Source organism: Arachis ipaensis, chromosome B4 (genome assembly GCF_059453495.1).
Source record: "Arachis ipaensis isolate K30076 ecotype BB chromosome B4, ASM5945349v1, whole genome shotgun sequence".
In the NCBI taxonomy this organism is placed as follows: domain Eukaryota; kingdom Viridiplantae; phylum Streptophyta; class Magnoliopsida; order Fabales; family Fabaceae; genus Arachis; species Arachis ipaensis.
In genome coordinates, this window is record NC_142439.1 from 52,101,959 (window position 1) to 52,174,047 (window position 72,089).

The 72,089-nt window shown below is 39.3% G+C and overlaps 3 non-coding genes across 3 annotated transcripts; 1 reads left to right on the top strand and 2 right to left on the bottom strand.

Moving 5' to 3' along the window:
- Positions 1 to 33,055: 33,055 nt before the first annotated feature.
- Positions 33,056 to 33,163, bottom strand: LOC148567562 (small nucleolar RNA R71). Its single transcript, XR_015881526.1, has one exon. It is a non-coding gene; the product is annotated as a small nucleolar RNA R71 (small nucleolar RNA).
- An 11,728-nt stretch (positions 33,164 to 44,891) lies between these two features.
- On the top strand, positions 44,892 to 44,995 carry LOC148567563 (small nucleolar RNA R71). Its single transcript, XR_015882779.1, has one exon. It is a non-coding gene; the product is annotated as a small nucleolar RNA R71 (small nucleolar RNA).
- An 18,750-nt stretch (positions 44,996 to 63,745) lies between these two features.
- On the bottom strand, positions 63,746 to 63,852 carry LOC148567564 (small nucleolar RNA R71). Its single transcript, XR_015881706.1, has one exon. It is a non-coding gene; the product is annotated as a small nucleolar RNA R71 (small nucleolar RNA).
- Positions 63,853 to 72,089: the final 8,237 nt, after the last annotated feature.

A 72,089-nucleotide genomic window follows, 5' to 3' on the forward strand; every position in this document is an offset into this window, starting at 1 on the left:
TTTATCTCAACCCAATGTTCCCAAACTTGAATGAAAACACCCTCACTAGTCTAAGCTAATCAAGGATCCAAACAAGGAACATTTATTATTTTTCGCTTTAAGGCTTGTAATGTGCTAAAATTAAGAACAAATGGGTTTAGCATAGGCTCAAAGTTGGCTAACAATGGAAGAAAAAAGGTAGGCTATTTGGGTAAGTGAGCTATTTGACACAATAGCCTCAATCATATAAGTGCATTCATACACAAAATAATGGACATAAAGAATCAAACAAATCAAAGATTGCAGTCATAGAAAGAGAATAATACACACAAGAATGAAAAATAGTGGTCATATAATGTAACCACACAATTAGGCTCAAAACTCACATGCTTATGTGTTCTTAGCTCAAAAACATGATCCACGATATATAGTTCAAGCAAGTTCTAATTTTTTTTAAATCAATTGGTGGGTGCCCTATAGATAAAATCCTTGGAAAACTTCATTATTTTGACTAAGCTTATTATATATATATATATGCAAAATAAGAAAATGCATCTAAAACTTCCTAAAATACCTAAAAAATAAAATGCAAAAGTGTTGGGATTAAATTTGTCACCCAAAAAACGCCGACTGGTCGAACAACCTCCCCATACTTAAAAGTTTGCACCGCCCTCGGTGCATTCAAAGATGAGCAAGGGGGTACGACGACTTTCTGGATTGCCGCCTTCAGCTAGTGAATCAACTGGCTGCTGCATATTCTTTCTCCTGCTTCCGTTTTTGCTTATGGTGACTTATCCTGAAAGTAGAAAACAGGATATAATGAGACAGGTAAATACAAAAGTAAGGAAGCGTAAATTGTTGGAATGAGGTAAGAACCACTAGAATGGAGTGAGTGAATTAGTGTGACATTGATAAAGACAAATGTGTAAATTCTAAATGGGGAACCATTTAGAACACACACACTAGCATAGAGAGCTATGTCACAATTACACAAAAGAAGGGTGCACTTCACTCATTTTAGTGTGCTTGAAATACTCTAAAGGAAACTTGTAGGTTAAGACAACCAAACAAGGAATAAAGAAGCATAAAAGCATTCAAGCAAAAATCAAGCAATTGTGAATTGGATAATGAATGGGCATTGATTGATGTACAAGTAAACTTAATAAACCAACTGAAATATATAGCTCACACATCAAACAATGACACATATTGAAGTTTGTTTGCAACACCTAAGTGACATAGAGGTGGAACACATGGGTGCTATGGAACTTAGAAAAAGAGATATAAGAGTTAAAATCAATCACATAGCAAGCATGGTCCACAAAGCTTTTCAAAGCTCAAAAATATGTTACTGGGTAAGCTTTCGATCCAATTCCACAATTCCAAAATCTCAATACATAAAATAGGTGATGTGAGTAAGGTAAACCATAACAAGCATCACCTAAAAAAAATGCATCGATAATGTACAGTTGCCTAACAATGGATGATGAATGCATGGTGGCCAAAACATGCAATTCAAAAGAGTTACGATGCATGAAGGCAACGTTATACACTTGGTATTCAAAAATGTTAAGCATGAAAAGTTCAAAGCCAAGTAACAAAATATAACTCAACAATGAATCCCAACAATGAAAATTAACAATAATGATGTTAAAATAACATCTTATTGATGTGTGGAAAACGATCCAACACAAAACTCACCGCCAAGTGTACCGGGTCGCATCAGGTAATAATAACTCACGTGAGTGAGGTCGATCCCACAGGGATTGAAGGATTGAGCAATTTTGGTTTAGTGGTTAATTTAGTCAAGCGAACAAGAGTTGATTTGAGTGATTTGTATCCAACAGAAGTAAAATGCATGAAATTCAAAGGGAGAGGGATAATTGACAATAATTTAAAGTGCAGAGAAAGTAAAGAAGCTGAATCTTAAAGTGCAAGTAATATAAATTGTAGAAACTTAGATTGCAAGAAATGTAAATTACTTGAATTATAAAAGGAATTGGGAATTGGGATTGCAGAAATTAAATAGGGTAAAGTAAATTGCAACAAGTAGGAAAGTAAAAGGTGAATTGAATTGAAGTAGATCTCAAACGTGGGCACAAACTTGAGCTCTTCCCATGGTGGTTTTGCTGCCTTCTGCTATCCCCTTTCTTCAACCTTCCTCCAAGCCTTTTGGTCACCTGTCATCAATCAACAAACGCATCAAAGCTATGCTAAAATCATGAGACTTCTTTTCATTCGTGACATATAAGCAATTATAGCACAAAACCTCATGAAAATGCATCAAATTACTCATGGTTGATTGAATCCAAATATACATGACTTTCTACCCAAATGGCTTGTAACTCAAGAAAGTGTATAAAACCTATTAAAAACAAAGGAAAAAGACTAGTAAAACTAGGCTAAGATGCCTTGGCATCACAACACCAAACTTAAATCTTGCTTATCCCCAAGCAAGCATCAAACATAAGAGAGAATGACATGAAATAGAGAAGTGTGCATATCCTTATTGAGCATATAGTTGAATTTAGTCCATGGGGTTTGTATGCAGACAATGGTGGTTCATTTATTGCTTGCTGTTACATAAGAGATGTTTCTTCAAAGGTTTACTAAGTTTGCTGCTTTAAGGCTTTACTTTGGCTTGTTCCCTTGCTAACTTTTCCTTCTTTGTTTTGCTCAGAGAGCTTATTATTCTTTGAAGGCTTGGTGGCAAATGTTGCAGCAGCCTTTGGCTTAATTTTTGCTCAACATTCCTTCACCACAGACACATGGCTCACCCTTTTCTTCCTAGGATCATTGATTCCCAGCATCTCTTTGGATAACTAAGTCTTTTGTAGCTAGGTTGCTCTTTATTGTGGACTTTCAGTTGGCAATCCCAAATCAGTTGATCTAAGTAGCCAAGTTTTGAAATACTCCTCAGAACTTACTTGTCCAAGCATATCCTAATACAAAAACACCACAAGCATGTGTCCTAGGGTCCAAGCTATTGGTGCCTAGCCTTATTGTTTATTTTCTTTGCCATTTTTGGCTTTTTCTCTTTCTTTTTCTTTCTGTTTTATTTCATTCTCGAGGGATTTTTAATGATACAAGCCTTTATAACAGCAAACTAGTTCATTCTTCAAAGAACATATCATTATGCAGCATTTATTTTATGAGCCATGCATTAAATCAACAAATACCACCACTAACTTCTATTCTTACTTATGCAACATTGGATATTTACTTCCTAGTTCAAGCATTTCTCTTTTATTGAGTTAAAAAGGCACAGGGGACAAAGCATGCATTTAATCAAGTGAAAGTGAACACACAAGCATACACTTAAGCTAGCATACTTATTTCAACTAGAACACTCAAGATGCAAAATGACTGAACTAACAGTTACTGTTGCGATCGTTACATTCAAAATTCCAAATTAGAACAGTTCAATGCTGATAGAATTAAGTGACAATACAACCTCTTGGTGGCTTCTTCTTCTTACTCTCAGCTGATGGTATGTAGCCCTTCCAAGAGAGTGATTGAATTCCTGCAAAGTTCATGGAAGTTTCTTGGCTCTCAAGCCCTTGGGTAACTGGTTAGTGTGCAGGATTTTCTTGTAGGCTTTTGAACTTACTTTGGTGTATGAACACCAAACTTAGTTCCTTGTCACCTTTCTCATGCATCAAATTAAATATATGTGAAATCCTCCTATCTTTGTTAAAAACAATAAAACTAAAGACTAGAAAATGGACACTCGTTAAGTAACTTCTCTGATTGCTTGGAGCTAGCGATTTTTTATGCAGAAAGTGAGAATGTGCTTTTAATTGAGATTTTGGTGGAACACCAAACTTAGAATTCTTCATTCTCCCTTAAATTGTTTTGGTGTGCAACACCAAACTTAGCTCCTTGCAATATAGATAAAGCTAATTAACATTTTTATTAAAATAGCTATGAAAAGAAAACTACCTCAGGTTGGGTTGCCTCCCAACAAGTGCTTCTTTATTGTCACTAGCTTGACATCTTGTTCTTTGATCATGGAGGCTGAAAAGCATAGTGCCTTAGCTTTTCTCCTCTTATTGTGAACTTCCTTCCAGTCTCCTCTTTGATGATTTCTAGGTGTTCAAGTGAAAGGATCTGGTTCACAGTATAGTACTCAGATAATGGTGGACACACCTTCATCGGTTGGGTGTTCAACATCACTTTATCCCCTGGTGAGAAGCCTTCAGTGGGGATTTTCTTGTTTCTCCACCCTTTTGGCCTCTTCTTCTTCTCTTCTTTCTCAGGAGATAAGTCATGGCTTGGTGGTTCTTTATCTGGAGTTTTGCGGTTCTCATCTGGAGGTTTTAGATCTAGTTCCTCCTTGATTTCTTTGGTCTGTTGCACCATCTCTACTTCTTTCAAGCATGAGTTTAAAAACCTTGGAGTTGACTCCTTCTTTGAGCTATGATATCTAGCCTTATCCTTCTTGCATTCTTCTTCTTGAGTGGGCTCATGTAAAGTCTTAAAGACATGAAATGCTAGATGCTCATCATGCACTCTTAGCAATAGTTTCCCCTTTTCAACATCTATCAATGTGCTGCCCGTAGCTAGGAAAGGCCTCCCCAGAATGATGGGAGTGTTAGGGTCCTCCTCCATATCCAGGATGACAAAATCAGCTGGGAGAAGGAATTTCTCCATTTTTACCAGCACATTCTCTACAACTCCAAGTGCTTGCTGAATGGACTTGTCAGCCATTTGAAGAGCTATTCGAGTGGGTTTTAGCTAAAAAATTTGAAGCTTCCTCATAAGAGATAGAGGCATCAAGTTTATGCTTGCACCAAGGTCACAGAATAATTTCTCAATAGTTATGTTTCCTATGGTACAAGGTATATAAAACCTTTCAGGATCATCCTTCTTCTCTAGTAGACCTATTTGGAGAATAGCACTACACTCCATTGTCATTTCAACAATCTGTCCTTCTTTCAAGGGTCTTTTCTTTGTTAGCACTTCTTTCATAAATTTGGTATATAATGGCATCTGTTCAAGTGCTTCTAAGAAAGGAATATTGATGCTGAGTGTCTTGAATATGTCCAGGAACTTTGAGTATTGCTTATTCTCGTTTTCTTTTTTGAACCTCTGAGGGTATGGAAGTTTGGAGACATATGGCTTCACCCATTCCTTCTTCTCTTGTAGTTGTGTTTCAAAGATGTCCTTATCTCTCTTTGAGCTTTTTGCATTATTGGTCTTTCTATCCTCTTCACTTCTCTCTTCTGTCTCTTCTTGTGGAACTTGTCTGTTGTGTTCTTCCTGATTGATGGCTTCCTTCTCACTTTCCACTATGATTGCTTTGCACTCCTCCCACATTGTAGCTTTTCCTTTGTCCCTTGGGTGGTCTTGAGTGGCATTAGGGGATGCATTTAATTGCTTTTCACCCATCTCAACAATTTTTTTAGCTATTTGTTCCATATGCATCTCAGGATTTCTAATTGAAGCTCCTTAGTTTTTACTTGTTATGGCTTGATCTTTTCTTGCTGCTTCCTGATCTTGTCTTGCCATCTCTTGATTTTTCATGAGTTTCTCCATCATTATCTTTCGGTGCTTCATCATCTTTTCCATCAATATCTCCAAGTTGGAGATCCTTTGAGTGTCTTGTGATGTTTGTGGCTAGTTGTGGGGTGTTGAAGGTTGTTGCTGGAAATTGTTTGAACCATTTACGAGGGTATTTTGTGGGTGGAATGTGGATTTGGACAAGTTATTCTGGTAGTTTTGTGAGTCGTTATGGGGTTGGTGATATGTGTTTTGTGAATTTTTGAATTGGTTAGTGTTATTGGATGAATGGTTATGGTTGTTTGTGTTGCTGAGGCTGCCAGAGTTGAAGTCCCTTTGTCCTTGATTCTGATGCTCATCCCACCTTGAATTAGAATGAGTCTTCCAGGGTGTCTTGTGTGCATCACCATAAAAATTGTGTTGAAATGAACTTGAAGTGTTATTCATGTATTGCACATGCTCAGGGCTTTGTTGCTCATAATTGAATGTCCCAAAACTTTCTTCAGATTGTTTCCACCCATGTGAGGTTTGAGATTGGCTTTGTGTATTTACTGCAGCGATTTGCAGTCCATCAATTTCTTAGCCATCTGCTCAAATTGTTGCTGAATTTGTTGATGCATCACTTTGAAGATGGTATCCACACCTTCCAGCTCCAATACACTCCTTCTCTGGGCTGGTTGGCGTTGTCTTTGATGAGCAAAAAAATATTGATTATTTGCCACCATGTCTATGAGGTTCTAAGCTTCTTCAGCTGTCTTCATGAGTTGCATTGAGCCTCCTGCTGAATAGTCAAGTGCCTCTTGAGCTTTTATTGCCAGTCCTTCATATTTGGACTTTATCCCATTCATTAAACATATCTGGTGGACACTTCCTGAGTAAAGCTTTGTATCTCTCCCATGCTTCATACAATGACTCTCCATCCATCTGAGTAAATGTTTGGACCTCTGTTTTGAGCCTGATGATCCTTTGAGGAGGATAAAACTTGGCTAAGAACTTGCTCACTAGATCCTCCCAATTGTTGATGCTTTCTCTTGAAAATGACTCCAACCATTGAGTAGCTTTGTCCCTCAGGGAAAATGGAAACATCAACAATTTGTAACTGTCAGGATGCACACCATTGGTCTTCACTGTGTCACATATCCTCAGGAAGGTGGATAGGTGCTAGTTTGGATCTTCCAAGGGGCCTCCTCCATATCAACAGTTGTTCTGCACCAAGGTGATGAGTTGGGGCTTCAATTCAAAGTTATTTGCATCGACATTTGGGGTAAGGATGCTACTCCCACAATGCCTTGGATTAGCAAATGTATATGAAGCCAATACTCTCCTTTGGGGCTGACCATTGTCGTTGGCCACTCCCACTTGTGGATTTGTTGGATTTTCCTCCATTTCTTGGTTCTCTTCTCAGCCTCCAAAGTGTTTTAGGATCAAAAGGTGTGGATTCATCGCTTCTTCTTCCTGACCTAAACACAACACTAGGAACCAGAATTAAACACTCTATTGCTAAAGTGAAGTTAGTGTTAGCTTAGGCAAAAATTCAAATAGTTAGTATGCTTAGTCAAAAGAAAAAGAAAAAGTGCTTAATCTAAACCACCACCTTACTTAATCATTGTAAATCTAATCAATTTCCGGCAACGGTGCCAAAAACTTGATGTGTGGAAAACGATCCAACACAAAACTCACTGGCAAGTGTACCGGGTCGCATCAAGTAATAATAACTCACGTGAGTGAGGTCGATCCCACAGGGATTGAAGGATTGAGCAATTTTGGTTTAGTGGTTAATTTAGTCAAGCGAACAAGAGTTGATTTGAGTGATTTGTATCCAACAGAAGTAAATTGCATGAAATTCAAAGGGAGAGGGATAATTGACAAGAATTTAAAGTGCAGAGAAAGTAAAGAAGCTAAATCTTAAAGCGCAAGTAATATAAATTGTAGAAACATAGATTGCAAGAAATGTAAAAAACTGAATCTTAAAGTGCAAGAAATGTAAATTGCTTGAATTATAAAAGGAATTGGGAATTGGGATTGCAGAAATTAAACAGGGAAAAGTAAATTGCAATAAGCAAGAAAGTAAAAGGTGAATTGAATTGAAGTAGATCTCAAACAGAAAAGTAAATTAGCTTGAAGAAGCATTCAACAGATGAATTAAAAGGAAATTCCAGATCTCAGGGGTCAAGAGACTAGAAAACTAAATCTAGATCTCACTACCTTCCTTGATCCAATTCAGAAATCAATTGCAAGTTAATTTAAAATCAAACAGTAGAAGAAATAAATTCAAATCTCAATTTCTCCAATGGTGCAGTGAAAGAAAATAGAGAGAGATCTCAAGGTGAGATTGAGACAGAATTTCCTCAATTTTCAACACCCAAGACTCAAGTAAAGCTTTGCAGAAAAGAAAACAAGAAAACCCAGAGGAGATGAGAACTCAGTTCCCCTCCCAATTCTTCAGGATCCAAATAAAAGCTCTCCAAATTACAATTTAAAATTCTAACAGAAGTGAAAAATTTAAAAGTAAAAGTTGCCGTCCCTTTCTAAATCAAACTAACTTCTATTTATACACTTTCTTCTAATGGTCTTGAAGCCTTAAATTTGGGCCTTGGCCTTGATGGAATTGGATTGAAGATAGCCTTAGTTGGTTGCTCTTGGACTTGGAAAGAAATCCGTTTGCAATTTGGACTTTGGAGCCTTTAAGTTTAAGTCAAAGTTTGAGGCAAACTTTAACTCAAACGTTGTAGTGTTAAAAATTATGCAGAACGGTGCTTTTCTATCACTCACGTTTGAGTTCACATTTGAGGTCAAACGTGAGCTCAAACGTGCTCCCTCCAAGCCAATGTTGCAGCTAACGTTTGTCCTCAAGTTTGAGGCAAACGTTGGAACAAACTTTATGTCCCCCTGGTATAGTAATTGTGCCAACGTTTGACCTCAAGTTTGAGGCAAACATTGGCGCAAACGTTAAGCCCTCCCTGGTGTATTTGTGAGCCAATGTTTGACCTCAAGTTTGAGGCAAACGTTGGCGCAAATGTTGCTTCCTGCAGGGTTAGTTTTTGAGCCAACGTATGACCTCAAGTTTGAGGCAAACGTTGGCACAAACTTTGGCTCCTCCTGGGTATATTTTTGTGCCAACGTTTGACCTCAAGTTTGACGCAAACGTTGGCGCAAACTTTGGCTCCTCCTCGGTATATTTTTGTACCAACGTTTGACCTCAAGTTTGAGGCAAACGTTGGCGCAAACTTTGGCATCTCCTGGGTTCTTTCTTAAGGCAACGTTTGACCTCAAGTTTGAGGCAAACGTTGGCACAAACTTGAGCTCTTCCCAGGGTGATTTTGCTGCCTTCTGCCATCCCCTTTCTTCAACCTTCCTCCGAGCCTTTTGGTCACTTGTCATCAATCAACAAACGCATCAAAGCTATGCTAAAATCATGAAACTTCTTCTCATTCTTGACATATAAGCAATTATAGCACAAAACCTCATGAAAATGCATTAATTTACTCATGGTTGATTGAATCCAAATACACATGAATTTCTACCCAAATGGCTTACTTGTAACTCAAGAAAGTGTATAAAACCTATTAAAAACAAAGGAAAAAAACTAGTAAAACTAGGCTAAGATGCCTTGGCATCACTTATCAATATTCAGCAACAATACATAGCAAACAAGATTAATAATCCAACACTTATAATAAAAAATGGAAAATTAAACAAAAATCAAACTAACTAAATAACTAACTAACTAACCAACAATTAACAACTAAAGAAAATAACGGTAGATGGTGAATGGTAGTGTTGTATAATGGTTGAAGGAGAGAAAGAAAAGAAAAGAAGAGAGAAGAAGGAAAAAAATGGAAAAAAAGAGAAGAAAAGAAGAGAGTGAAACAAGGAAGGGGTGTCATACGTACGCGTGAGTGGAAGAAGTGTGGTGCGATGCGTACGCATGGGTTACGTGTACGCGTGATGGTCAAATTAGAGAGGCGACGCGTACGCGTGGTTTGATTTTGCGTTAGCGGCACAATTCCAGCCAAAAATGCACGAAACTCTTTGGTTTTTGTATGGGAGCATGAAAAATTGGATGTCATGCGTATGCGTGATGCACGGAAACTTGTCCCTTAACAAATCTCCCTCGGTAAGTATACCGAATTGTCGTCAAGTAAAAACTCACAGTAGAGTGAGGTTGAATTCCACAGGGATTGATTGGTCAAGCAACTTTAATTGGAAGAATGTTCTAGTTGAGCTAAGCAGAAAGTGAGTTGAGAATTGCAGGAAATTAAATAGCGGGAAAGTAAATAGCAAAAAATAAATGACGGGAAGTAAATTGCAGAATCTTAAATGGGGAAGGGAAGTTTAGCATGAAAGTAAATGGCATAAAGTAAAGAGAATGGGTAAGATAAGAAATGGAGAATTCATTGGGCTTAGGAGATGTTGCATTCTCCAGATCAAGTTCATTTTCATCTCTTTCTCAATCAATGCATTCATTGATCTCCTTGGCAATCTTAAGTGATTGAATTCCAATTCCTTGGTAATTCAATCTCTCAAATCAGATCAATAGCCAATTCCTTGGTCTAATTGCTCAAGATGAAGTGTGGTCACTGATTATACCACATGTATTTCCAAATCAAAGTATTGGGAGAATTATACGTCACCATATCCGCCCAAACCCCAATTTGGTCCAACATGAGAAAGCATTTCTAGCATGATCTCTTCATCCCTTTTCCAAGGTTCAGAAGAGATCCAAGTATGAATAGCTTCTTTTACAAGATAACTACTCAATTGGATGAAGATTGAAAGCTTTCTAGTAAGATCAAGAGAAAAGAAAGAAGAAGAATAATTAAAACTATTATTGATCCATCAAATTACAACAGAGCTCCCTAACCCAATGAAAGGGGTTTAGTTGTTCATAGCTCTGGGAATGGAAAGCAAAGATGGAGAGTACATTCTGAAAGTTAAACTAGAAGTGCAGAAAAAGTAAAAATACAGAGAGTAATTCTAATAATGCCCAAAAGCTCCTTTCTAGTTCAAAGCTCTCCCTATTTATACTATTCTTCTGATCTTCTAGTTGGCTCTTCAAATCTTGGATATGGGCCTTTGGATCTTGAGTTGAAGCAGTTATCTTCTTCAATGGGCTCAGCTTTACTTGCAGAGAAAGTGTGAAGTAGGCAGGGACGTTAGCTTAGGGCGTTAGTTGTGTTAACGTTAAGTGAAAATGTGGGGTTGAAAACGTTAGTGACAATCACCTTTTTCACTAACGTTCCTAACCCAAAGTGGTCTACGTTAACTTCAACGTTAGTGGCACCAACGTGACCACTAACGTTGCCTCTTGGTCCTTCGCGCACGTTATTGGGGTTTACCTTTTTCAATAATGTTGAGAATTTCCCTTTCTTCCTACGTTAGAGTTCACGTTAGAATAGTTAACGTGGCCTTTAACGTTGGCTTGCCAAATCTTCGAGAGCGTTAGCGACAATTACCTTTGTCACTAATGCTTCAGAACGCCCCTACTTCCCACGTTAGAGTTCACGTTAACTAGGTTCACGTGACTTCTAGCGTGGTATTGATAGCCATCTCCAACGTTAGTGACAAAGGTGAGTGTCACTAACGTTGGCTCATCATCCCTCTTCTCCACGTTAGCTTCCACATTAATGCAATTAACGTGGCAACTAACGTGGCTCATAGTGGCTCAATCCAACGTTAGTGACAAAGGTGAGTGTTGCTAACGTTGGTGATTCTTGCTCCCTCTATGTTAGAGTCCACGTTAACTAGGTTAACGTGGCTTTTAACGTAGCCAATATGGGCTTAGTCCAACGTTAGTGACAAAGGTGAGTGTCACTAACGTTGGCATCATCTTCTTCTTCCACGTTAGAGCTCACGTTAACTAAGTTAACGTGGCTCTTAACGTGGCGAATTGCCCCTTTTGGAACATTAGTGGCACTTACTTTTACCACTAACGTTGGAGGTCTACTTTTCTTCCACGTTAGCTTCCACGTTAACATAGTACGTGGGCTATGATGGCTCACGAAGGCGTTATTGGCAATCATTTTTCTCATTAATGTTGCAAGCTATCCTTCATTCCACGTTAGTGGTCACGTTAGCTAGACTAACGTGGCTACTAACGTGGTTCTTCCTTGCTTCCTTTATCTTGAAATCAAGTAATAAAGTGCATCAAAGCTCTAATCCAAGTTACGAGACATGCATCATTCAATTTGTCCTTTAATTCATGCATAATTCTCATGAAATCATGTAAAATTCACAATGTTTACCTGAATCAAGATGTAAGTGATTATTTACCCAAAACTTGCTTATTTCCTAAGAAAATGCATGAAACTACCTTAAAACCATAAAAAAAAGGTCAGTGAAACTGGCCAAAATGCCCTGGCATCAATGCGTGGGTGAGGCGTACGCGTGGGTGGTCAAAAAACTTGGGGTCACGCATACGCGTGGCATGGTGCTCTATTTTTCAAAATTTTTCCAAGTTCTAGCACCAAACCAAGCATTCCAAACTTTCAAACAGCTACCAAAACACCATAAAATCTTATTTAACCTACTAGACTCCTAAATAAACTCCACTAACCAAACAAAACATGAAATTAAACTTATTTTACCTATATATACAAAAAGGAAAAATGAAAAGATGTTACCATGGTGGGGTGTCTCCCACCTAACACTTTTATTTATTGTCCTTAAGTTGGACTTATGGGGAGCTCTCATCAAGGTGGCTTGTGCTTGAATCCATCCTTGAACATCCACCAATGCTTGGACTTCCAATAAGCTCCATCATTCAAAATTAATAGCTCTAAGCTTTGATGGAGTTCTTCACAAATCATGATATCCCAAAATTGATCCTCCTTGTGTGATCTGGGATCTCACACTTTGTTTTCACACCCATCCTCTAATTGATCATCATGATTCGACTTGCGTGGTAGGTGAGGTAAATTCTCAATGAAGCCTCCAAACAACTTTCTAGATCTATGCAATTTGGTTCTACACCAACCATTGCTATTCAACATTGAGCATGCAACCATCATGAACTTAGAGTGATGTTTCCAACCACTATGCAATTTTCCCTTTCTCTTCAATCCACAAAGAGCTCTAAGTTGACTGATGGGAAGTAGAAGCTGATGAATTAAAAAATTATTAAAATTGATACGTTGCAAGTATAGTTCTTAATTCACCGAAAATCTACCTATCAATTTAGAAATGTGTCACAAAGAGTTTAAATCAAAATTACTGGGAGTTTTAAGTCCCAGGTCGTCTCCCAACGAGTTGCAGAGAAGGGTGCTATCTTATTAATCAGAGGTTCGAAGAAGTTGAGGTAAGTAAATTGGAATGTAAACTGAGGAAAATTAAATGATATGAATAAAAACCTTGACTGGGAATTGATTAGTTAGAATCTCTATCATTGATGGAGTGATTTTTTAGATGGATTTATAATTAACGGCTACTCTGTTTAGTTATCCTTTACTCGGTAAGGGAAAGTCAAACAAGTTGGATTACTAAATCCGTTCACAAGTTACAACCCACTTAGTTCAAGGGATTGACGTTGGTGACAGGAGAGCAATTCAACAGTTAACCCAATTACAAATTTTCTTTCAATCCTTCCAACTCAAGAGTTCCTTTTCAATCAATTCCCCATCAAGTAATAAAACTACTCACGCATTGTAAATAATAAACCCATAACACATAAAAAGGAATTAAAAGAAGACATGATTATTGGAATTGAAATTGAATTAAAAAGAAATAATCCTTGCATTAAATAATCATAAAAGTATCTGAATAATAAAATTGAACAAAACAAAGAATATGGAAGAATAAAACCAAGTTAAGAAAATAAACTAGAATGATGAAGTCTTGATGAGGAAATAACTCTTCTCAATGTTCCAATGCTAAGACCAATTGAAAATTAAAATTCTAAAAACTAGAGAGAAAAACCTAAGAGAGTGAAAAACTAGATCTAAAACTACTGAATGAATGTGTGTGTTGTTTCTGCATATTCTCTGACTCTAGTCTGCTGTTCCGGGCCGAAAACTGGGCCGAAATAAGGTCCAAAAATCGCCCCCAGCGAATTCTGCAGATTATGCAGATCGCACATGTCACGCGATCGCGTCGTCCATGCGGACGCGTCGCTTGCGCTTTTTCCTCTCCACACGTTCGCGTCGTCTACGCTACTGCGTCGCTTGTGCTTTCCAATCCGTGCGGCCGCGCAAGCCATGCGGTCGCGTCACTGCGATTTGCGCTCCTTCGCGCGGTCGCGTGAGCCATGCGACCGCGTCACTTCTCACTGGTTATCTCCTCAAATTCTTGTGTTCCTTCCATTTTTTGTTAGCTTCCTCTCCAATCTCCATCTCATTCATGCCCTATAAAGCCTAAAACACTTGACACATAGATCACGGCATCGAATGGAATAAAGAAGAATTAAAATTAAATAATTAAAGTCTCTAGGAAGCAATTTTCAAAAAAGTACTGAATTTAGGAAGGAAATCTAAAGGCATGCTAAATTGATGAATAAGTGGGTAAGGATCATGACAAAACCACACAATTAAACACAATATAAACTATAAAATAGTGGTTTATCAACCTCCCCACACTTAAACATTAGCATGTCCTCATGCTAAATTGAAGGAGACAAGGAAATAAGTATGAACATGTAGAAACTCATGAAATGCAATGCAATCCTACATATATAAATAAATGCAACTATATGATTATTGTCCACTTGATCAAAAGTAAATAAGCCCTTCAAAACAATTACAAATCAAATTCCACTAATTCTATCATTATACAATAAAACCGATAAAAGTGCAAGAAGATAGCTTATGAAAGCAGGAAACATGAAAATTCAAGCATTGAACCCTCACTGATAAAGTATGTACGCTCTAATCTCTAGTGTATAGGGTAATCACTCTATTCTTCTCTAGTCATGTTTTCTAACTTTTGTTTTTCTCCTAACCAATCAACAACAGTTAATATACCAATGCAAACATCATGAGGTCTTTTCAGGGTTGTAATGGGGCCAAGGTGCAGGTAAGGGTATACATATGGCTAAGTGAGCTTTATAAATTGAATCTTTAATTAACCTAAGCTCTCACCTAATATACATATATTCTATATACTTTTAAATTTATGCCTAGCTACCCATAATTCCCTTTTTCAACACATACTCATATTTCAACTTTGTATTTTAATTCTATCGTATGTGCATTGATCTTTGAATTCTGAATTTAACATTGGGGTAATTTTGTCCCCTTATTTATTTGTTTATCGTTTTTTTTTAAATTGAAATAAATAAAGCTTATCAACGCACATAGATTTTTTATTCTTATAGTTTCACATGAATAGGTATCCAAATTCCCTTTAAATTTTCATGACACATTCCCTTAACAACTTTTGTTCCCACAATTTCCCATACTTAACTAGCACACACAATTCTATCTTAAGCTAACCAAAGATTCAATTTGGGATATGCAATTATTTTTCAGCTTGAGGTTAGTAATGTGGTAAAATATAGAACAAATAGGGTTTTAAAGGCTCAAAGTGGTTAACAAAGGTAATTGAAAAGGGTAGACTTGATTTGGATAAGTGAGTTTAAACAAATAATGGCCTCAATCATGTGCAAGCATGTAAATATAATAAATATTGGACATATAAGATAAAACAAAATATAGATTACAATCATAGAGAAGTAAACACACAAGAATAAAATAATTATGGTTAAATAATGTAACCATATATAAAGGCTCAAATCCTTCACAGGTTGTGTGTTCTTTAGCTCAAACATCATGTTCCAAATACAACTCAAGCAGATTTATCATAAAAATTTTGAAAAATTAGTAAAATTTTATTCCAAAGATAGATTTTTAAAAGAAACTTATTGTCTTTTCAATCAAGTAGAACATGCATGCAACTATTCTAACCTATGCAATTTATTCTATTCTATAAAGGGGAGAAAATCTAACTAAAATATCCTAATTATTGGTGTACAGAGAAGAGAAATTACCTTCGGACGTCATGTACTGACCGACCTCCCCACACTTAAGGCATTGCACCGTTCTCGGTGCCATCATTCAGGAACAGGGGTGGGCTGGTAGCAGTATCTCCACATGAATTTGCCCATGATCAGCTCCTTGAGGTATGTGAATCGGCACTTGTTACGGTGCTCTCTCATCTTAGCTTTCAGTTCATGCCGATCCAATTTTTCAAGTATCTGCTGGAGCAATTTCTCAGTTGTAGATGCTTGTGGTGTTGAAGAAGGAATATCTTCAACTGGCTCAGTAGGCTGGCTTGTAGTGGCTGCTGAAAGTCTGAGGTATTTCCCGTTAGGGACATATTGATCATCCCGTGGAAGCATGGCTTTGGTGTCCCCAGCTCTGTAGGAGACTCCGGCTGCTGAGACAAGATCTGAGACCAGGGCGAGAAAAGGTAGGTTGCCCGTGATTTGTACGTGCTCCATGGCATTCCGGATGTGTCTTGAGAGATTCAGAGGTTGGTCTGTAAGGATGCACCATAGTAGAACAGCCATGTCTGCAGTGAAGGAGGACTCATGAGTGCTCAGAAAGACGTAATGGGACATGATCTGTGCCCATACGTGAGCCTCCAAGGTAAGTGCGGAAGCCAAGATTCCCTTAGGGCGGGTACGGTGGTATCCGTAGATCCAACGGCTGCCAGGTAATGCGATGACTTCGAGAATGGAGTCCCAGTCAAATTGGTATCTCTGGCGCTGAAGGGTGGCTTCTTGAAAAGCGTCCATTCCTGCTGGAATAGGGGGAAGACTCAGAACGTGCTGAATGGCCTCTTCTGTGATGGGGACTTGTTGCTGCCGGACATAAACAGACTGTAGGGTCGGTATGTAGAAGTTGGAGTAGAACTCAACTACCCAAGAGAGATTGACCTGCCTTGGCTGTCTCCGTAAGAAACCCCATTGTCTTCGTTCAATTTGCAGCTCAACAAAGGAGGCAATATTGGATGGGAGGATAAGAAGGTATTCATTGTTATAGTTCCTTTCTGCTAGGATAGGGAACATCTGCTCACAGTAGCGATTGGGAAATCGCGCAGTGTCCTTTGCTGGAAAGGCTTTCTCCTTGTCGTCAACCTTTATTATCCTCTTAACTCTTTTTGTTGAGGGCTTGACTGTGGTTGAAGAAGGCTCTGCCACTAATGCTCTTTTAGTTCCTCTTCTTGCTGGTGGTTTGGAAGTAGCTTTCTCTTTTCCTTTCTTGGTGGCCATCCTGAAAGAAGGGAAGAGAAAGGAAATTAAATTCAAAGAGATAGAGCAAGGAAGAGGGTATTGTAAGTGATAGTCAATGCACAATAAAGATAAATGACATTAACACATGGTTCGGATTACATGTGAAAAGCTCATCAATGGAAATATAGCAAGTGCATGTAGGACAATGGAATGCAAGAGGTTTATTGGCATGCAGGCAAAGGCACGAGTAGCATATGTCAAACATTCAATGTCCAATTTAGATTACCATTTGTAACAAACTAGCCATCACGTTTGTATTGACAATTAAATTTAATTAATAAAATATGAAAGGGAATTTGTGAAAAGCAAGCATTGCATATTAGAGTAAAATAATGTGAAGAAGTGCATAATGCCATATGGGCTTTTTCACAAACACATAGCATGCATGTAGAATAAGCTTTTGAAAGTATGAATTTGAACATGCAAGCAATCCCTTAAAAAGTAATATATATGATTGTCAAACAAATTTATAACAAACCATAAGCATATAAAGATAAATAATGACTCACATAAATAGATAACATCAAGTAAAAAGGAAACGAAAAGAAAAGAAAATAAGAACAATGAAGAAAAGATAAGAAGATAACATATGAAAATAAGAAGAATAGTAGAAAAGTGAGAAAGAAGAAAAGAGAAACCTTGTTAATGGGGGTGAGAAAGATAGAGAATGAAAGGTGAGATAGAAAGGGGAAGGGAGAAAGAAAAAAGAAGGAGGGAAGAAAAATTAGGATTTGGAGGAAAGAAAGATAAGATAATTTGGCAACTGAGGTTGAGCTATGCGGCGCATGCGACGCGGCCGCGGAAGGCACGCGTTCGCGTGGTTGCGCTCCAGGGAAGGTGACGCGATCGCGTCGGTCACGCGACCGCGTGACCTATGTTGCGCTGCTGGCGCGAGTGCAGCCTCGCTCCAGCACAACTCTCTGTTCGATTCATTTTAATTGCCAAAATTGGGTGACGCGATCGCGTGGGTCACGCGATCGCATGAGTGTGCGTTATAAAATGGGTGACGCGGCCGCGTCAGTGACGCGGTCGCGTGATAAGGATTGTGCTTCCAGCACCAATCCAGCATCACTCTCGCACAGAATGCGATTGTGCACCCTTTTACGTCGAAAACTCAGGGCACGCGGCTGCAAGGGGCACGCGGTCGCGTGGGAGGCCATGATTTCCATGTGACGCGGTCGCGTCAGTGACGCGGTCACGTGGGCTAATTTGTGCCATTGGCACGACTCCAGCGCTGCTCCTGCGTAACTTTCTGTTCATTTTTATTTTTCTTTACTCTTCCTGCCACGCGGATGCGTCGCTGGTGCAAACGCGTCGTGCGGCGAAAAAAAAATTTTTTTTTTTAAAAAAGAAAAAAAAAACTAAAAGTGAAGAAAAGAACGATCATACCGCGGTGGGTTGTCTCCCACCAAGCACTTTGCTTTAACGTCCGTAAGTTGGACGCTCCACTAGCTCAATCTGCTGCTATGCGGGGATCTTCCAAGTGGAGGATCTCAATCTCCTTGCTTTTCTGCACTTTTTCACTATGGTACAGCTTCAGGCGGTGTCCATTAACCTTAATAAGTTCAGAGCTTGAAGGATGGCTTAGGTGATAAACTCCGTACGGTTCAGCCTTCTCTACTCTGTATGGACCTTCCCATTTTGATCTTAACTTACCAGGCATTAGCCTTAGTCGAGATTTGTAAAGGAGGACAAAATCTCTAGGTTGAAATTCTTTCTTCTTGATGTTTTGATCATGCACAACTTTCATCCTTTCCTTTCAAATTCTGGAATTCTCATAAGCTTCTAGGCGAAGGTTCTCCAGTTCCTGCAGTTGCAACTTCCTTTCAGCTCCGGCCTTCTCAATTTCCATGTTGCACTCTTTAACTGCCCAGAAGGCTCTGTGTTCGATTTCAACTGGGAGATGGCAAGCTTTTCCATAAACTAAGCGAAAGGGACTCATCCCAATGGGTGTCTTGTATGCTGTTCTATATGCCCATGGTGCATCTTGTAGCCTGGTGCTCCAGTCTTTTCTATGAGGCTTCACTATCTTTTGCAAGATACGCTTAATTTCTCTGTTCGACACCTCGGCTTGCCCATTAGTTTGGCGATGGTAAGCAGTTGCAACTTTATGGGTTATCCCATGCTTCTTCATCAATCCTATTAGTCTCCTGTTACAAAAATGGGTGCCTTGATCTCTCACGATCCCTCGTGGTGATCCAAAATGGCATATAATGTGGTTTCTCACAAAGGAAACAACAGTGTTAGCATCGTCAGTGCGGGTAGGGATTGCTTCCACCCATTTGGATACATAATCCACAGCTAACAATATATAAAAATATCCACTAGAATTTGGAAATGGACCCATGAAGTCAATGCCCCATACATCAAAAATTTCACAGAAAAGCATATAGTGTTGAGGCATCTCATCCCTCCTGGATATATTACCAAATTTCTGGCATGGGATACAAGATTTGCAAAACTCAGCGGCGTCTCTAAAAAGAGTAGGCCACCAGAATCCACAGTCTAAGATCTTTCTAGCTGTTCGTTGAGGGCTAAAATGTCCTCCACTCTCAGATGAGTGACAGGCCTCTAAAATGGACTGGAATTCTGATTAAGGCACACAACGTCTAATTATCTGGTCAGCACCACATCTCCATAAATATGGGTCATCCCATATATAATATTTAGACTCACTTTTCAGCTTGTCTCTTTGATGTTTAGAAAAATGTGCAGGAAATGTGCGGCTAACTAAATAATTAGCAACAGGTGCATACCAAGGGACTACCTCAGATACTGCTTGTAGGTTATCAAAAGGAAAATTATCATCTATAGGAGTAGAATCATCCTTAATATGTTCAAGGCGACTCAAGTGGTCTGCTACTAAATTCTGATTACCACTCCTATCCTTTATTTCTAAATTAAATTCTTGTAGCAGCAGTATCCAACGTATAAGCCTTGGTTTGGACTCCTTTTTAGCTAATAGATACTTTAGAGCTGCGTGGTCCGAATACACTACTACTTTGGTACCAAGTAAATAGGCCCGGAATTCATGCAGAGCAAAAACAATAGCAAGAAGTTCTTTCTCAGTAGTAGTATAATTGGACTAGGCAGTGTCTAAAGTCTTAGACGCATAGGCAATAACAAAAGAATCCTTACCTTCACGCTGAGCCAACGCTGCTCCTACTGCATGGTTGGAAGCATCGCACATGATTTCAAACGGCTGGCTCCAGTCGGGTCCTCTCACAATTGGGGCTTGAGTTAGAGCAGTCTTTAGCTTATCAAATGCTTGTTTGCAATCTTCACTGAACTCGAACTCAATGTTCTTCTGCAGTAATCTGGATAAGGGAAGTGCCACCTTACTAAAGGCTTTAATAAATCTCCTGTAGAAACCTGCATGGCCAAGGAACGAACGGACTTCCCTCACAGAAGAGGGGTAAGGTAAACTAGAAATAATATTCACCTTTGCTGGGTCTACAGAAATGCCATTATTAGATACCACATGTCCTAATACAACCCCTTGTTTTACCATAAAGTGGCATTTTTCGAAATTCAATACAAGGTTTGTATTAATACATCTATCTAATACTCTAGATAATCCCTCTAAGCAAAGGGTAAAAGAATCACCATAAACGCTAAAATCGTCCATAAAAACTTCCATACAGTCCTCAGTAAGATCAGAGAAAAGACTCATCATGCACCTTTGGAAAGTAGCTGGTGCATTGCATAAGCCAAAGGGCATTCTCTTATAAGCATAAGTCCCAAAAGGACATGTAAAAGTAGTCTTTTCCTGAATAACCTGTGTAACCATCTAGAAAGCAATAATGTGATTTACCTGACAGGCGATCCAGTATTTGATCAGTGAATGGAAGTGGGTAGTGATCCTTACGGGTAGCTTGGTTGAGACGCCTGTAATCAATGCAGACTCTCCAAGCATTCTGAACTCTAGTTGCTATGAGCTCTCCATGCTCATTCTTCACTGTAGTGACTCCAGACTTCTTGGGCACCACTTGTACTGGGCTTACCCATTCACTGTCTGAAATGAGATATATGATACCGGCCTCCAATAGTCTGGTCACCTCCTTCTTGACAACTTCCAAGATGGTGGGATTCAATCTTCTCTGGGGTTGACGGACAGGTCTTGCTCCCTCTTCTAAAAATATTCTGTGCTCACATACTTGAGGGTTGATTCCCACTATGTCTGCCAAGCGCCACCCAATTGCCTTCTTATGATTCCTCAGCACATCAAGTAGCTGCTCTTCTTGTTGAGGAGTCAGTTCTCTTGCAATAATAACCGGAAGCTTCTGCTCATCCTCAATATAAGCATATTTGAGATGTGGAGGAAGAGGTTTCAATTCTAACTTTTGATCATGGGCAGGCTCTGGATTATCTGGAGCTCGTGAAAATGGCGAAGTGCCCTCACTGTCAGTGAAGAGGGTCCCCACACTCGGACCTTGTCTAGTGTGCCTCTCTTCAAACTCTTCTTTTTGAACTTCAGCCACACTTTCGTCTATGACATCACACTGGAAGATAGAACAATCTTCTGGGGGGTTGTTAATGACTCCATTCAGATTGAAGATCACTATGCGGCCATCTATTTCAAAGGAGTATATTCCTGAAAAAGCATCCAATTTGAATTTTGATGTCTTCAGGAATGGTCTTCCAAGTAGGATCGATGATGGCTTATCTGAATCATTATGGGGCATCTCCAAGATATAAAAATCAGTGGGAAATGTGAGCCCTTTAATGTTCACCAAAACATCTTTAGGAACTCCAGCCACTGTAATAATGCTTTTATCTGCTAACACAAAACGAGCTGCCGACCTTTTTAAGGGAGGGAGCCTCAAAACATCATATATGGACAAAGGAATTATACTGACACATGCTCCTAAGTCAAACATGCAATCATAAATTACTACACCACCAATAGTACAACTAACTATGCAAGGACCTGGATCACTACATTTTTCAGGTAATCCTCCCATTAAAGCAGATATAGAACTACATAAAGGAATAGTTTCTAATTCATTAATCTTGTCTTTATGGATACATAAGTCTTTTAGAAACTTTGCATATTTAGGTACATGCTGAATAACATAAAAAAGGGGGACAATTACCTCGACCTTTTTGAATATCTCTACCATTTTAGGATCAGGTTCCAGCTGCTTCCTGGGCTTCCTTGCAAGCTGTGGAAATGGAATGGGAACAGTGGTTTCCGTGGTGCCTGCGCCTTTTGGTGCTTCTTCTTGTGGTTGAGATATCTCTTCTTCAGCTATGTCCTGTATATCCTCTTCCTCTTCAACATCTTCGATTTCCACCACCTCTTCAGCTGAGGCATATTCTGGTGAGCTTGGTTCCTTCTGATTCCTCTCCTGTAGTGTAGTTCCAGACCTCAGGGTGATGGCATTAATGCCTCCCTTTGGTTTGGGTAATGGTTGAGAGGGGATTCCAGTGGTGCTTGAAGGTTGGTTACTGGAATTTTGTGCTGAACCAAGATGTGTCATAAAAGCTTGCAGAGTAGAGGTGAGACCGTTCAGACTGGCGTTAATACTGTTCATGATGGTACTTTCCATGGCCAGTTGTCTTTTCTCAAAAGCTTGTAATAAATCTTCATTAGAAGATACAGAAGAATGAGTAAATTGAGAGGTTTGCTGCTGATTGTTCGGTGGTCCTTGGTTTTGCCTCAGGTGAGGTGCTCGGTAAGGTTGATTTTGCTTCCTGTTGTTGTTATTATTCCACCTCTGATTTCCCTGATTATCTCTACCTCCCCTGTTATTGTTGTCCCTCCAATTCTGGTTTGAATTGTCCTGCCATCCATGGTTATTATTTCCACTTTGATTGTACCCTTGGTTGGGGCGGTCATAGAAGTTGTGAGTGGATGCCACCATGTTGTCTTCTTGTTGGAGCTGCGGGCATTCATCAGTGTAATGGCTGTAATCAGCACAAATTCCGCAAATTCTTTGTGGGACTAGTTGTTGGTTTTGCTGCGGTTGAGTTTGCTGAGCTTGTTGATTCAACTGCATTTGCTTCAGCAGGTTGGTCATCTCACAGATGCTTTGAGTTAGAGCAGCAGTCTCTCTGCCAAAAGATACTTCTGCAACGGCTTTTGAACGGCCTTGCTTCTATCTGTGGTTCCGAGTAGATTCAGCTAAATCACTAATCAATTGCCAAGCTTCATCAGTGGTCTTGTACTTCTTCATAGACCCATTGCTGGCACTTTCCAAAGTGGTCTTATCTTGGGGCCTCATACCTTGTGTGATATAGCTGAGTAGCACGATCTTGTCAATCATGTGGTGGGGGCATACTTCCAGAAGATTATTGAAGCGCTCCCAGTATTCGAAGAGAGTCTCATTGTCATCCTGAACAATCGTAGAGATATCCTTCCTCAGTTTATCAGTAACTTCAGATGGAAAGAATTTCTCTAGAAACTCCTTTCTGAGTGTATCCCAGTTGGACACATTTGCTAGAGGTTGAGTGTAGTACCACTCTCTTGAGGGAAAAAGCTTTCAGCATAATTGAAGTTTCATCAGTGCCATCACGCCTGATAGTAGAACAGGCTGCCTGGAAATCTCTCAAGTGCTTGATAGGCTCTTGAGCAGGTAGGCCATGAAACTTGGGCATCAAATTTAACAGTGCGGTCTTTATTTCAAAATCTGTAGCTACCGCTGGATGATGCGCTTGAAACGGTTGCATTGTAAAATCAGGAGCTCCTTCCTCCTGAATGGTAACTCTTCTAGCTGCCATGTTTTCTGCACGTAAAACAACCGAATCAGTAGAACGGGGGATGGTTTCTTCCTCAGATTCACTTTCAGATCCGCCCTCAGAGCGGGCTAACCTATGCTGTTCTCGCCTTATTCGTGAAATAGTCCTTTCAATTTCAGGATCGAATATTAGCAAGCGCCGATCAGGAAGTGAACGCGTCATTTGACGGAAGAAACATGCAGCTCATAGTAGGAAAATTAAATAAAATGCAAATAAATAAATTCTAATTAATAAAATTAGCACTCTATTGTAACTCTCCGGCAACGGCGCCAAAAATTGATAGGAAGCAGAAGCTGATGAATTGAAAAATTATTAAAATTGATACGTTGCAAGTATAGTTCTTAATTCACCGAAAATCTACCTATCAATTTAGAAATGTGTCACAAAGAGTTTAAAACAAAATTACTGGGAGTTTTAAGTCCCAGGTCGTCTCCCAACGAGTTGCAGAGAAGGGTGCTATCTTATTAATCAGAGGTTCGAAGAAGTTGAGGTAAGTAAATTAGAATGTAAACTGAGGAAAATTAAATGATATGAATAAAAACCTTGACTGGGAATTGATTAGTTAGAATCTCTATCATTGATGAAGTGATTTTTTAGATGGATTTATAATTAACGGTTACTCTATTTAGTTATCCTTTACTAGGTAAGGGAAAGTCAAACAAGTTGGATTACTAGATCCGTTCACGAGTTACAACCCACTTTGTTCAAGGGATTGACGTTGGTGACAGGATAGCAATTCAACAATTAACCCAATTACAAATTTTCTTTCAATCCTTCCAACTCAAGAGTTCCTTTTCAATCAATTCCCCATCAAGTAATGAAACTACTCACGCATTGTAAATAATAAACCCATAACACATAAAAGGGAATTAAAAGAAGACATGATTATTGGAATTGAAATTGAATTAAAAAGAAATAATCCTTGCATTAAATAATCATAAAAGTATTTGAATAATAAAATTGAACAAAACAAAGAATATGGAAGAATAAAACCAAGTTAAGAAAACAAATTAGAATGATGAAGTCTTGATGTGGAAATAACTCTTCTCAATGTTCCAATGCTAAGACCAATTGAAAATTAAAATTCTAAAAACTAGAGAGAAAAACCTAAGAGAGTGAAAAACTAGATCTAAAACTACTGAGTGAATGTGTGTGTTGTTTCTGCATATTCTCTGACTCTAGTCTGCTGTTCCGGGCCGAAAACTGGGCCAAAATAAGGTCCAAAAATCGCCCCCAGCGAATTCTATAGATTATGCAGATCGCACATGTCACGCGATCACGTCGTCTATGCGGATGCGTCGCTTGCGCTTTTTCCTCTCCACGCGTTCGCGTCGTCTACGCTACCGCGTCGCTTGCGCTTTCCAATCCGCGCGGCCGCGCAAGCCATGTGGCCGCGTCACTGCGATTTGCGCTCCTTCGCGCGGTCGCGTGAGCCATGCGACCGCGTCACTTCTCGCTGGTTATCTCCTCAAATTCTTGTGTTCCTTCCATTTTTTGCTAGCTTCCTCTCCAATCTCCATCTCATTCATGCCCTATAAAGCCTAAAAAACTTGACACACAGATCACGGCATCGAATGGAATAAAGGAGAATTAAAATTAAATAATTAAAGTCTCTAGGAAGCAATTTTCAAACATGTACTAAATTTAGAAGGAAATCTAAATGCATGCTAAATTGATGAATAAGTGGGTAAGGATCTTGACAAAACCACACAATTAAACACAATATAAACTATAAAATAGTAGTTTATCATTGACCATCCATCTCAAATAAACCATATTCAAGTGGAATAATAAAGCTTAAAGATAAGAAATTTACCCACTTGAATGAAAGGATGGATGGTGACTTAAGAAGGGGGACCTCCCCACACTTAGACAATTCGAGGTCCACTCCCTTGTGCTCTTTCTTTACAACTTCCACCTCCTTGCAAGCTTGATAAACCACTATTTTATAGTTTATCTTGTGCTAATTTGAGTGGTTTTTATCTACTCTTCGCTCACTTATTCATATGATTTACATGATTTTACAATTCCTTCCTGGTTCTATTCTATAATTGAAAACTTGCTTTCTAAGCTTTTAAATTGTGTATTTTAAATCCCTTTTATACCATTCGATACCGTGATCCGTGTGTTAAGTGTTTCAGGCTTTATAGGGCAGGAATGACTTAAAGGATGGAGAAAAAGCTTACAAAAATGTAAGGAACACAAGAAACTAAGGAGACAACCAGCGATAAACAACGCGCATGCATGGCTCACACGTGCGCAAGATTCGGAAAAATTCACAGCGACGCGTGCGAGTACCTGACGCGTACACGTGGAAGCGAATTTGCACAGCGACGCGTGCGTGTACCTAATGCGTACGCGTGACATGCAAAGATGACCAGCGACGCGTACGCGTGACTTATGCGTACGCGTGACACGCAAAGATGACCAGCGACGCGTACGCGTGACTGATGCGTACACGTGACATGCGCGATCTGCAAAAATCACAGAAAACGCTGGGGGCGATTTTGGGCCGAGTTGGGACCCAATTTTTGGCCCAGAAACACAAACTAGAGCCAGGGAACAGCAGAGACTCAGGACACATTCTCATTACGCATAGTTTTAGTTTAGTTTTTGGAATCTTAGAGAGAATTCTACTCCTTCCTCTAGGGTTCTTCACATTCATAGTTTTAGAGATTGTTGATTTTGCTTTGGATATTGAGAAGAGTCATTACCTCCGTGGGATTCGCTATTATTCTAGTTTGTTTTCTTGTTCCTTTACTTTTTACTGCCCATTAACCCTGTTTGGATAAGTATGTTGCATTTTGGGATTTATTAATGCAAGAAACCATTTTTACTTTTAATTAATTTTTAATTATTGTTTATCATGTCTTCCTTTTATTCCCTTTTTTAATTCTGTGAAAGTTATGTTTATGTTAATGGAGTAGTTTCCTAACTTGGTTGGGAGTTGATTAAAAGGAGAACCTTGAGTTGGAATACTCAAGTGTAATCCTAATTGGAAGTTGATGACTAACAACTCTAGTTCCTAACTCTAATCTTTCCTTAGGAGAGGATTGGGACCTGTGATAGAGTTGGTTAGTCAGTTACTTGACTTTCCCTTATTAAATAAGGGATGACCAAGTACAATAACAACCTTTTATAATTACACTTGGGAAAATTTAACAAGGATAGAAATTCCAATAAATCTTCTGCCGGTCAAGGCTTTTAATTGGATTATATAAATTCTCTCGTTAATTTCCGTTGTTTAATTTTACAATTATTTATTTTTCTGTTTCTCAAACTCAAAATTTCTAGGAAAACCTCTAACCGATAAGCTGCACTCTTTTGTCAACTCGTTGGGAGCCGATCTGGGATTCATACTCCCAGTATTTTATTCTTAAATCTGTGATAACTCTTCTAAATTGATAAGCAAATTTTTGCTGGTTAAGAACTGTACTTGCAACGTATTTCTTATGTTAATTTCTTAATCGGCCAATTTCTACCACGTCAATTTTTGCCACCGTTGCCAGGGAGTTGCAACAGTGTGCTAATTTATTGGTTGGAATTTATTTATTTGTATTTTATTTTATTTATTTTATTACCATGAGCTATATGTTTCTTTCATTGAATGACGCGTTCATTGCCTGATCCGAGCTTGGCCGCATTTGACCTTGAAATTGAAAGAACTCTTTCAAGTATTAGGCAAGCTCGGCGTCGGTTAGCCTCTGAGGGTGGTGAAGTAGTTGTTGTCAGTTCACCAAACTCATCTAAGGGCAAATCTGAACCGCCATTTGAGGAAGAAACAAGCACTTCTACTACTGATTCAGTTGATTTACGTGCATGTAGCATGGCAGCACCCAGGAGGATTACTCTCCAGGAGGCAGGAGCCCCAAACTTTACTCTGCAATCGTATCAAGCGCGTCACCTAAATCTGGCTACAAATTTTGAACTGAAGACTGCGGTAATCAACTTAATACCCAAGTTTCATGGCTTACCAGCCAGGAGCCTATCAAGCACCTCAGGAATTTTTAGACAGCCTGTTCTACTGTTCGGCATCATGGTGCAGATAAAACTTCTGTTCTGCTAATCACCTTCCCATTTTCTCTTGAGGGAAAGGCGAGGGAGTGGTATTACTCCCAACCTGAAGCAACTATTACCAACTGGGACACGCTCAGAAGAGAATTCTTGGAAAAATACTTTCCGGCTGAAGTTATAGACAGACTAAGGAAGGAGATTTCCTGCATCATCCAAGGTGAATCAGAAACCCTTTATGAGTATTGGGAGCACTTCAAGAATCTTCTAGAGGCATGTCCCCACCACATGATTGACAAATTGGTATTGATCAGCTACTTCACACAAGGCATGAAGCCTCGGGATAAGACTACATTGGATGGTGCTAGTAATGGTTCTCTGGAAAAGTACAAGACCGTAGATGAAGCGTGGCAACTGATCAGCGACCTAGCTGAGTCCACCCGAAATCACAGGCACAGGAATAGCCACCCCAAGGCTGTTGCAGAGGTTTTCTCTAGCATTGAGACTACTGCTCTTACACAGAGTCTGTGTGAGATGACCAACCTACTGAAGCAGATAAATCTGAATCAACAATAATCTCAACCTTCCTCACCACAACATGGTCAACAACTGGTTCCTCAGAGTGTGTGTGGGATATGTGCATGCTATAGTCATTACACTGATGAGTGTCCGCAGCTCCAACAAGAGGACAACACCTTGGTAGCTACTCACAATTTCTATGACCGCCCAAATCAAGGCTCATATAAACAAGGCAGCAACTACAACCAAGATGGAAACTATAATCAAGGTTGGTAAGACAACTCCAACCAGAGTTGGAGAGATAATTCCAACCATGGCTAGAGGGACAACTATAACAGATGAGGTAGAGACAACCAGGGAAATCAGAGGTAGAATAATAATAACAATCAGCAGAAATGGAATCAGTAGAACCATTCCTATCAACAACAGAATCAGAACCAACCTTGCAAAGTACCTCACCTAAGGCAGTCCCAAGGGCCTCAGCACAACCAACAACAGGTCCCTCAGATCACTTATCCTCCTTCCTCATCTAATGACGAGATACTTTGTTCTCTTGCACAAGGACAACAAGACATTCAGACTACACTGAACTCTACTTTAAATGGTCTGAATGTCACTTTACAAGCTCTCGTCTCCCGGATAGATTCATTACCTACTCGCACCAACCAGCCTTCAAGCTCGAGTGGAATTTCCTCTCAACCCTTACCCAACCCCAAGGGTGGCATCAATGCCATAACTTTGAGGTCTAGAACCACACTACAAGAGAAGAATCATGAGGAGCCAAGCCCACCAGAACGCACCCCAGTTGAGGACATGGTAGAGGTGGAGGATGTTGAAGAGGAAGATGAAGTAAAAAACATGGTTGAAGAAGAAGCAGCTCAACCAAGGAATGGAGAACCAAAGGAAGCTGAAGCTGTAAGAGACGCCGTTCCTATCCCATTTCCACACCTTGCAAGGAAATCCAGAAAGTAGATGGAACTTGATCTCAAAATGGTATAAATCTTCAAAAAGGTTGAGGTAACTGTTCCCCTTTTTGATGTTATTCAGCAAGTACCTAAATATGCGAAGTTTCTAAAGGATTTGTGCATACATAAGGATAAGATTAATGAATTAGAAACTATTCCTTTAGGTAGTTCCATATCTGCTTTAATGGGGGATAAAGCTGAAAAAAGTAGCGACCCAGGACCATGCATGGTTAACTGTACCATTGCGGGTGTAATATTTTCTGACTGCATGTGATTAAGGAGCGTGCGTGAGTATTATGCCTATGTCTATATATGATGCCTTGAGGCTCCCTTCCTTAAAAAGGTTGGCAGCTCGTTTTGTGTTAGTAGATAAAAGTATTATTACAGTGGTTGGAATTGCTGAGGACTGATGAATGAGACTTTTGTATGGTTTAGAATTTCACTAATGAAATCTCGTTGCAAGTATAGTTTCCAAACCAATCAATAATCCTTTCATACAAAAATTTGTTTGTCACAACTACAAACCCCCAAAATCTATAAACCGAAGTATTTAAACCTCGGGTCGTTCTCCCTAGGAATTGCAATAAAGAGTTCTTGTTATTTGTTATGAGATATTTTGGGGTTTTTGGGATAAGAAACGAGAAATATAAATGGCAAAGAAGTAAACTAATAGCTACAAAGGTCTTGGCAAGGTTTGGTGGTCAAGGATCTCTATCCTTATCACTAACCATAACATGAGAATTGGCAAGGATCAATCCCATTAAGTCATCCTCTAACTAGTAGTAAAGGAAAGTCAAATGAGCTATATCAATCCAAGTCCATAAGTCCTAGTTCTCCACCAAATCAATTAGTGAGATCTAGAGTTAATGGCTCCCAATTGTCAATTACTTGGACATTAGTAACTCAAGAGTTCCTAAGTTACCTTCTGATGAGCGGATAATTTATACGCTCTTTGGCATTGTTTTTAGTATGTTTTTAGTAGGATTTAGTTACTTTTATGGATGTTTTTATTAGTTTTTATGTTAAATTCACATTTCTGGACTTTACTATGAGTTTGTGTGTTATTCTATGATTTCAGGTATTTTCTGGCTGAAATTGAGGGACTTGAGCAAAAATCAGATTCAGAGGTTGAAGAAGGACTGCTGATGCTGTTTGATTCTGACCTCTCTGCACTCAAAGTAGATTTTCTGGAGCTACAGAACTCAAAATGACGCGCTTCCAATTGCGTTGGAAAGTAGACATCCAGGGCTTTCCAGAAATATATAATAGTGCATACTCTGGCCGAGTTTAGATGACGCAAAAGGGCGTTGAACGCCAGTTCTACGCTACAGTCTGGAGTTAAACGCCAGAAACACGTCACGAACCAGAGTTGAACGCCAAAAACACGTTACAACTTGGCGTTCAACTCCAGAAGAAGCCTCTGCACGTGTAAACTTCAAGCTCAGCCCAAGCACACATCAAGTGGGCCCCGGAAGTGGATTTATGCATCAATTACTTACTTCAGTAAACCCTAGTAGCTAGTTTAGTATAAATAGAACTTTTTACGGATCTTCGGATCACTTTTGATCAGCTTTATGCTATCTTAGACTTTCATGGGGGCTGGCGATTCGGCCATGCCTGGACCTTTCACTTATGTATTTTCAACGGTAGAGCAAGTTTTTGGCGCCGTTGCCGGGGATTGTTCGAGTTTGGACAACTGACGGTTCATCCTGTTGCTCAGATTAGGTAATTTTCTTCTTATTTCGTTTTCAAAAAGTTTTCAAAATTTTTTCAAAAATATTTTCTTCTTTTTCGCTTTTCCCAATTAATATTCGAAAAAAAAATTTTTCCTCTTGTTTTCGAAAATTATTCAAAATTTTTAAGAATGAATTCTAGAGTTTCATGGTAACATGTTGAAGCCTGGCTGGCTGTAAAGCTATATCCAAATTCTTTTGGATTGAGGCTTTCACTTGTCAACATAAAAGGCATGTATATGAAGTTGGATGAAGTATCAGCTGTTATATGCCTGATTTGTATCTTCTAAAGCTTGGCTGGCTAGTGAGCCATGTCTAACCCTTGGATTGGAGTTTTAGGCTAACATTGAAAGATTCCTGGAATTCTTATTAAAAATTTTGAATTTCTTGTTTTCTTTTTCCTATATGTTTTTCAAAAAAAAAAATTTAAAAGAAAATACAAAAAAATTTATAAAATCAAAAAAAAAAAGAAAATCAAAAAATATTTTGTGTTTTTTGTTTGAGTCTTGAGTCAATTTTTAAGTTTGGTGTCAATTGCATTTTTTCTAAAAATTCTTTATGCATTTTTTTGATAATTCATGCATTCATAGTGTTCTTCATGATCTTCAAGTTGTTCTTGGCCAGTCTTCTTGTTTGATCTTCATATTTTCTTGTTTTGTGTCTTTTCTTGTTTTTCATATGCATTCTTGCATTCATAGTGTCTATACATGAAAAATTTCTAAGTTTGGTGTCTTGCATGTTTTCTTTTCTTGAAAATTTTTCAAAAATAAGTTCTTGATGTTCATCTTGACATTCAAAGTGTTCTTGGTGTTCATCTTGACATTCATGGTGTTCTTGCATGCATCACATGTTTAGATCCAAAATTTTCATGCATTGCATCATTTTCATGTTTTTCTCTTTCGTCATTAAAAATTCAAAAAAAAAAAATATCTTTCCCTTTTTCACTCATAAATTTTCGAAAATTTGAGTTGACTTTTTCAAAACTTTTTAAAATTTAGTTGTTTCTTATGAGTCAAATCAAATTTTCAATTTAAAAACCTTATCTTTTTCAAAATCTTTTTCATTTTTCTTATTTATTTTCGAAAATTTTAAAAATATTTTTCAAAAATTATTTTCTTAATTTTATCTCATAATTTTCGAAAATATCATCAACAATTAATGTTTTGATTCAAAAATTTCGAGTTTGTTACTTACTTGTTAAGAAAGATTCAAACTTTAAATTCTAGAATCATATCTTGTGATTTCTTGTGAGTTAAGTCATTAATTATGATTTTAAAAATCAAATCTTTTTCAAAACTAATTCTAATCATATCTTCCTATCATATCTTATTTTCTTAAATCTTATCTTTTTCAAAAATTTAATTTTCAAATATCTTTCCTAACTTCTTATCTTCTTATCTTTTCAAAATTGATTTTCAAATCTTTTTCAACTAACTAATTGACTTTTTGTTTATTTCTTATCTTTTTCAAAACTACCTAACTAACTCTCTCTCTAATTTTCGAAAATTTCTTCCCTCTTTTTCAAAAATTCTTTTTAATTAACTAATTGTTTCAATTTTTAATTTTTATTTGATTTCATTCCTAATTTTCGAAAATCACTAACCCCTTTTCAAAATTTTATTTTCGAAAATCCTCCTTCTCTCTCATCTCCTTCTATTTATTTATTCATCTACTAACACTTCATCTCACCCAAATTCGAACCCCCTCTGCCATCTGTGTTCGAATTTTCTCTTCTTCCCTTTTTTACATTACATTCTTTTCTTCTTCTACTCACACAGGGGAACCTCTATACCTGGGTAAAAAGGATCCCTATTATTATTATTTTTCTGTTCCTTCTTTTTCATATGAGCAGGAGCAAGGACACGAACATTCTTGTTGAAGCAGACCCAGAACCTGAAAGGACTCTGAAGAGGAAACTAAGAGAAGCTAAATTACAACAATCCAGAGATAACCTTACAGAAATTTTTGAAAAGGAAGAGGAGATGGCAGCCGAAAATAATAATAATGCAAGGAGGATGCTTGGTGACTTTACTGCACCAAATTCTAATTTACATGGAAGAAGCATCTCCATTCCTACCATAGGAGCAAACAATTTTGAGCTTAAACCTCAATTAGTTTCTCTGATGCAACAAAACTGCAAGTTTCATGGACTTCCATCTGAAGATCCTTTTCAGTTCTTAACTGAATTCTCACAGATCTGTGATACTGTTAAGACTAATGGAGTGGATCCTGAAGTCTACAGGCTCATGCTTTTCCCGTTTTCTGTAAGAGACAGAGCTAGAGTGTGGTTGGACTCTCAACCCAAAGATAGCCTGAACTCTTGGGATAAGCTGGTCACGACTTTCTTAGCCAAGTTCTTTCCTCCTCAAAAGCTGAGTAAGCTTAGAGTGGATGTTCAAACTTTCAGACAGAAGGAAGGTGAATCCCTCTATGAAGCTTGGGAGAGATACAAGCAACTGACTAAAAAGTGTCCTTCTGACATGCTTTCAGAATGGACCATCCTGGATATATTCTATGATGGTCTGTCTGAATTAACTAAGATGTCATTGGATACTTCTGTAGGTGGATCCATTCACCTCAAGAAAACGCCTACAGAAGCTCAAGAACTCATTGACATGGTTGCTAATAACCAGTTCATGTACACTTCTGAGAGGAATCCTGTGAGTAATGGGACGCCTCAGAAGAAGGGAGCTCTTGAAATTGATACTCTGAATGCCATATTGGCTCAGAATAAAATATTGACTCAGCAAGTCAACATGATTTCTCCGAGTCTGAATGGAATGCAAGCTGCATCCAACAGTACTCAAGAGGCATCTTCTGAAGAAGAAGCTTATGATCCTGAAAATCCTGCAATAGCAGAGGTGAATTACATGGGTGAACCATATGAAAACACCTATAATCCCTCATGGAGAAATCACCCAAATCTCTCATAGAAGGATTAACAAAAGCCTCAACAAGGCTTTAATAATGGTGGAAGAAACAGGTTTAACAATAGTAAACCTTTTCCATCATCCACTCAGCAACAGACAAAGAATTCTGAGCAGAATTCATTTAGCTTAGCAAATTTAGTCTCTGATCTATCTAAGGCCACTGTGAGTTTCATGAATAAAACAAGGTCTTCCATTAGAAATTTGGAAGCACAAGTGGGCCAGCTGAGTAAGAAGATCACTGAAACTCCTCCTAGTACTCTCCCAAGCAATACAGAAGAAAATCCAAAAGGAGAGTGCAAGGCCATTGACATAGTCAACATGGCCGAACCTAGAGAGGAAGGGGAGGACGTGAATCCCAAGGAGGAAGACCTCCTGGGACGTCTAGTGATCAACAAGGAGTTTCCCTTTGAGGAACCAAAGGACTCTGAGGCTCATCTAGAGACCATAGAGATTCCATTAAACCTCCTTATGCCCTTCATGAGCTCTGATGAGTATTCCTCTTCAGAAGAGAATGAGGATGTTACTGAAGAGCAAGTTGCCAAGCTCCTTGGTGCAATCATGAAGCTGAATGCCAATTTATTTGGTAGTGAGACTTAGGGAGATGAACCTCCCCTATTCACCAATGAACTAAATGCATTAGATCAACTGAGATTGCCTCAGAAGAAGCAGGATCCTGGAAAGTTCCTAATACCTGGTACCATAGGCACCATGACCTTTGAGAAGGCTCTATGTGACCTTGGGTCAAGAATAAACCTCATGCCACTCTCTATAATGGAGAAACTGGGAATCTTTGAGGTACAAGCTGCTAGAATCTCATTAGAGATGGTAGACAATTCCAGAAAACAGGCTTATGGACAAGTAGAGGACATGTTAGTAAAGGTTGAAGGCCTTTACATCCCTACTGATTTCATAATCCTAGATACTGGGAAGGATGAGGATAAATTCATCATCCTTGGAAGACCCTTCCTAGCCACAGCAAGAGCTGTGATAGATGTTAATAGAGGTGAATTAGTCCTTCAAGTGAATGGGGACTCCCTTGTGTTTACAACTCAAGGTTATCCTTCTGTAAACATGGAAAAGAGGCACAGTAAGCTTCTCCCACTGCAGAGTCAACCAGAGCCCCCACAGTCAAACTCTAAGTTTGGTGTTGAACTCCCATATCCAAACTCTAAGTTTGGTGTTGGAAAGTCTCAACAATGCTCTGAACATTTGTGAGGCTCCATGAGAACCCACTGTCAAGCTATTGACATTAAAGAAGCGCTTATTGGAAGGCAACCCAATTTTTATCTATCTCATTTTATTTTTATTGTTATATCCATGTTTTATTAGGTTTATGATCATGTGGAGTCACAAAATAAATATAAAAATTAAAAACGGAATCAAAAACAGCAGAAGAAAAATCACACCCTGGAGGAGGATCTTACTGGCGTTTAAACGCTAGTAAGGAGCATCTGGCTGGCGTACAACGCCAGAACAGAGCATGGATCTGGTGTTGAATGCCCAAAACAAGCAGCATCCTGGCGTTCAGACGCCAGGAATGCACACTGAGGAAAGCTGGCGCTGAACGCCAGAAACAAGCATAGAACTGGCGTTCAACGCCAGAAACATGCTGCATTTGGGCGCTGAACGCCCAGAACAAGCATCAATTCGGCGTTTAAACGCCAGAATTGCATGCAAAAGCATTTTACATGCCTAATTAGTGCAGGGATGTAAATCCTTGACACCTCAGGATCTGTGGACCCCACAGGATCCCCACATACCTCCACTCACCTTACCTCCTCATAATCTTATATCACCCTCTCTCTCTCCATTCACAGTCATCCCTTCTGTTTTCCATTCACCACTCACATCCATTACTCCCCTAAAACCATCATACAACCCACCTACACCCACCCACTCAAATTCAAACCATCAACTCACCTCCATATCTTCTTCTTCTTCTACTATTCTTTCTTCTTTTGCTCGAGGGCGAGCAATATTCTAAGTTTGGTGTGGTAAAAGCATAGCTTTTTTATTTTTTCATAACCATTGATGGCACCTAAAGGCCAGAAAAACCTCTAGAAAGAGAAAAGAGAAGACAAAAGCTTCCACCTCCAAGTCATAGGAGATGGAGAGATTCATCTCAAGGGTCTATAGCTCAGTGGTAGAACATTTGACTGCAAATCAAGAGATCCCTGAGGTACCTCAAGGGATGCACTTTCCTCCACAAAACTATTGGGAGCAACAAAGACAAGGAAGAGACATTGAAGAGCTCAAGGACATCATTGGTTCCTCAAGGAGAAAACGCCACCATCACTAAGGTGGACTCATTCCTTGTTCTTACATTCTCTGTATTTCGTTTTCTTTTTGTTAAGTGCTTATCCATGTTTGTGTCTTATTACATGATCATTAGTATTTAGTAACTTTGTCTTAAAGTTATGAATGTTCTATGAATCCATCACCTCTCTTAAATGAAAAATGTTTTAATTCAAAAGAACAAGAAGTACATGAGTTTCGAATTTATCCTTGAACTTAGTTTAATTATATTGATGTGGAGACAATACTTTTTGTTTTTTGAATGAATGCTTGAACAATGCATATGTCTTTTGAAGTTGTTGTTTATGAATGTTAAATATGTTGGCTCTTGAAAGAATGATGACAAGGAGACATGTTATTTGATAATCTGAAAAATCATAAAAATGATTCTTGAAGCAAGAAAAAGCAGTGAATACAAAGCTTGCAGAAAAAAAAATGGCGAAAAAAAAAAAGAGAAAAAGCAAGCAAAAAAAGCCAATAACCCTAAAAACCAAAAGGCAAGGGTAAATAAAAAGGATCCCAAGGCTTTGAGAATCAATGGATAGGCGGGCCTAAAGGAATAAAATCCTGGCCTAAGCGGCTAAACCAAGCTGTCCCTAACCATGTGCATATGGCGTGAACCCTAGACACCTCTAATTGGGGACTTTAGCAAAGCTGAGTCACAATCTAAAAAGGTTCACCCAGTTATGTGTCTGTGACATTTATGTATCCGGTGGTAATACTGGAAAACAAAGTGCTTAGGGCCACGGCCAAGACTCATAAAGTAGCTGTGTTCAAGAATCAACATACTGAACTAGGAGAATCAATAACACTATCTAAACTCTGAGTTCCTATAGATGCCAATCATTCTGAACCTCAATGGATAAAGTGAGATGCCAAAACTATTCAAGAGGCAAAAAGCTACAAGTCCCGCTCATCTGATTGGAGCTATGTTTCATTGATAGTTTGAATTTATAGTATATTCTCTTCTTTTTATCTTATTTGATTTTCAGTTGCTTGGGGACAAGCAACAATTTAAGTTTGGTGTTGTGATGAGCGGATAATTTATACGTTTTTTGGCATTGTTTTTAGTATGTTTTTAGTAGGATCTAGTTACTTTTAGGATGTTTGATGCACAAAAAACTTGTCTCACAACAAATCTCCCTTCGGCAAGTGTACCGAATTTGTCGTCAAGTAAAAACTCACAATAGAGTGAGGTCGAATCCCACAGGGATTGATTGATCAAGCAACTTTAATTAGAAGAATGTTCTAGTTGAGCGAATCCAAAATTTGGGTTGAGAGTTGCAAAAAATAAAATAGCGGGAATGTAAATAACAGAAAAGTAAATGCTAGAATTAAATGACTGGAAGTAAATGACTGAAAATAAATTGCAGAATTGTAAATGGGAATGGGGGATTTGCTCATAAAAGTAAATGGCAGAAATTAAAGAGAATGGGTAAGATCAGAGATAGGGAGTTCATTGGGCTTAGGAGATGTTGCAATTCTCCGGATCAAGTTCATTTTCATCTCTTCCTCAATCAATGCACTCATTGATCTCCTTGGCAATCTTAATTGATTGAATTACAATTTCTTGCAATTAAATCTCTCAAGTCTTGATCAATAGCCAATTCCTTGGTCAATTGCTCATGAGAAGAGATGAATTATGGTCACTGATTATACCACATGCATTTCCCAAATCAAGTATTGAGAGGGTTATAGTCACATACCCATCCAAACCCAATTTGGCCCAGCATGAGAAAGTATTTCTAGCTTGATCTCTTCATTCCTCTTTCAAGGTTCAAAAGAGATCCAAGTTTGAATAGCTTCTTTTCCAAGATAACTACTCAATTGGATGAAGATCGAAAGCTTTCAAGTAAAATCAAGAGAAAAGATAGAAGAAGAATAATGAAAATTAGTATTGATCCATCAAATTACAACAGAGCTCCCTAACCCAATGAAAGGGGTTTAGTTGTTCATAGCTCTTGAAAATGAAAACAAAGATGCAGAATACATCATAAAACTAGAAAATGCACAGAAAGTAAAATACAGAGAGTAGTTCTCTTTTTCCAACCTCCAGAACTCCTTTAACAATTCAAAGCTACTCCTATATATACTACTTCTCTCAGCTTCTAGTTGGCTCTTCAAGTCTTGGGCCTTTCGATCTTGAGTTTGAAGCAGTTCTCTTCTTCATTTGGGCTTGGCTTTACTTGCAGAGAGAAAATGTGAAGTGGGCAGAGACTTTAGCTCAGGACGTTAGGGGTGTTAACATTTAGTGAAAATATGAGTTCAAGAACGTTAGTGACGATCAACTTTCTCACTAACGTTACTAAGTAAAAGCCACGTTAGCTTCAACGTTAGTGGCATAAACGTTGCCACTAATGTTGCTTCTAAGTCCTTCGCACACGTTATTGAGACTTAACATTTCTAATAACTTTGAAAAGCCCCCTTTGTTCCCACGTTAGAGCCCACGTTAACTTAGTTAACGTGGCTCTTTAACGTGGGCTTGCCATCCTTCGAGAACGTTAGTGACACTCAACATTGTCACTAACGTTCCAAGGTGCCCCTATGCCTCACGTTAGAGTCCACGTTAACTAGGTTAACGTGGCTTCTAACGTGGCCATGCTTAGCCATCCCCAACGTTAGTGACAATGTTGAGTGTCACTAACGTTGGCCATTCTTTCACTCATCAACGTTAGCTTCCACGTTAACTAAGTTAACGTGGAAGTTAACGTGGCTCCTTGGGGGGTTGTGTGGTTGCTTCCAACGTTAGTGACAATGTTGGGTACTAACGTTGTCGACCACTCTTTCTTCTTACGTTAGCTCCCACGTTAAACAAGTTAACGTGGGAGTTAACGTGGTATGTTTCTCCTTAGGCCAATGTTAGTGACAATGTTGAATGTCACTAACGTTGGCGTTTCTCCCCCTTTCTAACGTTAGAGGCCACGTTAACTAAGTTAACGTGGACTCTAACATGGCCACTTATGAGCATCTGCCAACGTTAGTGACAATGTTAAGTGTCACTAACGTTGGCTCAACTTCCCTTCTCCACGTTAGAGTTCATGTTAACTTAGTTGACGTGACTCTTAACGTGGTGAATGATGGCTTCGAGAGCGTTATTGGCAATCACTTTTCTCATTAACTTTGCAAGTTACCTCCCATTCCTTGCTTCCTTTGGTCCTGAAATCAAGCAATAGAGTGCATCAAAGTTCTAGTCCAAGTCATGGGTAATGCAACGTACAATTTGTCACTAAACTTATGCAAAATCCTCATGAAATAATGTAAAATGCACAATGTATGCTTGAATCAAGGTGTAAGTGAATATCTACCCAAAACTAGCTTATTTCCTAAGGAAATGCATGAAACTAACCTAAAAATAGTAAAGAACAGGTCAGTAAAACTGGCCAAGATGCCCTGGCATCACAACACCAAACTTAAAGCATGCTTGTCCCTAAGCAAGTACTGGAACAAGAGAATGATGAATGGAATGCCAAGAGCAATGAGTCATTCTTGTGGAAGTCATATCACTGATTTTATGGTGGTTTCATGCATAGCAACTTAGGTTCATTCCTGGCTTTCAGACCTTTATCATGTCTTAAAACACTCACTTTGCTTACATCCCATGAGACTTTTATTCATTGATCCCTTTATTGTCATTTCAGAGCTTATTGGTGTTCTTAGGCTAAGTGGTCTGTAAGGGGGCAACTTTTTAAGATAAGCTTTCAGCCAACACTCCTGAACCAGTTGGTTCAAGGTGCTAGGTGTTGAAGCACACCTAAGGACTTACTCCCTCAAGTCTCTCCCCCATACATACACACCACAGGCATATAGTTCATTTATTTTCCTTCTTGAGACCTTGGTGTCCAGCACCTCTTTTGGTTACTAAATGCTCTGTGGTGAGGGTTACTCTTGATAATGGACTTTCAGCCGATAATCCCGTGTTAGTTAACCCAAGTTACCAGGTGATAAAGCACCCCTAAGAGCTTATTCATCCAAGTAAATCCCTCACACAGGAACACCACATACACATATCTTAAGATTAAAACCATTGGTGCCTAGCCTTATTGCTTACTCTTTTTCTTTTGTTTTTTTCCACTTTCATTATTCTTTTCTCTTTCTCTTATTAGGATCTTGTCATACACTTAGTCTCATGAGGTGTGTTCAAAGCAAATTATTCAGGCCAGATAGTTGTCATCCCACCTTATGATTGAACCAACTTAGCTAACTTATGATCATACCATAAACTCATGAATGTACTCCATAGTGTGAACTCCACTCTGGTCTTTTGAAACATAAACATTCTCTCTTCATTTGATTAAAAAGGGACAGGCATACAAGTAAGTAAAGTAGGGATGCAGTGACATAAAGACTAGTGCACATAGACCTATTCAGAACTTAAAAGACAGAATTTAAAAAGGTTTAAACATAACATGGAAGCAAGTTCTATTTCATACAAGATCTTCCTTATTTAAAGCATATAAAACATGGACCAAAAATAACTCCACCACCTGTCATTCATGTGGATGCCCATGCTCCCATCCTTGCTTGTCCTCATTGTGTCTCTTTTGAGTGCTTGTACTTCCACTTCCTTTGCCTTTTCCAAGCAGCTTCTTCCAGAAACCACCATCTTCCATCTTCTTCTTGAGTGTCTCCTTTTGTTGTTTCACCTTCCTCTCTTCTTGTTCTACAAAATCTTTTTGGACTTCATCATATATAGGGATGACATAGTGTAGCTGATGCATATTACTGGTCATGTAGTTCAACTTGGCTTGAGTGTTCACATAGAACTCCTCCCTATGTAGTTGCCTTCCTTCATTGAGTACGCTGAACTCATTGAAAGTTTTCATTTGGGCTATCTACCGCTGGTTGAGTTCTTGCAAGTGCTTCTCTTGAAGCTCTTGCCTCTCATTCACTTGGTTGATGGCTTGAGTGAGCCGGGAGTAGTGTTCCTGCTGCTGCTCCATTTGTTGTTTTTGCCATGCTTCCTGTTGGCTCAGCCAGTTGGTTTGAAGGTTCAGTATTTGCTCTTGTCCTTCCATATGTCTCATCCCCAAATCCTCAATGGCTCTTAGAAGGTGACTCATGTTCAAGTTGGCTAGATCAGAATACTCTCCTTGTTGATATTCTTCCTGATGAGGTTCCTCTTGGTGAACTCTTTCTTTTGCTTTTGGTTTTCCTATTTGTGGTCTTCTTTGTTGTTGAGTAGGTGTAGTATAAACCAATCGCTCGAGTGTAACTGGCCTCCCTGGGTTCACCCAGTCTGGATTGCTGTCCTCAAATACTACCTTGGCCTTGTTGCATAAGCGGAGAATGGTGCTGGGGTACCAAAGCCTGGCACCTGAATCAACTTTCTCAGCAGAATCTTGAATCCCCTCGGCGATGAGCTTATTCACATTGATTTCTCCACCCTGTATTAAGCAATGCACCATAGTAGCTCGATTGATGTTTACCTCTAAATTATTTGCAGCTGGTAGAATGGACCTCCTTACGAGTTCAAACCACCCCTTGGCTTCAGGGCTCAGGTCTCCCCTCTTGATGAACTTGGGTCTTCTATCTGTGTACCTCTCCCAGTCGGCTGCTATAACACAGATGTCTGACAGTATCTCTGAGAGCTCATCATTATCAGGGCTTCTACTTATCCTTGCCTGATAACTGGCCTCATCAAAATGAGGTGATTTCAGGTGAAGAGCTCTTATTATGGCATTTGGGCTAAAGTCCACCTCCTTTCCTCTAACGTAACTTTTGAAAGTTGGGGCCTTGGTCTTATCTTCTCTTACCACATTTGCATAAAATTTTTTGATGAGGTTTCCATTGATCTTCCCCTCTGGACTTGTGAGCAATTGCCACCCCCTCTGTTCGATTTTCTCCAGAATTTGTGGTGACTCATTTGCATTGATTTGGAAGATCAACTCTGGCAATATTTTTCTGGCCCTTATCCGTTCGAATTCATGTTCATGAAAGGTAGTTTTGAATCTCTTCTCATCGAAAGGAACACTCTCCATGGGTTCCTTCCTCTTTTGCCTCTTTGAGCTTGATGATTCCATGAATTGAGTTGCTGTTTTGAAAAGGGGGGTTGGAGGATACGGATAGATGAGGAATAGGTTGGCTAGGATAGAGTATGATGAAGGGGGTTGAGCAAGCCAAAAGTATGAAGTGTGGGGAGTGGGAATTTGAGTTTGAGGAATGAGCATGCACTAAGGTTCACTTATATAGGGAGATCATGAGTGGATGGAAGGTGTGGATTGCAAGGATTGTTACTTGATGGACGGTTGGGGTTGTGTATGAAGGAAGGACAAGGATCATCACTTAATGAGAGTGATTGGTTCGGTCTTCAAGGGTCTTCCTTCTCCAATGTTGCCTGGCAACGTTTCCCCATGCGTTCCCTCTTGAGACATGTGTGTAGTGCTCTTCATTAAGTGGCAGAATCTCCCCCTATTTAATTGTCCAATCAATCCCTTTTTATGCTTTTTTTGTTTTCCTATAAGGATTTAAAATAAGGAAATTAATATCATAAAAATCAAGCTCTACGGCTAGAATAATAAAGAGAAGAAAAAAAGAGTTTGTTTATTTATGAATTTCAACTGACTAACTACTTGTGTATCCTTATGCATTTTGGTGGCACCATGGGGTGACACCAAACTTAGTTTGAAGCAATGTGATGAAAAGTTTTGTTCAAAGCTCCCAAGACTAGCATGCATCTTGGTTTGCTTTGAACACCAAACTTGTTCTTCACTATATACTGCATGATAAAGATTTCACCAAGTGTTTGTCAAGTTTGGGTTGAAATTCATAAACATTGATTTATTCATTATTTTAAAAACATATAAAACATGGGTTGCCTCCCATGAAGCGCTTCTTTAGCGTCACTAGCTTGACGTTTTTCCCTCATCAAGGTGGTTGGTAGTGCTTAAAGTCCTCCCCTCTTGCTGTGGACTTATATCCATTGGTTGGATCAATGATCTCCACATGTTCCAAGGAAAGAACTTCATTGATAGTGAAGACCTTGGGTAACTGAGATGGTACACTAGGGAGATTAGGGGGAATATCTGGGAAGTAAGCTGAGACAACTCTATCCCCTGGAGAGAAGTCTTTCGTAGGGATCTTCTTGTTTCTCCACCTCCTTGGTACCTTCTTCTTTGTTTCTTTTGAGGTTGCCTTCCCCTTGGTGACCTCTTTTTCTAAAGGAGTTGTGATGCTGTCTTCACCTGCCTCTAGAGGTTTAGGTTCCTCCAACTTTTCCTTGAGCTGTGGCAATTGCTGTTTTCCTTGTTTATCTATTAAGGGGATCTCAGAATGAACTGGCTGTGCTTCAGTGCTTGTTTCCTCCTTCAGTGTCTCATTATCATTTGTGCTTAGTTCCTTGTCCTCTTGATCTGTTTCTTGTGAGAGTTTGAAAACATTGAAGCTGAGTCGTTCATCATGGATTCTCAATATTAGCTCCCCTTTCTCTACATCGATAAGTGCTCTGGCCGTAGCTAGGAATGGTCTTCCCAATATGATTGGATGAGTGTGACTCTCTTCCATGTCCAGGATGACAAAGTCTGTTGGGAAAAAGTATTTCCCAACCTTTAGCAACACATTTTCCACCACTCCTATTGCTTGCTTTTGAGTTTTGTCAGCCAGTCTGATGATTACATCTGTGGGCATTATCTCATTGATCTGCAGCCTCTTTACCAGGGATAAGGGCAGTAAGTTGATGCTGGCCCCCAAATCGCATAGTGCTCTATCGAACATAGTTTCACCTATGGCACAAGGGATGTGAAAACTCCCTGGGTCTCTTCTTTTTGTAGGCAACTCAGGTTGAATAAGGGCACTACATTCCTTATTCATCACTATAGTCTGGCCTCCTTTGAGTGAGCTTTTCCTGGGAAGAAGTTCATTCATATACTTGATGAATGCAGGCATTTGTTGAATTGCCTTGATGAATGGTATGTTCACATGCAGAGATGCAAACAAGTCTAGGAACCTTGAGTATCTTCTTTTTCCCACAGCACCATTGAGCAGTTGAGGGAAGGGTGCATAGAGCTTCAGCAACTCTTGTTGTGAGATTTCTGGTTCTTGGTGATCTTTATCCTCCTCCTTTGTTGAGTTGTCTTCAGGTTGTTCGAAAAGTGTGTTTTGCTTGTCTTCAGTCTCTTGATCACTTGTAGTGACCATTTTGCAATCTTCCCATCTTACTTTCTTTGCTTCTCCTTTGGGGTTTTTCTCCGTGTCACTTCGGAAGCTATCAGTAGGTTTGGGAATCTTCTCAGCTAAATATCCCACCTGGAATTCCAGCTTCCTAATGGTCTCTCCCTGGTTCTTAATATTGGCTCGCACCTCCTCTTTGAACACCTTATTTTCTTGAATCTCTTGGCATATTCCTTCAAGTAAGGCTTCAATCTTAGAGAGCTTGTCATCAATTGATGAGTGATTCGGAGCAGATGTGCTGTTTTGGTTTTGATAAGCGTGTGGAGAAGTGTTGTTGTGGGGGTGTTGAGATGTCCTCTGTGTGAACTGCTGGAGAGCTGTATTGTTGTTGGAGTTATGACGTCTCTGGTCTTGGTTTTGATTTTGCTCACTTCCCCACCCAAAGTTTGGGTGGTTTCTCCATCCAGGGTTGTAGGTATTGGAGTATGGATCATAGTTTTTCCTTGGTGAATTTCCAATGTAATTGGCTTGCTCCTGACTACCCTCTGCTTCTTCATTCACTCCTTCTTGGGTTGTTGATGAAGTTGAGACTGCTGCTACTTGGTTCCTCTCCATCTTCTTGGTGAGGTCAGCCAGCTGCTGGGTAATGAGCTTGTTTTGGGCCAACAGAGCATCTACATTGTTTAGCTCCATTACTCCTCTTGTGTTCCCTCTTTCGGAAGCATAGAAGTAGTCGTTCTCTGCTACTGTTTCAATAACATCTATGGCTTCCTCAATAGTCTTCTTCTTGTTCAAAGATCCTCCGGATGAATGGTCTACGGCCTTCTTTGACTCATAAGAGAGCCCTTTATAGAAAATGTGCAGCTGCACCCATTCGTTGAACATGTCAGGTGGACACCTCCTTGTTAAGTCCTTGAACCTCTCCCATGCTTCATATAGAGTCTCACCATCTTGTTGCCTGAAAGTTTGGACCTCAGCTCTCAGCCTATTGATTCGTTGAGGAGGGTAAAATCTTGCTAAGAATTTGTTCACCACGTCTTCCCAAGTTGTCAAGCTTTCCCTTTGGAAAGATTCCAGCCACTTGGCTGCTTTGTCCCTAAGTGAGAATGGAAACAAGAGCAGTTTATAGGTGTCAGGATGAATACCATTAGACTTCACTGTGTCACATATCCTCAGGAAGGTGGTTAGATGTTGATTGGGGTCTTCTTGAACACCTCCTCCAAACGAACAGTTGTTCTGAACAAGGGTGATGAGCTGTGGTTTAAGTTCAAAGTTGTTGGAATGGATTGTTGGCTTTTGGATGCTACTTCCACAATTGCCTGGGTTTGGATTGATGTAAGAGCCTAAAACTCTTCTATCCTCCCCAGCATGATTTGCTCTACCTCCTCCCCCATGGTTGTGATCTTCTTCTTCATGATGGTTTTCCATGTTGTCTTCCATGTTTGGTTCAAAGAATTCTTCTTCTTCCTCAGCACCAACCACTTTTTTTCCTCTTGCCTCCCTCCTTAATCTAAGGAAGGTCCTCTCAGGTTCAGAATCGAAGGAAGTTGAAGCCTCGCTTCTTCTCCCTGTCATACAACCATCAAGTGCAAGCAAGAAAAGATAGGTGCAGAAAGTATTTGTGTTAGATTTACTGTTAGTTGTGGGTGATGCAATATATCAAACAGTTAGCGGGTTAGCAAACAGAATTGAAAATAACAAAGAAAAACAAAAGAGTAGAGGGGGAAGGGAAGAAGTTTAACTAAAACAGAAAGTAAATCACTCAAACAGAAAATGAAATTCACAAAATAAAAATGCTCAATCTAGTGATCTTCCAATTTAATCATTGTTGATGAACAATCAATCCCCGGCAACGGCGCCATAAACTTGATGCACGAAAAACTTGTCTCGCAACAAATCTCCCTTCGGCAAGTGTACCGAATTTGTCGTCAAGTAAAAACTCACAATAGAGTGAGGTCGAATCCCACAGGGATTGATTGATCAAGCAACTTTAATTAGAAGAATGTTCTAGTTGAGCGAATCCAGAAATTGGGTTGAGAGTTGCAGAAAATAAAATAGCGGGAATGTAAATAACAGAAAAGTAAATGCTAGAATTAAAGGACTGGAAGTAAATGACTGAAAATAAATTGCAGAATTGTAAATGGGAATTGGGGATTTGCTCATAAAAGTAAATGGCAGAAATTAAAGAGAATGGATAAGATCAGAGATAGGGAGTTCATTGGGCTTAGGAGATGTTGTAATTCTCCGGATCAAGTTCATTTTCATCTCTTCCTCAATCAATGCACTCATTAATCTCCTTGGCAATCTTAATTGATTGAATTACAATTTCTTACAATTCAATCTCTCAAGTCTTGATCAATAGCCAATTCCTTGGTCAATTGCTCATGAGAAGAGATGAAGTATGGTCACTGATTATACCACATGCATTTCCCAAATCAAGTATTGAGAGGGTTATAGTCACATACCCATCCAAACCCAATTTGGCCCAGCATGAGAAAGCATTTCTAGCTTGATCTCTTCATTCCTCTTTCAAGGTTCAAAAGAGATCCAAGTTTGAATAGCTTCTTTTCCAAGATAACTACTCAATTGGATGAAGATCGAAAGCTTTCAAGTAAAATCAAGAGAAAAGATAGAAGAAGAATAATGAAAATTAGTATTGATCCATCAAATTACAACAGAGCTCCCTAACCCAATGAAAGGGGTTTAGTTGTTCATAGCTCTTGAAAATGAAAACAAAGATGCAGAATACATCATAAAACTAGAAAATGCACAGAAAGTAAAATACAGAGAGTAGTTCTCTTTTTCCAACCTCCAGAACTCCTTTAACAATTCAAAGCTTCTCCTATATATACTACTTCTCTCAGCTTCTAGTTGGCTCTTCAAGTCTTGGGCCTTTGGATCTTGAGCTTGAAGCAGTTCTCTTCTTCATTTGGGCTTGGCTTTACTTGCAGAGGGAAAATGTGAAGTGGGCAGAGACTTTAGCTCAGGACGTTAGGGGTTTTAACGTTTAGTGAAAATATGAGTTCGAGAACGTTAGTGACAATCAACTTTCTCACTAACGTTACCAAGTAAAAGCCACGTTAACTTCAACGTTAGTGGCATAAACGTTGCCACTAACGTTGCTTCTAAGTCCATCGCACACGTTATTGAGACTTAACATTTCCAATAACTTTGAAAAGCCCCCTTTGTTCCCACGTTAGAGCCCACGTTAACTTGGTTAACGTGGCTCTTTAACGTGGGCTTGCCATCCTTCGAGAACGCTAGTGACACTCAACATTGTCACTAACGTTCCAAGGTTCCCCTATGCCTCACGTTAGAGTCCACGTTAACTAGGTTAACATGGCTTCTAATTTGGCCATGCTTAGCCATCCCCAACATTAGTGACAATGTTGAGTGTCACTAACGTTGGCCATTCTTTCACTCATCAACGTTAGCGTGGAAGCTAACGTGGCTCCTTGGGGGGTTGTGTGGTTACTTCCAACGTTAGTGACAATGTTGGGTGTAACTAACGTTGTCGACCACTCTTGCTTCTGACGTTAGCTCCCACGTTAACCAAGTTAACGTGGGAGTTAACGTGGTATGTTTCTCCTTAGGCCAACGTTAGTGACAATGTTGAATGTCACTAACGTTGGCGTTTCTCCCCCTTTCCAACGTTAGAGGCCACGTTAACTAAGTTAACGTGGACTCTAACGTGGCCACTTATGAGCATCTGCCAACGTTAGTGACAATGTTAAGTGTCACTAACGTTGGCTCAACTTCCCTTCTCCACGTTAGAGTTCACGTTAACTTAGTTGACGTGACTCTTAACGTGGTCAATGATGGCTTCGAGAGCATTATTGGCAATCACTTTTCTCATTAACTTTGTCACTAAACTTATGCAAAATCCTCATGAAATAATGTAAAATGCACAATGTATGCTTGAATCAAGGTGTAAGTGAATATCTACCCAAAACTAGCTTATTTCCTAAGGAAATGCATGAAACTAACCTAAAAACAGTAAAGAACAGGTCAGTGAAACTGGCCAAGATGCCCTGGCATCAATGTTTTTATTAGTTTTTATGTTAAATTCACATTTCTGGACTTTACTATGAGTTTGTGTGTTTTTTTGTGATTTCAGATATTTTCTGGCTGAAATTGAGGGACTTGAGCAAAAATCAGATTCAGAGGTTGAAGAAGGACTGCTGATGCTGTTGGATTCTGACCTCCCTGCACTCAAAGTGGATTTTCTGGAGGTACAGAACTCAAAATGGCGCGCTTTCAATTGCGTTGGAAAGTAGACATCCAGGGCTTTCCAGCAATATATAATAGTCTATACTTTGGCCGAGTTTAGACGACGTAAAAGGGCGTTGAACGCCAGTTCTACACTGCAGTCTGGAGTTAAACGCCAGAAACATGTCACGAACCAGAGTTGAATGCCAAAAACACGTTACAAGTTGGCGTTCAACTCCAGAAGAAGCCTTTGCACGTGTAAACTTCAAGCTCAGCCCAAGCACACACCAAGTGGGCCCCGGAAGTGGATTTATGCATAAATTACTTACTTCTGTAAACCCTAGTAGCTAGTTTAGTATAAATAGAACTTTTTACGGATCTTCGGATCACTTTTGATCAGCTTTATGCTATCTTAGACTTTCATGGGGGCTGGCCATTCGGCCATGCGTGGACCTTTCACTTATGTATTTTCAACGGTAGAGTTTCTACACTCCATAGATTAAGGTGTGGAGCTCTGCTGTTCCTCACGAATTAATGCAAAGTACTACTGTTTCTCTATTCAACTCAACTTATTCCGCTTCTAAGATATTCATTCGCAATTCAATATGAATGTGATGAACGTGACAATCATCATCATCCCATACGAACGCGTACCTGACAACCACTTCCGTTCCACCTTAGATTGGATGATTATCTCTTGGATCTCTTAATCAGAATCTTCGTGGTATAAGCTAGATTGATGGCGGCATTCATGAGAATCCGGAAAGTCTAAACCTTGTCTGTGGTATTCCGAGTAGGATTTAGGGATTGAATGACGGTGACGAACTTCAAACTCGCGAGTGCTGGGCGTAGTGACAGACGCAAAAGGATAGTAAATCCTATTCCAGTATGATCGAGAACCTCCAGATGATTAGCCATGCAGTGACAGCGCATCGGACCATTTTCACAGAGAGGATGGGATGTAGCCATTGACAACGGTGATGCCTCCAGATGATTAGCCATGCAGTGACAGCGCATCGGACCATTTTTACAAAGAGGATGAGATGTTGCCATTGACGACGGTGATGCCCTTACATAAAGTTTGCCATGGAAAGGAGTAAGACTGATTGGATGAAGACAGCGGAAAAGCAGAAATTCAGAGGAACGCAAGCATCTCTATACGCTTATCTGAAATTCTCACCAATGAATTACATAAGTATTTTTATCTTTATTTTTTGAGTATTTATTATTATTATTCGAAAATACTATAACCATTTGATATCCGCCTGACTGAGATTCACAAGATGACCATAGCTTGCTTCAAGCCGACAATCTCCGTGGGATCGACCCTTACTCACGGAAGGTTTATTACTTGGATGACCCAGTGCACTTGCTGGTTAGTTGTGCGAAGTTGTGAAGTTATGTTTGGACCATGGTATTGTGCACCAGTTTGTTGGCGCCATTACCAGGGAGAGAACAAACATCAAATTTTACAACCTCAGAGTAACAATTTCGCATACCACCTTCCCAAGCCAAGAGCATAAAATTCTACTCTAACATCCTTCCAAGAATTTCATCAAACACTTGGAAGGCATAAAAGGAAAACATAGTAAAATTGCAAGGAAAGTAAATCTACACTACTCAATTGCAAGGAAAGTAAATCTACACTACTCAATTGCAAGGAATTAAACAACAACAAATCAAATGAACAACAAAGAACATGAACCATAAATTGCATTAAAGAGAAATAGAAGAAACAAAAGTGCATGAACATAAAAGTAGAGAATTACAAGAATTAAAAGCAAAACTAGAGAGAATAGATGTAGAAGAAGAAGAATTACAAAGGGAAAATTAAATCAAAGTATGAAATTAACCTAGATCTAAGAAATTCTAAATTAGATCTAACCTACTCCTAATTCTAGAGAGAAGAGAGAGCTTCTCTCTCTAGAAACTAACTAAATCATGAAAAAACTCAAATAAAACTCCCTAACTAACTATATGTTCTATCCCTCTTCAATTCTTGGGTGAAATAGCATCAGAAATGAGTTGGATTGGGCCCAAAATGCCTTAGAATTCGCTGGCCACGAGTTGCATTAAGTAAATCATGTGCACCCATCGGCGCATACGCGTACCGTGTGCGTGTGCGCCCCTATGCATGGTGCAACTATGGAAAATCTTATACTATTTCTAACGCAACTGGAACCGCATCATTTGGACCTCTTTAGCTCTAGTTATGGTCGATTAAGTGCGAAGAGGTCGGCTTGACAGCTTTTGCGATTCCTTCATTTTTTCATGAGTTCTCCATTTTTACATGCTTTTCCTTCATTCCCTTGATCCAATCTTTGCCTCCTAAATCTGAAATCACTTAACAAACATATCAATGCATCTAATGGAATCAAGGTGAATTAAATTTAGCTATTTTAAGTCCTAGAAAGCATATTTTCACTCTTAAGCACAATTAAGGGAGAAGTTATAAAACCCTGCTATTTCATTGGATAAATGTGAGAAAAGATGATAAAACCCTCTAAATTCAACACAAGATAAACCCTACAAATGGTGTTTATCAACCTCCCCACACATAAACCAAGCATGTCCTCTTGCTTAAACCAAGAAGGATAAGAGAAGGGGTATGAACATTTATTCAATGCAAATAACCTAAATGCATCTATCTATATGAATGCAACTAAATGCAAAATGATTCTACCTACTTGGTTAAAAATAAATCAATCCTCCAAGAGCATGTATAAATGGGTAGGGATAAGGTCATATGACGACTCATGAATCCTACAAATTCAAGTATAAAAATGAAGTTCGAGTAGACTTGCAAGAAAAACGCTCATGAAAGTCGGGAATCAAGGATTTGGGCATCGAACCCTCACCGGAAGTGTTTGCACTCTAGTCGCTCAAGTGTGTAGGATCGATTCTCTCAATTCTCCCCTAATCATGCTTTCCAATATTTGTTTTTCATCTAACAATGAACATTTATTTCATGCATGCATACAACTATCATAAGGTCTTTTCATAGGTTGTAATGGGGTTAGGGTCAAGGTAAGGATACATATTTGGTCAAGTGGACTTGAAATTTGAATCTTTGAGTACCTTAAACTTCCCACCTAACCTATATAGCAACCTATAACATTCTAAACAAACCTAACTACCCATTCTTCACTTTTTCACATACTCATGCATTTTTTTCTTGATCACAACACATATGCATTGATTTTATTATTGAGCTTCACTTGGGGCATTTTGTCCCCTTTTTATTACTTTTCTTCTCTTTCTTTTCTTTCTATTTTTTTCTTTTTCTTTTTCTTTTGTTTTTCTCATTTTTCTTTCTTTCCATTTTGCTTTGCAGTAAAATATATACAAAAGCATCAATGCATATGGTTTTACATTTATTACACATGAGAATGTACCCAATTCCCAATATTTATAACAAAAATAGAAAACTACCCTATTATTCACCCAATGTCCCGAGTTTTCCCACACTTGAATGATACTCACACTCACTAGCCTAAGCTAATCAAAGATCCAAATTAAGGACATTTATTGTTTTCCACTTTAAGGCTTGTAATGTGATAAAATTAAGAACAAGTGGGTTGATCATAGGCTCAAATTGGCTAACAATGGATGATAAGAGGTAAAGCTATTTGGGTAAGTGAGCTAACGAAACAATGGCCTCAATCATATAAATGCATGAATACACAAAAGAAAATGAAAGATATGAAAAAAACTCTTTTTTTTACCGGCGCGGACGCGTCATGCACGCTTACGCGCCGATGTGTAGTTTGGCAAAGGGACGTGTACGCGCCAGGTGCGCGCACGCGTGGGTTGGGTTAGGTGCGGGGCACAGTGTTAGCCCAAGATTGGCCCAACTCTCTAGAACATGTACCAGGAGGGCAGGTGGCACTATCAGCGCGCGCGCACATTGCGCAATATGCATCAAGGACGCGTACGCGCCAGGTGCGCGTACGCGCGGGATGGTTTGTGCCTTAGGCCCAATATTCGCACAGTGTAGGCCTAAATCTCAGGTTTTTGGCTGGGGGTGGAATTTTTGCATCCACGTGTACGCGTAATGTACGCGTGCGCGCGGATGGTCAAAAATGCTTGGGCACGCGTACGCGCAGATGGTGCTCTATTTTTCATCATTTTTTCTATGTTTTTGCACCAATCGAAGCATTACAAACCTCCAAACAGCTACGGAAACACCTTAAAACCTTATTTAACATACTAAACTACTAAATAAACTCAACAAATCAATCAAAACATGAAACTAAACTAATTCTACCAATATTTACAAAAGAGAAAAATGAAAAGATTTTACCATGGTGGGGTGTCTCCCACCTAGCACTTTTGTTTATTATCCTTAAGTTGGAATTATGGGGAGCTCCTCTCAAGGTGGCTTGTACTTGAAGCTATCTCTGAACATCCACCAATGCTTGAATCTCCAATAAGCTCCATTCTTCAATTTTAATATCTTCAAGCTTTGATGGAGTTTTTCACAAACCATGAGCTCCCAAAGGTAATCCTCATGTATTCCCGGATCCTATATCTTGTTTTCACACCCGTCTTGAAGTTGATCATCTTTATTCCATCAGGGTGGCATAACCATAGAATTCTCAAAGAAGCTTCCAAACAACTTCCTAGACCCATGCAATTTAGTTCCCCACCAACCATTGCTCTTGAATTTTGAGCTTGCAACCGTCATGAGCTTAGAATGACGTTTCCAACCACTACACAACTCTTTCCTACTCTTAACTCCACAAAGAGCTTTAAGTTGACCATCATTTTCAATCAAACCATATTCAAGTTAGACAGTAAAGCTTAGGGATAAGAATTTTACCCACTTGAATGTTGTGTAGGATGGTGACTTAGGAAGGGATGGTCCTAATGATCTTGCAAGCTCCACTCCCTTGTGCTCTTCCTTGATTATCTCCACCTCTTCGCAAGCTTCTTCAACTTCAACCTTTTCCCTTTTATTACTTGGCTTGGTATTGTCTTCAAGAACTTCGATTTCTTGCTCAATGGGAGGTGATTCAATTTTGGATAGGAATTCATTGATGAATGTATCCATCCCTTGATCAACCTCTTCATATTCCTCAATTTCGATGTACACCATGCCAACTTTTTCCCCTTGGTGGCTCTCTTCCGATTCACTCTCTTTCTCATTGCTCACCAAGGGTATGGGGGGTTGTGCACATTCTTCTATAATTTCAACATCATGTCCAATGGGAAAGGATTCAATTGAGATAGAAGTTCATCCATGATTGAATTCGTCTCTTGATGAACCTTTTTCAAATCTCCAACTACGATATGCCTTAGAGGTTGTGCACCCTCCTCAACCTCAATATCAAGCTTCTTGGAAGAGTGCTCCACGATGCTACATTCCCGTGGACTTTTAACATCTCCTAAATTTTCAACCACTTCTTCCTTTTCTTCAATGATCATAGGCTCCTCCAATTGTTCTAACACAAAGTGGCATCCCTCATTTTCCACCGGAATTTTCAATCTCTCCTTCATGCTATGCTCTTCAATGATCAGATTTTTGCTCAGGTCCCTCAATTTCAACCAGAAAATACCTGAAATCACAAAAAAACACACAACCTCATAGTAAAGTCCAGAAATGTGATTTTTAAATAAAAACTAATAAAAATATAATAAAAAGTAACCAAAACATACTAAAAACTATGTAAAAACAATGCTGAAAAGGGTATAAATTATCCGCTCATCACAACACCAAACTTTAATTGTTGATTGTCCCCAAGAAACTAAAAACAAAATAGGATAAAAAGAAGAGAATATACAATAAATTCCAAATATCAATGAAGCTCATTTCCAATTAGATGAGCGGGGCTAGTGTCTTTTGCTTCTGAATAGTTTTAGCATCTCACTTTATCCTTTGAAGTTCAGAATGATTGGTATCTATAGGAACTCAAAATTCAGATAGTGTTATTGATTCTCCTATTTCAGTATGTTGATTCTTGAACACAGATACTTTATGAGTCTTGGTTGTGACCCTAAGCATTTTGTTTTCCAGTATTACCACCGGATACATAAATGCCACAGACACATAACTGGGTGAACCTTTTCAGATCGTGACTCATCTTTGCTAGAGTCCCTAGTTAGAGGTGTCCAGAGCTCTTAAGCACACTCCTTTTGCTTTGGACCACGACTTTAACCACTCAGTCTCAAGTTTTTCACTTGACACCTTCACACCATAAGCACATGGTTAGGGACAGCTTGGTTTAGCCGCTTAGGCCAGGATTTTATTCCTTTGGGCCCTCCTATCCATTAATGCTCAAAGCCTTGGATCCTTTTTACCCTTGCCTCTTAGTTTAAAGGGCTATTGGCTTTTTCTGCTTGCTTTTTCTTTTTCTCTCTTTTTTTTTTCTTTATTTTTTGGCCAATTTTTTTTCGCAAGCTTTTATTTTTCACTGCATTTTCTTGCTTCAAGAATCAATTTCATGATTTTTCAGATTATCAATAACATTTCTCCTTTTTTATTATTCTTTCAAGAGCCAATAGTTTTAACATTCATAAACAATAATATGAAAAATATGCACTGTTCAAGCATTCATTCAGAAAACAAAAAGTATTGCCACCACATCAAAATAATTAGATTATTTTCAAGATGTAATTCGAAATTCATGTACTTCTTTTTCTTTTTCAGAAAATATTTTTTCATTTAAGAAAGGTGAAGGATTCATAGTACATTCATAGCTTTAAGACATAGACACTAGACACTAATGATCATGTAATAAAGACACAAACACAGACAAAACATAAAGCATAATTTTCGAAAAACAGAAATATAAGAACAAGGAAATTAAAGAACGGGTCCATCTTAGTGATGGCGGTTAGTTCTTCCTCTTGACGATCTTATGGAGTGCTTGAGCTCCTCTATGTCTCTTTCTTGCCTTTTTTGCTCTTCCCTCATGGTGTAACAACCCTGATTTACGAGTATGCGAGATCTTTTCCGAAGGCACGGATTTCGCCAAAAGATCAGTAAAGGGAACACCTCTTCTATATCAACAAGTATCTCAATCCTCATTGTCATTATGTCATCCTTAAGCTAGAACCTTTTTCGAGGCAAGCTTGATAACGCGGTCACGAAGAACCTAGTTTTGGAACCGTATCGGTTGGCAGTTTTGATTCTGATTTTCGTAAATAGTCTCTGTTTGACGAACCGGACTCGATTCATGAGAGGAGAGAGATAATAGTATAATATTATCATTATATTAGTATTAGAAAATGCTTGAATGATATTATAAGGTTACCTGGTCTATTTTAGTTAAAAATAGAAAACCGGTTTAACCGGATTCACAATTTACTGGTGCAGCTTAGCACCAGCACTCTCTGATGACTTTAGCAATGCTAAGGCCTCATCATACATGTTTTATTCTCATAATAAATTTGTTACTAGTGTCATTTATGCTAGTAGCTCAGAAAATAATTTTTAGAGATGTTTTTACAAGTGTTCCGATACATCTAGTTTTAGTAGTTATACACCTGAGATATTTTAATATTATTTTAACCCACCTCCAAGCCAACCAATCACAACTCACCCTACACCCCCAAAACCCTCAAGGCTGGCTCATTTTCACTTTGTGGCCGAAAATAGGTAGAGAGAAAAAGAGAGAAAAGTTCTTAGTTCCAAATCTTCAAAGCTTGATTTCTGCTGAACTAAAACTCAAATCAAAATTTCAATCCGACCAAAATGATCCTTTATTCTTCCTCTACATAACCATGTAACTTATCACGGATGGAAATAAGGTGAGATGGCTGTCTCCCTCCCATTTCAATTCGGTTTTCAAGGAAAACCATGCAAAACATGTGTTTTATTGATGTTCTTCCTTAGGAATCATGCTTAACTTGACTTGAGGGCCAAGAAACGTGAATTTCCAGCAAGTCTAAGGTGAGATATCTCTTCCTAACATACTGAGTGAGATTTGGTCAGTTGAGAGTTTTTGAATTTAAAGTTGTTCCTGATGTGATTTAGGAGGAAAAAGTGCTTAAGGACCACCTGAAAGTCTCACCGAATTAGGAGCAGCAAAACCAGGTAGGGTGTCACGAAATTAATCTTGATTATTTGTGTTTGAGTTGTGTGAATGTTGTATAAATTGGCTGTGCTAAAAATTGGTTGCTTATATGATTGATTCTTGGTGAAAATTTGGTGAAAATTTGATGAAATTTGATGAAATTCAAGCTTTAAAGTTCATGTTCTTTGGCAGCTGGAAAAACGAAACCATAAGCTTAAATTGAGATTAAATTTGTGTTAAAATCATGTAGAAAAGATGGGGTTTTAGTGGCTGCAAATTTATTATGAATTTTGGTAAAAATCGGTTGCTGAAAAGACTGAAAAACGGGTAAAAACAGAGAAAGAATCTGAAGAATATACGAAGAACATGAAGAACACTTTGAGTGTGATGAAGAACATTGAAGAACACCTTTTAGATCTTAGAAAGGGCAAGGAAGTAAAATTTTTGGTGTTTAAGGGGTTATATGGTAATTTCTGAAAGTTAGGGTGGTAAAAGTAGAAATATTAAAAGTTACGGGTGGTAAAAAGTGAATTTTAAAGGTTAAAGGTAAAGATAAGGTAATTTTCGAAAATATATTAATAAAATAATAAATAATAATAAAATAATATATAACAATATTTAATTAAAAATAATATTTTAATAAAAATAATAAAATAATGCGAAAAAGGCAGTTTTCTATAAAAACTTTAGAAAGACAACTTTAAGCGCAGAATCTCATAATTACCTTCATAAAATACTTAGGGAGTGGTAAGAACATATTAGTGAGGCAAAGATAAAGAAAAGATAAAAAGTTAAAGAAAAGATAAAAACTAAAGAAAAGTCTGTAAAGTTTTAATAACAGAAAAACAGACAGAAATTAGTGAACGAACTAGGGCAACATAGTTAGTCCTTGAGTTGCGACTAGGGTTAGGTATCATATGAAAAGTTAAACCGTTTCAGTATAGACTTAATGAACCTATACTTGGGACAGGCTAACTATTCATATCGAAATTTACATAAGCTTTAAATACATACGTTAAGCAAAGAAAAGAGTAACCAGAGCAGAGTAAAGAGATACAGAGAACAGAGTAACCAGAGTAGAGAAAAGAGATCAAGAGAAAAGAGTAATTTGATAAAGAGAAATGGTTTGAGTTAAGATGTTGTAAAAGTAAAAGCTGTAGAGTTTGTATAGTATGATTGAACAACGAAAGAAAGAGGTACTGTATAAGAATGTAAAAGTGATGATGAATAATGAGAATGTTAATAAATGATGATAATGAGAATGATTATGTAAGAATCTGCTGCAGAGAGGTAGTCAGATAGATGGTGGTACGACCACTGAGAACGCTTTCCTGGGATACCTTGCTATAATGCTTTACTATAAGACAGAGGTTGCTTACAGAGGTATCAAGATTAGTGTGCTCCTGTAAGACAGAGGTTGCTTACAGTGAGTGTGTTGTTACTCCTGTAAGATAAAGGTTGCTTACAGTGAGTATGTTGTTGCTCCTGTAAGACAGAGGTTGCTTATAGTGAGTCTGTTGGGCATATATCGGCTAATAAGTGCCGCCCTGCAAGACAAAGGTTGCTTGCAGTGGATACCCTGCAAGACAAAGGTTGCTTGTAGTGGATATTGCCAATAGGAAAGCCTTATCCAGACAGAGGTTGCTGGGTAACGTCGGGAGCGGGTATGTAACCGATAAATGAGCTCATTACCTGCACTAGGGCTAGACATGCATCATATTTGGTTGCGCATTTCCTCTGTTATGATTGTTGTTTGAATGTATGCCTTCTTTGTTTTCATTCTATTATGTGTCTGTGTTTTGTTTTCTTGTATTCTTTTGTTTGTGTTTTGCTTTTTGTTTTCTCTATTTTCTCTATTTATCTATTTTTTCTGTCTACATCTTCTCGGTATTCTGCTATTTATCTGCTAAACAACACGGAATTAATGAACGTAACTAATAACCCTGGCCCTACTAAGAACTCCCCAGTTCTTCCCTTCTCTCTCCCTTCCCCCTTCAGATGGAAGCATGAGTACCCTTCCGTAATTCACTGATGACCGTTCGCAAAGAAGATTCCGCTCTAGGTAGTCTTCTGAGTCTAGGGTGAATCATATTCCCTGTTCATATGTATATACGGTGAGACCAGCCAACGTCTGCACCCCGTTTGTACGCGAACTTTAATCTAAATCCTATGTACGAGGCTCTTGTTATGTGGCTACTTGATGAGGTACTGGAGTGATGTCATATGGCAATATCTGATCGTGCAGAGGAGTAGAAGATGATGTTCCACCTTTAAATGACGATCCACCTGACTTGAGTTTTGAAGACCTAGAACGTACTTTCCCTCGCTTTAGTAGTTTAGAGGGACTAGGTGAGTATAGAGTCTAGGCTAGCCTGGGCGCCAGCTTAGGGACTTCTTGAACAGGTCAGGACCTGGGATGTTGTATGTATATATGTATATAGTTATTATCTAGCTATGTCTAGGGGTGTTCTAACTAACAGTCTATATTCTAATAAAGGCTGAATCACCGAATGTTGTCAACTGCTTGTGATGTATTTATGTGTGGTTGTTTATAATTATTTTATATATTATTAGTTGTGAATTGATTATGAATGATACTGTTTGTTAATCCAAATATTTTTTTAAAAAAAGAGTACCTCGTAAAATAACGATGCTTTTAACAACGAATCAGGCTCATATAATAAATAATAGATAATAATTAGGTAGACAAGTTGGTAGCGCTCAGTTTCTAGTATGATCATGACGTACCAGAAATTGGGTCGTTACACATGGCTCTTTTGTCTTCTCTAATTTCATGGAGGAGGATGGAATGCTCTTGGTGCTCCATCCTTAGTTGCCCCATGTTGGAACTCAATTCTCCTAAGGAGGTTTTGATTTTCTCCCAATAGTTTTGTGGAGGAAAATGCAACCCTTGAGGAATCTTAGGGATTTCTAGATGAGGGATTTCCTCATGCTCGTGTTGAGGTCCATGAGTGGGCTCTCTTGTTTGCTCCATCCTCTTCTTAGTAATGGGCTTGTCTCTTTCAATGAGGATGTCTCCCTCTATAAAAATTTCAGCTGAATTGCATAGGGTGCAAATGAGATGAGGGAAGGCTAACCTTGCCAAAGTAGAGGGCTTGTCCGCCACCTTGTAGAGTTCTAGGGATATGATCTCATGAACTTCTACTTCCTTTCAATTCATAATACTATGGATCAAGATAGCCCAGTCTATTGTAACTTCAGACCGGTTGCTAGTAGGAATGATAGAGCATTGGATGAACTCCAACCATCCCCTAGCCACGGGCTTGAGGTCAAGCCTTCTTAATTGAACCGGTTTGCCTCTTGAGTCTCTCTTAATTTGAGCTCCTTCCACACAGATGTCCATGAGGACTTGGTCCAACCTTTGATCAAAGTTGACTCTTCTAGTGAAAGGATGAGGATCTCCTTGCATTATTGGCAAGTTGAATGCCAACCTCACATTTTCTCGACTGAAATCCAAGTAATTCCCCCGAACCATTGTGAGCCAATTCTTTGGGTTCGGGTTCACACTTTGGTCATGGTTCCTAGTGATCCATTCATTAGCATAGAACTCTTGAACCATTAATATTCTGACTTGTTGAATGGGGTGGGTGAGAGCTTTCCAACCTCTTCTTTGAATCTCATGTCGGATTTCCGGATATTCACTCTTTTTGAGCTTGAAGGGGACCTCGGGGATCACCTTTTTCTTGGCCACAACTTCATAGAAGTGGTCTTGATAGACCTTTGAGATGAATTTCTCCATCTCCCATGACTCAGAGGTGGAAGCAATTGCCTTTCCTTTCCTCTTTCTAGAGATTTCTCTGGTCTTAGGTGCCATTAGTGGTTATGGAAAAATAGAAAAGCAGAGCTTTTTCCACACCAAACTTAAAAGATTTGCTCGTCCTCAAGCAAAAAAAGAAAGAAAGGAGTAGAAGAAGAAGAAATGGAGGAGATGGAGTTGAGAAGTAGGTTCGGCCAAGGGGGAAAGAATTGTTTGTAATGTGTGAAAGTGAAGGTAGTGAGGAGGGGTATTTATAGGGTAGGGGAGAGAGGGAATACGTGTGAGAATGGGTGGGTTTGGGAGGGAAATAGTTTGAATTTGAATGGTGAGGTAGGTGGGGTTTGTGATGGATGGATGTGAGAGGTGAAGAGATTATGGAGAAGAGGGTAAGATTTGATAGGTGAGGGGTATTTGGGAAAGAGTTATTGATGGGATTGGTCAGGGGTATTTGGGAAAGAGTGTTATGGAAAGGTGTGAAGAGGAGATAAGAAGAGGCGGGGTAGCTAGGGATCCTGTGGGATCCACAGATCCTGAGGTGTCAAGGAATTCTGCTCCCTGCACCTGATGCCAGGGCATTTTGGCCAGTTTCACTGACCTTTTCTTTATGGTTTTAGGGTAGTTTCATGCACTTTCTTAGGAAATAAGCAAGTTTTGGGTAGAATTTCACTTACATCTTGATTCAAGCTAACATTGTGATTTTTATATGAATTCATGAGAATTATGCATGAATTGAATGACAAATTAGATGATGCATGTCTCATAACTTGGACTAGAACTTTGATGCACTTTATTGCTTAATTTCAGGACAAAGGAAGCAAGGAAGAACCACGTTAGCAGCCACGTTAGTCTAACTAACGTGACCTCTAACGTGGAAGGGGAGCTAGCTTGCAACGTTAATGAGAAAAGTAATCGCCAATAACGTCCTCGAAGCCATCATAGCCCACGTTAATTGCCACGTTAACTACATTAACGTGGTAGTTAACGTGGAAGAAGAAAATGAAGCCAACGTTAGTGACACTCACCTTTGTCACTAACGTTGGACCAAGCTCATATTGACCACGTTAAGAGCGACGTTAACTCAGTTAATGTGGACTCTAACGTGGGGAAACAAAAGAATGACCAATGTTAGTGACACTCACCTTTGTCACTAACGTTGAGCTAAGCCACTTTGAGCCACGTTAACTCAGTTAACATGGACTCTAACGTGGAGGGAGCAAAGAATCGCCAACGTTAGTGGCGCTCACCTTTGTCACTAACGTTGGGATGAGCCACTATGAGCCACGTTAACTCCCACGTTAACTATATTAACGTGGAAGCTAACGTGAGTAAAAAGGATGATGAGCCAATGTTAGTGACACTCACCTTTGTCACTAACATTGGAGATGGCTAGCAATACCACGTTAGAAGCCACGTTAACCTAGTTAACGTGAACTCTAACGTGGGAAGTAGGGGCATTTTGGAATGTTAGTGACAAAGGTAAGTGTCACTAACATTCTCGAAGATGTGGCAAGCCTACGTTAAAGGTCACGTTAGCCACACTAACATGAACTCTAACGTAGGGAGAAAGGAGGATTCTCAACGTTATTGGAAAAAGTAAGTCCCAATAATGTGTGCGAAGGACCAAGAGGCAACGAGTGCTCACGTTGATGCTATTAACGTTGAAGTTAACGTGGAGCATCCTTGGGTTAGGAACGTTAGTGAAAAAGGTGATTGTCAGTAATGTTCTCGAACCCACACTTTCACTTAACGTTAACACCACTAACGTCCTAAGCTAGAATCCCTGCCTACTTTACACTTTCTCTCTGCAAGTAAAGCTAAGCCCACTGAAGAAGATAACTGTTTCAACTCAAGATCCAAAGGCCCATATCCAAGACTTGAAGAGCCAACTAGAAGATCAGAAGAATAGTATAAATAGGGAGAGCTTTGAACTAGAAAGGAGCTTTTGGCATTATTAGAATTACTCTCTGTATTTTACTTTCTCTGTAACTTTTAGTTTAATTCTCAGAATGTACTCTCCATCTATGCTTTTCATTCCCAGAGCTATGAACAACTAAACCCCTTTCATTGGGTTAGGGAGCTCTGTTGTAATTTGATGGATCAATAATAGTATTCAATATCCTTCTTCTCTCTTTTCTCTTGATTTTACTAGAAAGCTTTCAATCTTCATCCAATTGAGTAGTTATCTTGAAAAAGAAGCTATTCATACTTGGATCTCTTCTAAACCTTGGAAGAGGAATGAAGAGATCATGCTAGAATTGCTTTTTCATGTTGGACCAAATTGGGGTTTGGGCGGATATGGTGACATATAATTCTCCCAATACTTTGATTCGGAAATACATGTGGTATAATCAGTGACCACACCTCATCTCTTCTCATGAGCAATTAGACCAAGGAATTGGCTATTGATCTGATTTGAGAGATTGAATTACCAAGGAATTGGAATTCAATCACTTAAGATTGCCAAGGAGATCAATGAATGCATTGATTGAGGAAGAGATGAAAATGAACTTCATCCGGAGAATGCAACATCTCCTAAGCCCAATGAACTCCCCATTTCTGATCTTACCCATTCTCTTTACTTTCTGCTATTTACTTTCATGCTAAACCCCCCTTCGCCATTTAAGATTCTGCAATTTACCTTCCGTCATTTATTTTCTGCAATTTACTTTCCTGCCATTTAATTTCCTGCAATTCTCAACCTAATTTCTGCTTAGCTCAACTAGAACATTCTTCCAATTAAAGTTGCTTGACCAATCAATCCATGTGGGATTCGACCTCACACTATTGTGAGTTTTTACTTGACGACAATTCGGTATACTTGCCGAGGGAGATTTGTTAAAGGACAAGTTTCCGTGCATCAAGTTTATGGCGCCGTTGCCGGGGATTATTTTCTATCAACAATGATTAAATTGGTGGATAACTTAATTGAGAATTTGTTTTTATTTTGTTTGATTTAAGTTCATTTGAGTAATTTACTTTCTGTTCAGTTATTATCTTCCCTTTCCCCTACCCATTTTTCTTAGTTGTTTACAATTCAGTCACCAACCCACTAACTGTTTGATATATTACATCACTCACACTAACAGCATTTCTGTAGAAATTACTATCTGCATCTATCTTTCTTGCTTTTGGCTTGTTGGTTGTATGATAGGTAGAAGAAGCGGGGCTTCAACTTCCTTTGATTCTGAACCTGAGAGGACCTTCCTTAGATTAAGGAGGGAAGCAAGAGGAAAGAGAGTAATTAGTGCTGAGGAAGCAGAGGAGTACTTTGAACCAGATATGGATGAGAATATGGAGAACCATCATGAAGAAGAGGCTCACAACCATGGCCGAGAAGGTCCAGCACATCAGGCTGGGCAAGAGAGAAGAGTTCTGGGTTCTTACATCATTCCCAACCCAGGAAACTGTGGAAGTAGCATCCAACGGCCAACCATACATGCCAACAACTTTGAACTAAAGCCACAGCTCATCACCCTTGTTCAGAACAATTTTTCATTCGGAGGAAGTGTCCAAGAAGACCGCAATCAACATCTAACCACCTTCCTGAGGATATGCGATACTGTGAAGTCTAATGGTGTTCATTCTGACACTTATAGACTACTTCTGTTCCCTTTCTCACTCAAGGACAAAGCATCTAAATGGCTGGAATCCCTTCCAAAGGAGAGTTTAGCAACCTGGGAAGATGTAGTGAACAAATTATTGGCAAGATTCTATCCTCCTCAACGGATCAATAGGTTGAGAGCTGAGGTACAAACCTTTAGGCAGCAAGATGGTGAGACTCTATATGAAGCATGAGAGAGGTTTAAGGACCTGACAAGAAGATGCCCACCAGATATGTTCAATGAATGGGTGCAGTTGTACATTTTCTATGAAGGTCTTTCATATGAATCAAAGAAGGCAGTAGTCCACTCATCTGGGGGATCTCTGAACAAGAAGAAGACCATTGAAGAAGCCATAGATGTCATTGAGACTGTAGCTGAGAATGACTATTTCTATGCTTCTGAAAGAGGCAACACTAGAGGAGTGATGGAGCTGAACAACATGGATGAACTGCTAGCTCAAAACAAGATGATTACCAAGCATTTAGCTGACCTCACCAAGAAGATGGAGAGGAATCAAGTAGCAGCAATCACCACTTCAGCAGCAACTCAAGAAGGAGTGAATGAAGAGGCAGAGGGTGATCAGGAACAAGCCAACTACATTGGAAATTCACCCACGCAGCACCATGACCCATACTCCAAAACATATAATCCTGGTTGGAGGAACCACCCAAACTTTGGGTGGGGAAATCAACAGGATCAAGGCCAACATCAGAGACGCCACAACCCCAGCAACAATGCAACTCACCAATATTCCACACAGAGATCATATCAGTACCCACCTAACAACACACCTCAACATCCATACCAAAGTCAAAATGGCCCTTCTCACCCCTCCAATCTCAACTCACCATCATTTGAAGATAGACTCTCCAGGATTGAAACCCTACTTGAAGGCATATGCAAGGAAATTCAAGATAACAAGGTGTTCAAAGAGGAGGTGCGAGCCAATATCAAGAATCAGGGAGACACCATCAAGAGGCTGGAATTTCAAGTGGTATACCTATCTGAGAAGATTCCCAAACCTACTGATAGCTTCCCAAGTGACACAGAGAAAAATCCGAGAGGTGAAGCAAAGAAAGTCAGATGGGAAGATTGCAAGATGGTTACTATAAGTGATAAGGAGACTGAGGAAGAGCTAAACAAACCATTAGAACAATCTGAAGATACATCAGCAGGAAAGCAGGAAGAGAATCCTCAGGAAACCACAATTACGCAGAAAGAGTTGCTGAGGCTCTATGCACCCTTTCCCCAATTACTAAATGGTGGTGTAGAGAAGAGAATATACTCAAGGTTTCTTGACATATTTGCATCCCTCCATGTAAACATACCATTCATCAAGGCTCTCCAACAAATGCCCTCATACATCAAGTATATGAAGGAGCTGCTGACCAGGAAAAGCTCACTCAAGGGAAGACAAATCATAGTGATGAACAAGGAGTGCAGTGCTCTCATTCAACCAGAGCTGCCTACAAAAAGGAAGGACCCAGGGACTTTTCACATCCCCTGTGCCATAGGAGAAACAATGTTTGACAAAGGAATCTGTGATCTGGGAGCAAGCATCAACTTAATGCCTTTATCCCTTATGAAGAGGCTGCAAATCAATGAGCTGATGCCCACAGATGTAGTCATCAGGTTGGCGGACAAAACTCAAAAACAAGCAATTGGAGTGGTTGAAAATGTGCTGGTGAAGGTTGGGAACTACTTCCTTCCCACAGACTTTGTCATACTGAAAATGGAAGAAAGTCACCTTCACCCAATCATATTGGGAATACCATTTAGATACAGCCAAAGCGCTCATAGATGTGGAGCGAGGAGAGCTAATACTGAGGATACATGACGAACAACTCACTTTCAACGTCTTCAAACCCTCACAAGAAGCAAGTCAGGAAGGCAAGGAACTAAGGGCAGAGCATGAGAGAGCAATGGTGGGAGAAAAAAGCATTGAAGCACAAGCTGTACACCTTGGAATTCCTTTGGGTGATGAACAAGAGAATCAGCAGCTGTCACAGCTAAAGGAAACTCAAGTGGAGCCAAAACCACTAGAATCATATGAGACCAGCAACAAAATCTCCCTAGGGAAAGAGACCACAAAGAGCAGGGTAACAGCAAAAGAAACAAAGAAGAAAGTACCAAGGAGATGGAGGAATAAAAAGATCCCTACAGAATATTTCTCTCCAGGGAATAAAATGATCTCAGCTTACTTCCTAGATATCCCACCTCATCTCCCCACCATCCCATCTCAGTTACCTAAGGTTTTCACCATCAACAAAGTTCTCTCCCTAGAACATGTGGAGATCATTGATGAAGCCAATGGATATAGTTTTACTGCAAGAGCGGAAGATCTGAAGCATTACCAACCACCATGACAAAGGCAGAACATCAAGCTAGTGACGCTAAAGAAGCGCTCCATGAGAGGCAACCCATGTTTTACATGCTTTTAAAAGTAGTTAATAAAGCAAGGTTCAGGGATTTTAACTCAACTTGACATGCACTTGAATGAATCCTTTTGTGCAACATATAGTGAGGAACAAGTTTGGTGTTCAAGGCACACTAAGAGAACATAAATATAACCCATATCATGTCACTCTTAGGGGCCTTGAACAAATATTTTACACCACATGGCACCAAACTAAGTTTGGTGTTGCCAATGTTGCATACATGGATGTTGAGTTAGTCAGTTGGTGTGCACTCATGAACAGCACTTAGTAGTTAGAAACAAAAACTTTAAAAAGTAGTTATTCTTTTAATTTTGCTGCCACTTTCCACAAGTTTTCTTTTAATCATATTTCTTTTATTTTGTAGGAAAATTGATGGGACAGTTGAAGGGTTCGGCTACCACAAAAGGAGAGGATTGTACACGTGTCTCCAAGGGGATTGCATTGGGAATTGTTGCCATGCAACATTGGAAAAAGAACAAGCTTGGAAACTGAACCAACACCATCATAAAGTGATGATCTTTGTGCTCATCCCATGCTAAACCCCATCCGTCCATCACACAACCACCCCATCAGTCCACACCTTTCATTCACTCATCATTTTCCTATATAAGTGAGTCCTAGTCCGTACTTCCCTTCACATTCCAGCAACCACTTCTTCAAACTGCTCACTCTCGAAGTACAACTCTCTAAGCCACGCCCTATCCAAACCCAACCGAATTCCACCACTCATCACTAACCTCAACACCTTCACTTTTCAAAAGTCACTCATGGCATCATTAAGCTCTAAAAGAAGAAAGGGGAAGGAGCCTATGGAGCAATGCCCTTTCGATGAAAAGAAGTTTAGAACTTTTTATCATGCACTCCAATTTGGATGGATGGCTGATAAGGAGATCATATATGAGCTAGGCTTTCAAGTCAAGAAAACTGAGTGCCCCGAAATCACAGAGAAGGTAGAAAAAAGAAGATGGGAGCTCCTCACCGATCCGATCACTGCAAGAATAAATGCAACGCTCGTGAGAGAGTTCTACGCAAATGTGGTGAGGTATGATAGGAAAGAGGAGTCTTATATAAGCTTTGTGAGACGAGTGACGGTGGATTTTAGTCCCATGAGCATCATGAGAGTGCTAAAGCTACGAACTATACCATTTGAGGAAGAGAGTTATCAATCTCGAATAGATGGTAATCCTAATTATGACCAGATTGTGAAAGATATCTGCATACAAGGGGCAGACTGGATGAGAGATCCCAATGGAAAACCCAAATTTATTAAAAGAGGTGATCTCACCCCTGAAGCAAAGGGATGGTTCGAAATTGTAAGGAGATCCATCCTTTCTGTCGGAAACAATTCAGAGGTGAATCTTAAGAGAGCAACAATGGTGCAATGCATACTTAAAGGGGGAGAGATCAAAGTGCACGAGCTCATAGCCCAAGGCATTAGGAAGATGGCTGAGAAAAGTGATTCTGGAGGAAGGTTAGGCTATCCCAGCACCATTTTCCGCCTGTGTGACAGGGCCGGGGTAGTTGACGTTAGGATTTTTGCCAGTAAAGAATTTCATAAAAACAGTCGCGTTGTAGATATAGTCTCTAAACCGATAGAAATCCCTTCGTACAAACGTTTTGGTTGTCACAAGTAACAAACCCCTTTAAAATTGATAACCGAGTATTTAAACCTCGGGTCGTCTTCTTGATGCGGGGAAAACTTGTCTCTCAACAAATCTTCCTTCGGCAAGTGTACCGAAGATGTCGTCAAGTAAAAACTCACAATAGAGTGAGGTCGAATCCCACAGGGATTGATTGATCAAGCAACTTTAATTAGAAGAATGTTCTAGTTGAGCGAATCCAGAAATTGGGTTGAGAGTTGCAGAAAATAAAATGGCAAGAATGTAAATAACAGAAAAGTAAATGCCAAAATTAAAGGACTGGAAGTAAATGACTAAAAATAAATTACAGAATTATAAATGGGAATGGGGGATTTGCTCATGGAAGTAATTCGCAGAAATTAAAGAGAATGGGTAAGATTAGAGATGGGGAGTTCATTGGGCTTAGGAGATGTTGCAATTCTCCGGATCAAGTTCATTTTCATCTCTTCCTCAATCAATGCACTCATTGATCTCCTTGGCAATCTTAAGTGATTGAATTGCAATTCCTTGCAATTCTATCTCTTAAATCTTGATCAATAGCCAATTCCTTGGTCAATTGCTCATGAGAAGAGATGAAGTATGGTCACTGATTATACCACATGCATTTCCCAAACCAAGTATTGAGAGGGTTACAGTCTCATACCCATCCAAACCCAATTTGGTCCAGCATGAGAAAGTATTTCTAGCTTGATCTCTTCATTCCTCTTCCAAGGTTCAAAAGAGATCCAAGTTTGAATAGCTTCTCTTCCAAGATAACTACTCAATTGGATGAAGATCGAAAGCTTTCAAGTAAAATCAAGAGGAAAAATAGAAGAAGAACAATGAAAATTAGTATTGATCCATCAAATTACAACAGAGCTCCCTAACCCAATGAAAGGGGTTTAGTTGTTCATAGCTCTTGAATATGAAAACAAAGATGGAGAATACATCATAAAACTAGAAATTGCAAAGAAAGTAAAATACAGAGAGTGGTTCTTCAACCTCCAGAACTCTTTTACAATTCAAAGCTACTCCTATATATACTACTCTTCTCAGCTTCTAGTTCACTCCTCAAGTCTTGGGCCTTTGGATCTTGAGTTTGAAGCAGTTCCTTTCTTTATTTGGGCTTGTCTTTACTTGCAGAGAGAAAGTGCGGAGTGAGCAGAGACTTAAGCTCAGGGCGTAAGGAGTGTTAATCATTTAGTGAAAGTCCAAGTTCGGGAACGTTAGTGACACTTAACATTGTCACTAACGTTCCAATGCACCCCTTTTGCCTCACGTTAAAACCCACGTTAACTAGGTTAACGTGGCTTTTAACGTTGCCTTGTTAACCTTCGAGAACGTTAGTGACACTCAACATTGTCACTAACATTCCAGTGTGCCCCTTCTTGCTTCACGTTAAAGCTCACGTTAACTAGGTTAACGTGGCTTCTAACGTGGCCTTTGCCATCCTTCGAGAACGTTAGTGACATTCAACATTGTCACTAACGTTCCAATGTGCCCCTAGGTCTCACGTTGGAGTCCACGTTAACTAGGTTAACGTGGCTTCTAACGTGGCCATCTTTTAGCCATCCCAACGTTAGTGACAATGTTGAGTGTCACTAACGTTGGCTCATCCTTCATTTCTCATCGTTAGCTTCCACGTTAACCAAGTTGACGTGGAAGTTAACGTGACTCTTGGTGGTTGTGTGGTTGCTTCAACGTTAGTGACAATACTGAGTGTCACTAACGTTGTCGACAACTCTTCATCCTCTACGTTAGTTCCCACGTTAACCAAGTTAACGTGGGAGTTAACGTGGTACTTAGCACCATAGGCCAACGTTAGTGACAATGTTGAGTGTCACTAACGTTGGCTTCTCTCCCTCCCTCTTAACGTTAGAGGCCACGTTAACTAGGTTAACGTGGCTTCTAACGTGGCCACGTATGAGTAATTGCCAACGTTAGTGACAATGTTGAGTGTCACTAACGTTGGCTCAACTTCTTTTCTCCACGTTAGAGTTCACGTTAACTTGGTTAACGTGACTCTCTAACGTGGGCATTGATGGCTTTTTTTTTTTAGAGTGTTATTGGCAATCACTTTTCTTATTAATCTTTGCAAGTTACCTCCCCTTTTCTTGCTTCTTTTTGGTCCCGAAATCAAGCAACAAAGTGCATCAAAGCTCTAGTCCAAGTCATGAGTAATGCAACATAATATTTGTCACTAAACTTATGCGAAATCCTCATGAAATCATGTAAAATGCACAATGTATGCTTGAGTCAAGGCATAAGTGAATATTTACCCAAAACTAGCTTATTTCCTAAAGAAATGCATGAAACTAACCTAAAAATAGTAAAGAAAAGGTCAGTGAAACTGGCCAAGATGCCCTGGCATCACAACACCAAACTTAAAGCTTGCTTGTTCCTAAGCAAGTACTAGAACAAGAAAATGATGAATGGAATATCCAGAGGAATGAGTCATTCTTGTGGAAGTCATATTACTGATTTTATGGTGGTTTCATGCATAGCAACTTAGGTTCATTCCATTACTGGCTTTCAGACCTTTATCATGTCCCTAAACACGTACTTTGTTTATATCTCATGAGACTTTTATTCATTGATCCTTTTATTGTTATTTCAAGGGTTATTTGTGTTATTTAGGCTAAGTGCTCTGTAAGGGGGCAACTCTTTAAGATAAGCTTTCAGCCAACACTCCCGAACCAGTTGGTTCAAGGTGCTAGGTGTTGAAGCACCCCTAAGGACTTACTCCCTCAAGTCTCTCCCCCATACATACACACCACAAGCATATAGTTTATTTATTTTCTTTTCTTGAGACCTTGGTGTCCAACACCTCTTTGGGTTGCTAAATGCTCTGTAGTGAGGGTTACTCTTGATAGTGGATTTTCAGCTGATAATCCCGGGTTAGTTAACCCAAGTTACCAAGTGATAAAGCACCCCTAAGAGCTTATTCATCCAAGTAGATCCCTCACACAGGAGCACCACAGACACTTGCCTCAAGATTAAAACCATTGATGCCTAGCCTTATTGCTTACTCTTTTTCTTTTGTTTTTCACTTCCATTATTCTTTCCCTTTTCTCTTATTAGGATCTTGTTATTAACTTAGTCTCATGAGTGTATCCAAAGCAAAGTATTCAGGATAGATAGTTGTCCTCCTAGCCTTGTGGTTGAACCAACATAGCTAACTTATGACTACCCCAAAGATTCATGAATGCACTTCCACAATATGAACTCCACTCTGGTCTTTTAAGAACATAAACATTCTCTTCTTCATTTGATAAAAAGGGACAAGCTTACAAGTAGGTTAAGTAATGATGCAGTGACATAAAGACCATTGCACATAGACTCTCTTCAATACCAAAAACTAAAAATAACATAATTTGAAAAAGGTTTAAACATAACATGGAAGCAAGTTCTATTTCATACAAGATCTTCCTTATTTAAAACACGGAGAAAGATGGAACAAAGAAGGAACTCCACCACCTTTTACTGTTGTGGGTGTCCACGATCTTTTCCTTGCTTGTCCTCCTTGTTTCCTCTTGCATTTCCTTGCATCCGTGCCAATCTTGCTTGCTTCCAAACATCAAGTGCCTTCCTCACTGACTCATGACCCTCTTTCACCCTTTGTCTTTCCCTTCGTGCTAATTCATCCTTCATTTCATCATACTTGGCTATTCCTGGATGCAATATTGGCAGCTGTCCCACTAAGTAGCCGAGCCTGGCTTGAGTATTTATCTGATGTCCTGTTTGACTCATGTAAACTCCTTCTGCAAATGCCCTTTGCTCGTCCAATAGTTCTGCCTATTCTATTTGTCTTCGATGCATCTCATGTATGTGTGCCCCTTGATGTGCTTGGATGTTGATTAGCCTCTGGGTGGATTCTTGTTGCTCGTTTTGCCTTTGTTCCATTCTGTTGAATGCTTCTCCCCATTGTTGTCCTTGGCTTAATTGCTGTTCCATCATTTGCCTTTGCCACTCATCTTGCTGCCCCATCATCTGTAGTTGAAGCTCTTTTTGTGCTCCTTGACTTTCCAAATATTGTCTAGATAAGCCATCAATGGCTTCCTGTAATTGGTGCATGTCCAAGGTCTGTGGTGCTTGTCCCTCTAAGACTTGTCCTTCAACTACTTGAGGAGCTGTCCTCTTTCTTTGCTTCCGTTGAGGCAGGGGGAGTGCTGCAGCATTCATCCTTCAGACCGTTATTGGAATGCCTTCCTTTATCCAAACGGGGTCCTCATCTTCAAAAACCACTCTAGCTTTCTTGCATATTCGGTAAATGGTGCTGGGGTAACCTAATATTCCTCTTGAGTCACTTTTCTCTGCCATCTTTCTAATTCCTTGAGCTATGATCTCATGAACTTTGATTTTTCCTCCCTTGAGTATACAATGCAACATTGTTGCTCTCTCGAGATTCACCTTCGAG